The sequence below is a fragment of the Harpia harpyja genome, chromosome 13 (assembly GCF_026419915.1).
Source record: "Harpia harpyja isolate bHarHar1 chromosome 13, bHarHar1 primary haplotype, whole genome shotgun sequence".
Taxonomy (NCBI): Eukaryota; Metazoa; Chordata; class Aves; order Accipitriformes; family Accipitridae; genus Harpia; species Harpia harpyja.
The window spans coordinates 19,552,639-19,620,378 of NC_068952.1; positions in this window are offsets into that span (position 1 = coordinate 19,552,639).

Genomic DNA, 67,740 nt, shown 5'->3' on the forward strand with positions numbered 1-67,740 from the left:
AGGGCTGGGCCCTTCCATGTGGTAGAATGAGCAGGACGCTTGCCTTTTCGGCAAGAGGCTCTGCCGCGGCCGAGCGCCATGAGATGTTGCGTCTCTGGGAAAGCACAGATCCCCACTGCTGTTGTGCCTGTAGATTGGGCGCCAAGGGTAGGTGAAGAGCAGCAAGAGCTTTCAGGGCTGTGCCCTTCCTTGTGGGAGAAGGAGCCGGACGTTTGCCTTTTCGGCAAGAGGCTCTGCCGTGGCCAAGCGCCATGAGATGTTGCGTCTCTGGGAAAGCACAGATCCCCACTGCTGTTGTGCCTGTCGATAGGGCGCCAAGGCACCGTGAAGAGCAGCAAGAGCTTTCAGGGCTGGGCCCTTCCTTGTGGGAGAAGGAGCCGGACGTTTGCCTTTTCGGCAAGAGGCGCTGCCGCGGCCGAGCGCCATGAGATCTTGCGTCTCTGGGAAAGCACAGATCCCCACTGCTGTTGTGCCTGTCGATAGGGCGCCAAGGCACCGTGAAGAGCAGCAACAGCTTTCAGGGCTTGGCCCTTCCTTGTGGGAGAAGGAGCCGGACGTTTGCCTTTTCGGCAAGAGGCTCTGCCGCGGCCGAGCGCCATGAGATGTTGCGTCTCTGGGAAAGCACAGATCCCCACTGCTGTTGTGGCTGTCGATAGGGCGCCAAGGCACCGTGAAGAGCAGCAAGAGCTTTCAGGGCTGGGCCCTTCCTTGTGGGAGAATGAGCAGGACGTTTGCCTTTTCGGCAAGAGGCTCTGCCGCGGCCGAGCGCCATGAGATGTTGCGTCTCTGGGAAAGCACAGATCCCCACTGCTGTTGTGCCTGTAGATAGGGCACCAAGGGTAGGTGAAGAGCAGCAAGAGCTTTCAGGGCTGGGCCCTTCCTTGTGGGAGAAGGAGCCGGACGTTTGCCTTTTCGGCAAGAGGCTCTGCCGCGGCCGAGCGCCATGAGATCTTGCGTCTCTGGGAAAGCACAGATCCCCACTGCTGTTGTGCCTGTAGATAGGGTGCCAAGGCACCGTGAAGAGCAGCAAGAGCTTTCAGGGCTGGGCCCTTCCTTGTGGAAGAATGAGCAGGACGTTTGCCTTTTCAGCAGGAGGCTCTGCCGCGGCCGAGCGCCATGAGATGTTGCGTCTCTGGGAAAGCACAGATCCCCACTGCTGTTGTGCCTGTAGATTGGGCGCCAAGGGTAGGTGAAGACCAGCAAGAGCTTTCAGGGTTGTGCCCTTCCTTGTGGGAGAAGGAGCCGGACGTTTGCCTTTTCGGCAAGAGGCTCTGCCGCGGCCGAGCGCCATGAGATCTTGTGTCTCTGGGAAAGCACAGATCCCCACTGCTGTTGTGCCTGTCGATAGGGCGCCAAGGCACCGTGAAGAGCAGCAAGAGCTTTCAGGGCTGGGCCCTTCCTTGTGGGAGAAGGAGCAGGACGTTTGCCTTCTTGGAAAGAGGCTCTGCCGCGGCCGAGCGCCATGAGATGTTGCGTCTCTGGGAAAGCACAGATCCCCACTGCTGCTGTGCCTGTAGATAGTGCGCCAAGGCACCGTGAAGAGCAGCAAGAGCTTTCAGGGCTGGGCCCTTCCTTGTGGGATATGGAGCAGGACGTTTGCCTTTTCGGCAAGAGGCTCTTCTGCCGCGGTCGAGCGCCATGAGATATTGCGTCTCTGGGAAAGCACAGATCCCCACTGCTGTTGTGGCTGTCGATAGGGCGCCAAGGCACCGTGAAGAGCAGCAACAGCTTTCAGGGCTGGGCCCTTCCTTGTGGGAGAATGAGCAGGACGTTTGCCTTTTCGGCAAGAGGCTCTGCCGCGGCCGAGCGCCATGAGATCTTGCGTCTCTGGGAAAGCACAGATCCCCACTGCTGTTGTGCCTGTAGATAGGGCGCCAAGGCACCGTGAAGAGCAGCAAGAGCTTTCAGGGCTGGGCCCTTCCTTGTGGGAGAAGGAGCAGGACGTTTGCCTTTTTGGCAAGAGGCGCTGCCGCGGCCGAGCGCCATGAGATCTTGCGTCTCAGGGAAAGCACAGATCCCCACTGCTGTTGTGCCTGTCGGTAGGGTGCCAAGGCACCGTGAAGAGCAGCAAGAGCTTTCAGGGCTGGGCCCTTCCTTGTGGGAGAAGGAGCAGGACGTTTGCCTTTTCGGCAAGAGGCTCTGCCGCGGCCGAGCGCCATGAGATGTTGCATCTCTGGGAAAGCACAGATCCCCACTGCTGTTGTGGCTGTCGATAGGGCGCCAAGGCACCGTGAAGAGCAGCAAGAGCTTTCAGGGCTGGGCCCTTCCTTGTGGGAGAAGGAGCCGGACGTTTGCCATTTTGGCAAGAGGCTCTGCCGCGGCCGAGCGCCATGAGATCTTGCGTCTCTGGGAAAGCACAGATCCCCACTGCTGTTGTGCCTGTAGATAGGGCGCCAAGGCACCGTGAAGAGCAGCAACAGCTTTCAGGGCTGGGCCCTTCCTTGTGGGAGAATGAGCAGGACGTTTGCCTTTTCGGCAAGAGGCTCTGCCGCGGCCGAGCGCCATGAGATCTTGTGTCTCTGGGAAAGCACAGATCCCCACTGCTGTTGTGCCTGTAGATAGGGCGCCAAGGCACCGTGAAGAGCAGCAAGAGCTTTCAGGGCTGGGCCCTTCCTTGTGGGAGAAGGAGCAGGACGTTTGCCTTCTCGGCAAGAGGCTCTGCCGCGGCCGAGCGCCATGAGATCTTGCGTCTCTGGGAAAGCACAGATCCCCACTGCTGTTGTGCCTGTAGATAGGGCGCCAAGGCACCGTAAAGAGCCGCAAGAGCATTCAGGGCTGGGCCCTTCCTTGTGGGAGAAGGAGCCGGACGTTTGCCTTTTCGGCAAGAGGCTCTGCCGCGGCCGAGCGCCATGAGATCTTGCGTCTCTGGGAAAGCACAGATCCCCACTGCTGTTGTGCCTGTAGATAGGGCGCCAAGGGTAGGTGAAGAGCAGCAAGAGCTTTCAGGGCTGGGCCCTTCCTTGTGGGAGAAGGAGCCGGACGTTTGCCTTTTCGACAAGAGGCTCTGCCGCGGCCGAGCGCCATGAGATGTTGCGTCTCTGGGAAAGCACAGATCCCCACTGCTGTTGTGCCTGTAGATAGTGCGCCAAGGGTAGGTGAAGAGCAGCAACAGCTTTCAGGGCTGTGCCCTTCCTTGTGGGAGAAGGAGCCGGACGTTTGCCTTTTCGGCAAGAGGCGTTGCCGCGGCCGAGCGCCATGAGATGTTGCGTCTCTGGGAAAGCACAGATCCCCACTGCTGTTGTGCCTGTCGATAGGGCGCCAAGGCACTGTGAAGAGCAGCAACAGCTTTCAGGGCTGGGCCCTTCCTTGTGGGAGAATGAGCAGGACGTTTGACTTTTCGGCAAGAGGCTCTGCCGCGGCCGAGCGCCATGAGATGTTGCGTCTCTGGGAAAGCACAGATCCCCACTGCTGTTGTGCCTGTCGATAGGGCGCCAAGTGTAGGTGAAGAGCAGCAACAGCTTTCAGGGCTGGGCCCTTCCTTGTGGGAGAAGGAGCCGGACGTTTGCCTTTTCGGCAAGAGGCTCTGCCGCGGCCGAGCGCCATGAGATCTTGCGTCTCTGGGAAAGCACAGATCCCCACTGCTGTTGTGCCTGTAGATAGGGCGCCAAGGCACCGTGAAGAGCAGCAAGAGCTTTCAGGGCTGGGCCCTTCCTTGTGGGAGAAGGAGCCGGACGTTTGCCTTTTCGGCAAGAGGCTCTGCCGCGGCCGAGCGCCATGAGATGTTGCGTCTCTGGGAAAGCACAGATCCCCACTGCTGTTGTGCCTGTCGATAGGGTGCCAAGGCACCGTGAAGAGCAGCAAGAGCTTTCAGGGCTGGGCCCTTCCTTGTGGGAGAAGGAGCAGGACGTTTGCCTTTTCGGAAAGAGGCGCTGCCGCGGCCGAGCGCCATGAGATGTTGCGTCTCTGGGAAAGCACAGATCCCCACTGCTGTTGTGCCTGTAGATAGGGTGCCAAGGCACCGTGAAGAGCAGCAAGAGCTTTCAGGGCTGGGCCCTTCCTTTTGGGAGAATGAGCAGGACGTTTGCCTTTTCGGCAAGAGGCTCTGCCGCGCCCGAGCGCCATGAGATCTTGCGTCTCTGGGAAAGCACAGATCCCCACTGCTGTTGTGCCTGTAGATAGTGCGCCAAGGGTAGGTGAAGAGCAGCAAGAGCTTTCAGGGCTGGGCCCTTCCTTGTGGGAGAAGGAGCCGGACGTTTGCCTTTTCGGCAAGAGGCGCTGCCGCGGCCGATTGCCATGAGATGTTGCGTCTCTGGGAAAGCACAGATCCCCACTGCTGTTGTGCCTGTAGATAGGGCGCAAAGGGTAGGTGAAGAGCAGCAAGAGCTTTCAGGGCTGGGCCCTTCCTTGTGGGAGAATGAGCAGGACATTTGCCTTTTCGGCAGGAGGCGCTGCCGCGTCCGAGCGCCATGAGATGTTGCGTCTCTGGGAAAGCACAGATCCCCACTGCTGTTGTGCCGGTTGATTGGGCCCCAAGGGCAGGTGAAGAGCAGCAAGAGCTTTCAGGGCTGTGCCCTTCCTTGTGGGAGAAGGAGCCAGACGTTTGCCTTTTCGGCAAGAGGCTCTGCCGCGGCCGAGCGCCATGAGATCTTTTGTCTCTGGGAAAGCACAGATCCCCACTGCTGTTGTGCCTGTCGATAGGGTGCCAAGGCACCGTGAAGAGCAGCAAGAGCTTTCAGGGCTGGGCCCTTCCTTGTGGGAGAATGAGCAGGACGTTTGCCTTTTCGGCAGGAGGCGCTGCCACGTCCGAGCGCCATGAGATGTTGCGTCTCTGGGAAAGCACAGATCCCCACTGCTGTTGTGCCTGTTGATTGGGCCCCAAGGGCAGGTGAAGAGCAGCAAGAGCTTTCAGGGCTGGGCCCTTCCTTGTGGGAGAAGGAGCAGGACGTTTGCCTTTTTGGCAAGAGGCTCTGCCGCGGCCGAGCGCCATGAGATGTTGCATCTCTGGGAAAGCACAGATCCCCACTGCTGTTGTGGCTGTCGATAGGGCACCAAGGCACCGTGAAGAGCAGCAAGAGCTTTCAGGGCTGGGCCCTTCCTTGTGGGAGAAGGAGCCGGACGTTTGCCTTTTCGGCAAGAGGCGCTGCCGCGGCCGAGCGCCATGAGATGTTGCGTCTCTGGGAAAGCACAGATCCCCACTGCTGTTGTGCCTGTAGATAGGGCGCCAAGGCACTGTGAAGAGCAGCAAGAGCTTTCAGGGCTGTGCCCTTCCTTGTGGGAGAAGGAGCCGGACGTTTGCCTTTTCGGCAATAGGCTCTGCCGCGGCCGAGCGCCATGAGATGTTGCGTCTCTGGGAAAGCACAGATCCCCACTGCTGCTGTGCCTGTAGATAGGGCGCCAAGGCACCGTGAAGAGCAGCAAGAGCTTTCAGGGCTGGGCCCTTCCTTGTGGGAGAAGGAGCCGGACGTTTGCCTTTTCGGCAAGAGGCTCTGCCGCGGCCGAGCGCCATGAGATCTTGCGTCTCTGGGAAAGCACAGATCCCCACTGCTGTTGTGCCTGTAGATAGGGCGCCAAGGCACCGTGAAGAGCAGCAAGAGCTTTCAGGGCTGGGCCCTTCCTTGTGGGAGAAGGAGCCGGACGTTTGCCTTTTCGGCAAGAGGCTCTGCCGCGGCCGAGCGCCATGAGATGTTGCGTCTCTGGGAAAGCACAGATCCCCACTGCTGTTGTGCCTGTCGATAGGGTGCCAAGGCACCGTGAAGAGCAGCAAGAGCTTTCAGGGCTGGGCCCTTCCTTGTGGGAGAAGGAGCAGGACGTTTGCCTTTTCGGAAAGAGGCGCTGCCGCGGCCGAGCACCATGAGATGTTGCGTCTCTGGGAAAGCACAGATCCCCACTGCTGTTGTGCCTGTAGATAGGGTGCCAAGGCACCGTGAAGAGCAGCAAGAGCTTTCAGGGCTGGGCCCTTCCTTGTGGGAGAATGAGCAGGACGTTTGCCTTTTCGGCAAGAGGCTCTGCCGCGCCCGAGCGCCATGAGATCTTGCGTCTCTGGGAAAGCACAGATCCCCACTGCTGTTGTGCCTGTAGATAGTGCGCCAAGGGTAGGTGAAGAGCAGCAGCAGCTTTCAGGGCTGGGCCCTTCCTTGTGGGAGAAGGAGCCGGACGTTTGCCTTTTCGGCAAGAGGCGCTGCCGCGACCGAGCGCCATGAGTTGTTGCGTCTCTGGGAAAGCACAGATCCCCACTGCTGTTGTGGCTGTAGATAGTGTGCCAAGGCACCGTGAAGAGCAGCAACAGCTTTCAGGGCTGGGCCCTTCCTTGTGGGAGAAGGATCCGGACGTTTGCCTTTTCGGCAGGAGGCTCTGCCGCGGTTGAGCGCCATGAGATCTTGCGTCTCTGGGAAAGCACAGATCCCCACTGCTGTTGTGCCTGTCGATAGGGCGCCAAGGCACCGTGAAGAGCAGCAAGAGCTTTCAGGGCTGGGCCCTTCCTTGTGGGAGAAGGAGCCGGACGTTTGCCTTTTCGGCAAGAGGCTCTGCCGCGGCCGAGCGCCATGAGATCTTGTGTCTCTGGGAAAGCACAGATCCCCACTGCTGTTGTGCCTGTCGATAGGGCACCAAGGCACTGTGAAGAGCAGGAACAGCTTTCAGGGCTGGGCCCTTCCTTGTGGGAGAAGGAGCAGGACGTTTGCCTTTTCGGCAAGAGGGTCTGCCGCGGCAGAGCGCCATGAGATCTTGCGTCTCTGGGAAAGCACAGATCCCCACTGCTGTTGTGCCTGTCGATAGGGCGCCAAGGGTAGGTGAAGAGCAGCAAGAGCTTTCAGGGCTGGGCCCTTCCTTGTGGGAGAAGGAGCCGGACGTTTGCCTTTTCGGCAAGAGGCGCTGCCGCGGCCGATTGCCATGAGATGTTGCGTCTCTGGGAAAGCACAGATCCCCACTGCTGTTGTGCCTGTAGATAGGGCGCAAAGGGTAGGTGAAGAGCAGCAAGAGCTTTCAGGGCTGGGCCCTTCCTTGTGGGAGAAGGAGCCAGACGTTTGCCTTTTCGGCAAGAGGCTCTGCCGCGGCCGAGCGCCATGAGATCTTGTGTCTCTGGGAAAGCACAGATCCCCACTGCTGTTGTGCCTGTCGATAGGGTGCCAAGGCACCGTGAAGAGCAGCAAGAGCTTTCAGGGCTGGGCCCTTCCTTGTGGGAGAATGAGCAGGACGTTTGCCTTTTCGGCAGGAGGCGCTGCCACGTCCGAGCGCCATGAGATGTTGCGTCTCTGGGAAAGCACAGATCCCCACTGCTGTTGTGCCTGTAGATAGGGCGCCAAGGCACTGTGAAGAGCAGCAACAGCTTTCAGGGCTGGGCCCTTCCTTGTGGGAGAAGGAGCCGGACGTTTGCTTTTTCGGCAAGAGGCTCTGCCGCGGACGAGCGCCATGAGATCTTGTGTCTCTGGGAACGCACAGATCCCCACTGCTGTTGTGCCTGTAGATAGGGCGCAGAGGCACCGTGAAGAGCAGCAAGAGATTTCAGGGCTGTGCCCTTCCTTGTGGGAGAAGGAGCCGGACGTTTGCCTTTTCGGCAAGAGGCTCTGCCGCGGCCGAACGCAATGAGATCTTGCGTTTCTGGGAAAGCACAGATCCCCACTGCTGTTGTGCCTGTAGATAGGGCGCAGAGGCACCGTGAAGAGCAGCAAGAGATTTCAGGGCTGGGCCCTTCCTTGTGGGAGAAGGAGCCGGACGTTTGCCTTTTCGGCAAGAGGCTCTGCCGCGGCCGAGCGCCATGAGATATTGCGTCTCTGGGAAAGCACAGATCCCCACTGCTGTTGTGCCTGTAGATAGTGCGCCAAGGGTAGGTGAAGAGCAGCAACAGCTTTCAGGGCTGGGCCCTTCCTTGTGGGAGAATGAGCAGGACGTTTGCCTTTTCGGCAAGAGGCTCTGCCGCGGCCGAGCGCCATGAGATGTTGCGTCTCTGGGAAAGCACAGATCCCCACTGCTGTTGTGCCTGTAGATAGGGCGCCAAGGCACCGTGAAGAGCAGCAAGAGCTTTCAGGGCTGGGCCCTTCCTTGTGGGAGAAGGAGCAGGACGTTTGCCTTTTTGGCAAGAGGCGCTGCCGCGGCCGAGCGCCATGAGATCTTGCGTCTCAGGGAAAGCACAGATCCCCACTGCTGTTGTGCCTGTCGGTAGGGTGCCAAGGCACCGTGAAGAGCAGCAAGAGCTTTCAGGGCTGGGCCCTTCCTTGTGGGAGAAGGAGCAGGACGTTTGCCTTTTCGGCAAGAGGCTCTGCCGCGGCCGAGCGCCATGAGATCTTGCATCTCTGGGAAAGCACAGATCCCCACTGCTGTTGTGGCTGTCGATAGGGCGCCAAGGCACCGTGAAGAGCAGCAACAGCTTTCAGGGCTGGGCCCTTCCTTGTGGGAGAAGGAGCCGGACGTTTGCCATTTTGGCAAGAGGCTCTGCCGCGGCCGAGCGCCATGAGATCTTGCGTCTCTGGGAAAGCACAGATCCCCACTGCTGTTGTGGCTGTCGATAGGGCGCCAAGGCACCGTGAAGAGCAGCAACAGCTTTCAGGGCTGTGCCCTTCCTTGTGGGAGAATGAGCAGGACGTTTGCCTTTTCGGCAAGAGGCTCTGCCGCGGCCGAGCGCCATGAGATCTTGCGTCTCTGGGAAAGCACAGATCCCCACTGCTGTTGTGCCTGTAGATAGGGCGCCAAGGCACCGTAAAGAGCCGCAAGAGCATTCAGGGCTGGGCCCTTCCTTGTGGGAGAAGGAGCCGGACGTTTGCCTTTTCGGCAAGAGGCTCTGCCGCGGCCGAGCGCCATGAGATCTTGCGTCTCTGGGAAAGCACAGATCCCCACTGCTGTTGTGCCTGTAGATAGGGCGCCAAGGGTAGGTGAAGAGCAGCAACAGCTTTCAGGGCTGCGACATTCCTTGTGGGAGAAGGAGCCGGACGTTTGCCTTTTCGACAAGAGGCTCTGCCGCGGCCGAGCGCCATGAGATGTTGCGTCTCTGGGAAAGCACAGATCCCCACTGCTGTTGTGCCTGTAGATAGTGCGCCAAGGGTAGGTGAAGAGCAGCAACAGCTTTCAGGGCTGTGCCCTTCCTTTTGGGAGAAGGAGCCGGACGTTTGCCTTTTCGGCAAGAGGCGTTGCCGCGGCCGAGCGCCATGAGATGTTGCGTCTCTGGGAAAGCACAGATCCCCACTGCTGTTGTGCCTGTCGATAGGGCGCCAAGTGTAGGTGAAGAGCAGCAAGAGCTTTCAGGGCTGGGCCCTTCCTTGTGGGAGAAGGAGCCGGACGTTTGCCTTTTCGGCAAGAGGCGCTGCCGCGGCCGAGCGCCATGAGATGTTGCGTCTCTGGGAAAGCACAGATCCCCACTGCTGTTGTGCCTGTAGATAGGGTGCCAAGGCACCGTGAAGAGCAGCAAGAGCTTTCAGGGCTGGGCCCTTCCTTGTGGGAGAATGAGCAGGACGTTTGCCTTTTCGGCAAGAGGCTCTGCCGCGGCCGAGCGCCATGAGATGTTGCGTCTCTGGGAAAGCACAGATCCCCACTGCTGTTGTGCCTGTAGATAGTGCGCCAAGGGTAGGTGAAGAGCAGCAACAGCTTTCAGGGCTGGGCCCTTCCTTGTGGGAGAAGGAGCCGGACGTTTACCTTTTTGGCAAGAGGCTCTGCCGCGGCCGAGCGCCATGAGATGTTGCGTCTCTGGGAAAGCACAGATCCCCACTGCTGCTGTGCCTGTAGATAGGGCGCCAAGGCACCGTGAAGAGCAGCAAGAGCTTTCAGGGCTGGGCCCTTCCTTGTGGGAGAAGGAGCCGGACGTTTGCCTTTTCGGCAAGAGGCTCTGCCGCGGCCGAGCGCCATGAGATCTTGCGTCTCTGGGAAAGCACAGATCCCCACTGCTGTTGTGCCTGTAGATAGGGCGCCAAGGCACCGTGAAGAGCAGCAACAGCTTTCAGGGCTTGGCCCTTCCTTGTGGGAGAAGGAGCCGGACGTTTGCCTTTTCGGCAAGAGGCTCTGCCGCGGCCGAGCGCCATGAGATGTTGCGTCTCTGGGAAAGCACAGATCCCCACTGCTCTTGTGCCTGTCGATAGGGCGCCAAGGGTAGGTGAAGAGCAGCAACAGCTTTCAGGGCTGGGCCCTTCCTTCTGGGAGAAGGAGCCGGACGTTTGCCTTTTCGGCAAGAGGCTCTGCCGCGGCCGAGCGCCATGAGATGTTGAGTCTCTGGGAAAGCACAGATCCCCACTGCTGTTGTGCCTGTCGATAGGGTGCCAAGGCACCGTGAAGAGCAGCAAGAGCTTTCAGGGCTGGGCCCTTCCTTGTGGGAGAAGGAGCAGGACGTTTGCCTTTTCGGAAAGAGGCGCTGCCGCGGCCGAGCGCCATGAGATGTTGCGTCTCTGGGAAAGCACAGATCCCCACTGCTGTTGTGCCTGTCGATAGGGTGCCAAGGCACCGTGAAGAGCAGCAAGAGCTTTCAGGGCTGGGCCCTTCCTTGTGGGAGAATGAGCAGGACGTTTGCCTTTTCGGCAAGAGGCTCTGCCGCGGCCGAGCGCCATGAGATCTTGCGTCTCTGGGAAAGCACAGATCCCCACTGCTGTTGTGCCTGTAGATAGTGCGCCAAGGGTAGGTGAAGAGCAGCAGCAGCTTTCAGGGCTGGGCCATTCCTTGTGGGAGAAGGAGCCGGACGTTTGCCTTTTCGGCAAGAGGCTCTGCCGCGGCCGAGCGCCATGAGATCTTGCGTCTCTGGGAAAGCACAGATCCCCACTGCTGTTGTGCCTGTAGATAGGGCGCCAAGGCACTGTGAAGAGCAGCAACAGCTTTCAGGGCTGGGCCCTTCCTTGTGGGAGAAGGAGCCGGACGTTTGCCTTTTCGGCAAGAGGCTCTGCCGCGGCCGAGCGCCATGAGATGTTGCGTCTCTGGGAAAGCACAGATCCCCACTGCTGTTGTGCCTGTAGATAGGGCGCCAAGGCACCGTGAAGAGCAGCAAGAGCTTTCAGGGCTGGGCCCTTCCTTGTGGGAGAAGGAGCCGGACGTTTGCCTTTTCGGCAAGAGGCTCTGCCGCGGCCGAGCGCCATGAGATGTTGCGTCTCTGGGAAAGCACAGATCCCCACTGCTCTTGTGCCTGTCGATAGGGCGCCAAGGCACCGTGAAGAGCAGCAACAGCTTTCAGGGCTGGGCCCTTCCTTCTGGGAGAAGGAGCCGGACGTTTGCCTTTTCGGCAAGAGGCTCTGCCGCGGCCGAGCGCCATGAGATGTTGCGTCTCTGGGAAAGCACAGATCCCCACTGCTGTTGTGGCTGTAGATAGGGTGCCAAGGCACCGTGAAGAGCAGCAAGAGCTTTCAGGTCTGGGCCCTTCCTTGTGGGAGAAGGAGCCGGACGTTTGCCTTTTCGGCAAGAGGCTCTGCCGCGGCCGAGCGCCATGAGATGTTGCGTCTCTGGGAAAGCACAGATCCCCACTGCTGTTGTGCCTGTCGATAGGGTGCCAAGGCACCGTGAAGAGCAGCAAGAGCTTTCAGGGCTGGGCCCTTCCTTGTGGGAGAAGGAGCAGGACGTTTGCCTTTTCGGAAAGAGGCGCTGCCGCGGCCGAGCGCCATGAGATGTTGCGTCTCTGGGAAAGCACAGATCCCCACTGCTGTTGTGCCTGTAGATAGGGCACCAAGGCACCGTGAAGAGCAGCAAGAGCTTTCAGGGCTGGGCCCTTCCTTGTGGGAGAAGGAGCCGGACGTTTGCCTTTTCGGCAAGAGGCTCTGCCGCGGCCGAGCGCCATGAGATCTTGTGTCTCTGGGAAAGCACAGATCCCCACTGCTGTTGTGCCTGTCGATAGGGCACCAAGGCACTGTGAAGAGCAGGAACAGCTTTCAGGGCTGGGCCCTTCCTTGTGGGAGAAGGAGCAGGACGTTTGCCTTTTCGGCAAGAGGGTCTGCCGCGGAAGAGCGCCATGAGATCTTGCGTCTCTGGGAAAGCACAGATCCCCACTGCTGTTGTGCCTGTAGATAGTGCGCCAAGGGTAGGTGAAGAGCAGCAAGAGCTTTCAGGGCTGGGCCCTTCCTTGTGGGAGAAGGAGCCGGACGTTTGCCTTTTCGGCAAGAGGCGCTGCCGCGGCCGATTGCCATGAGATGTTGCGTCTCTGGGAAAGCACAGATCCCCACTGCTGTTGTGCCTGTAGATAGGGCGCAAAGGGTAGGTGAAGAGCAGCAAGAGCTTTCAGGGCTGGGCCCTTCCTTGTGGGAGAATGAGCAGGACATTTGCCTTTTCGGCAGGAGGCGCTGCCGCGTCCGAGCGCCATGAGATGTTGCGTCTCTGGGAAAGCACAGATCCCCACTGCTGTTGTGCCTGTTGATTGGGCCCCAAGGGCAGGTGAAGAGCAGCAAGAGCTTTCAGGGCTGTGCCCTTCTTTGTGGGAGAAGGAGCCAGATGTTTGCCTTTTCGGCAAGAGGCTCTGCCGCGGCCGAGCGCCATGAGATCTTTTGTCTCTGGGAAAGCACAGATCCCCACTGCTGTTGTGCCTGTCGATAGGGTGCCAAGGCACCGTGAAGAGCAGCAAGAGCTTTCAGGGCTGGGCCCTTCCTTGTGGGAGAATGAGCTGGACGTTTGCCTTTTCGGCAGGAGGCGCTGCCACGTCCGAGCGCCATGAGATGTTGCGTCTCTGGGAAAGCACAGATCCCCACTGCTGTTGTGCCTGTTGATTGGGCCCCAAGGGCAGGTGAAGAGCAGCAAGAGCTTTCAGGGCTGGGCCCTTCCTTGTGGGAGAAGGAGCAGGACGTTTGCCTTTTTGGCAAGAGGCTCTGCCGCGGCCGAGCGCCATGAGATGTTGCATCTCTGGGAAAGCACAGATCCCCACTGCTGTTGTGGCTGTCGATAGGGCACCAAGGCACCGTGAAGAGCAGCAAGAGCTTTCAGGGCTGGGCCCTTCCTTCTGGGAGAAGGAGCCGGACGTTTGCCTTTTCGGCAAGAGGCTCTGCCGCGGCCGAGCGCCATGAGATGTTGCGTCTCTGGGAAAGCACAGATCCCCACTGCTGTTGTGCCTGTAGATAGTGCGCCAAGGGTAGGTGAAGAGCAGCAACAGCTTTCAGGGCTGGGCCCTTCCTTTTGGGAGAAGGAGCCGGACGTTTGCCTTTTCGGCAAGAGGCGTTGCCGCGGCCGAGCGCCATGAGATGTTGCGTCTCTGGGAAAGCACAGATCCCCACTGCTGTTGTGCCTGTCGATAGGGCGCCAAGTGTAGGTGAAGAGCAGCAAGAGCTTTCAGGGCTGGGCCCTTCCTTGTGGGAGAAGGAGCCGGACGTTTGCCTTTTCGACAAGAGGCGCTGCCGCGGCCGAGCGCCATGAGATGTTGCGTCTCTGGGAAAGCACAGATCCCCACTGCTGTTGTGCCTGTAGATAGGGTGCCAAGGCACCGTGAAGAGCAGCAAGAGCTTTCAGGGCTGGGCCCTTCCTTGTGGGAGAATGAGCAGGACGTTTGCCTTTTCGGCAAGAGGCTCTGCCGCGGCCGAGCGCCATGAGATGTTGCGTCTCTGGGAAAGCACAGATCCCCACTGCTGTTGTGCCTGTAGATAGTGCGCCAAGGGTAGGTGAAGAGCAGCAACAGCTTTCAGGGCTGGGCCCTTCCTTGTGGGAGAAGGAGCCGGACGTTTGCCTTTTTGGCAAGAGGCTCTGCCGCGGCCGAGCGCCATGAGATGTTGCGTCTCTGGGAAAGCACAGATCCCCACTGCTGCTGTGCCTGTAGATAGGGCGCCAAGGCACCGTGAAGAGCAGCAAGAGCTTTCAGGGCTGGGCCCTTCCTTGTGGGAGAAGGAGCCGGACGTTTGCCTTTTCGGCAAGAGGCTCTGCCGCGGCCGAGCGCCATGAGATCTTGCGTCTCTGGGAAAGCACAGATCCCCACTGCTGTTGTGCCTGTAGATAGGGCGCCAAGGCACCATGAAGATCAGCAACAGCTTTCAGGGCTTGGCCCTTCCTTGTGGGAGAAGGAGCCGGACGTTTGCCTTTTCGGCAAGAGGCTCTGCCGCGGCCGAGCGCCATGAGATGTTGCGTCTCTGGGAAAGCACAGATCCCCACTGCTCTTGTGCCTGTCGATAGGGCGCCAAGGGTAGGTGAAGAGCAGCAACAGCTTTCAGGGCTGGGCCCTTCCTTCTGGGAGAAGGAGCCGGACGTTTGCCTTTTCGGCAAGAGGCTCTGCCGCGGCCGAGCGCCATGAGATGTTGCGTCTCTGGGAAAGCACAGATCCCCACTGCTGTTGTGCCTGTAGATAGGGTGCCAAGGCACCGTGAAGAGCAGCAAGAGCTTTCAGGGCTGTGCCCTTCCTTGTGGGAGAATGAGCAGGACGTTTGCCTTTTCGGCAAGAGGCTCTGCCGCGCCCGAGCGCCATGAGATCTTGCGTCTCTGGGAAAGCACAGATCCCCACTGCTGTTGTGCCTGTAGATAGTGCGCCAAGGGTAGGTGAAGAGCAGCAGCAGCTTTCAGGGCTGGGCCATTCCTTGTGGGAGAAGGAGCCGGACGTTTGCCTTTTCGGCAAGAGGCTCTGCCGCGGCCGAGCGCCATGAGATCTTGCGTCTCTGGGAAAGCACAGATCCCCACTGCTGTTGTGCCTCTAGATACTGCGCCAAGGGTAGGTGAAGAGCAGCAAGAGCTTTCAGGGCTGGGCCCTTCCTTGTGGGAGAAGGAGCCGGACGTTTGCCTTTTCGGCAAGAGGCGCTGCCGCGGCCGAGCGCCATGAGATGTTGCGTCTCTGGGAAAGCACAGATCCCCACTGCTGTTGTGCCTGTAGATAGGGCGCCAAGGCACCGTGAAGAGCAGCAACAGCTTTCAGGGCTGTGCCCTTCCTTGTGGGAGAAGGAGCCGGACGTTTGCTTTTTCGGCAAGAGGCTCTGCCGCGGCCGAGCGCCATGAGATCTTGTGTCTCTGGGAACGCACAGATCCCCACTGCTGTTGTGCCTGTAGATAGGGCGCAGAGGCACCGTGAAGAGCAGCAAGAGCTTTCAGGGCTGTGCCCTTCCTTGTGGGAGAAGGAGCCGGACGTTTGCCTTTTCGGCAAGAGGCTCTGCCGCGGCCGAGCGCAATGAGATCTTGCGTCTCTGGGAAAGCACAGAACCCCACTGCTGTTGTGCCTGTAGATAGGGCGCCAAGGCACGGTAAAGAGCCGCAAGAGCATTCAGGGCTGGGCCCTTCCTTGTGGGAGAAGGAGCCGGACGTTTGCCTTTTCGGCAAGAGGCTCTGCCGCGGCCGAGCGCCATGAGATCTTGCGTCTCTGGGAAAGCACAGATCCCCACTGCTGTTGTGCCTGTAGATAGTGCGCCAAGGGTAGGTGAAGAGCAGCAACAGCTTTCAGGGCTGGGCCCTTCCTTGTGGGAGAAGGAGCCGGACGTTTGCCTTTTCGGCAAGAGGCGCTGCCGCGGCCGAGCGCCATGAGATGTTGCGTCTCTGGGAAAGCACAGATCCCCACTGCTGTTGTGCCTGTCGATAGGGCGCCAAGGCACTGTGAAGAGCAGCAACAGCTTTCAGGGCTGGGCCCTTCCTTCTGGGAGAAGGAGCCGGACGTTTGCCTTTTCGGCAAGAGGCTCTGCCGCGGCCGAGCGCCATGAGATGTTGCGTCTCTGGGAAAGCACAGATCCCCAATGCTGTTGTGCCTGTCGATAGGGTGCCAAGGCACCGTGAAGAGCAGCAAGAGCTTTCAGGGCTGGGCCCTTCCTTGTGGGAGAAGGAGCAGGACGTTTGCCTTTTCAGCAAGAGGCTCTGCCGCGGCCGAGCGCCATGAGATGTTGCGTCTCTGGGAAAGCACAGATCCCCACTGCTGTTGTGCCTGTAGATAGGGTGCCAAGGCACCGTGAAGAGCAGCAAGAGCTTTCAGGGCTGTGCCCTTCCTTGTGGGAGAATGAGCAGGACGTTTGCCTTTTCGGCAAGAGGCTCTGCCGCGCCCGAGCGCCATGAGATCTTGCGTCTCTGGGAAAGCACAGATCCCCACTGCTGTTGTGCCTGTAGATAGTGCGCCAAGGGTAGGTGAAGAGCAGCAGCAGCTTTCAGGGCTGGGCCATTCCTTGTGGGAGAAGGAGCCGGACGTTTGCCTTTTCGGCAAGAGGCGCTGCCGCGACCGAACGCCATGAGTTGTTGCGTCTCTGGGAAAGCACAGATCCCCACTGCTGTTGTGGCTGTAGATAGTGTGCCAAGGCACCGTGAAGAGCAGCAACAGCTTTCAGGGCTGGGCCCTTCCTTGTGGGAGAAGGAGCCGGACGTTTGCCTTTTGGGCAGGAGGCTCTGCCGCGGCCGAGCGCCATGAGATCTTGCGTCTCTGGGAAAGCACAGATCCCCACTGCTGTTGTGGCTGTAGATAGGGCGCCAAGGCACCGTGAAGAGCAGCAAGAGCTTTCAGGGCTGGGCCCTTCCTTGTGGGAGAAGGAGCCGGACGTTTGCCTTTTCGGCAAGAGGCTCTGCCGCGGCCGAGCGCCATGAGATCTTGTGTCTCTGGGAAAGCACAGATCCCCACTGCTGTTGTGCCTGTCGATAGGGCACCAAGGCACCGTGAAGAGCAGCAACAGCTTTCAGGGCTGGGCCCTTCCTTGTGGGAGAAGGAGCAGGACGTTTGCCTTTTCGGCAAGAGGCTCTGCCGCGGCCGAGCGCCATGAGATCTTGCGTCTCTGGGAAAGCACAGATCCCCACTGCTGTTGTGCCTGTAGATAGTGCGCCAAGGGTAGGTGAAGAGCAGCAAGAGCTTTCAGGGCTGGGCCCTTCCTTGTGGGAGAAGGAGCCGGACGTTTGCCTTTTCGGCAAGAGGCTCTGCCGCGGCCGAGCGCCATGAGATCTTTTGTCTCTGGGAAAGCACAGATCCCCACTGCTGTTGTGCCTGTCGATAGGGTGCCAAGGCACCGTGAAGAGCAGCAAGAGCTTTCAGGGCTGTGCCCTTCCTTTTGGGAGAAGGAGCCGGACGTTTGCCTTTTCGGCAAGAGGCGTTGCCGCGGCCGAGCGCCATGAGATGTTGCGTCTCTGGGAAAGCACAGATCCCCACTGCTGTTGTGCCTGTCGATAGGGCGCCAAGTGTAGGTGAAGAGCAGCAAGAGCTTTCAGGGCTGGGCCCTTCCTTGTGGGAGAAGGAGCCGGACGTTTGCCTTTTCGGCAAGAGGCGCTGCCGCGGCCGAGCGCCATGAGATGTTGCGTCTCTGGGAAAGCACAGATCCCCACTGCTGTTGTGCCTGTAGATAGGGTGCCAAGGCACCGTGAAGAGCAGCAAGAGCTTTCAGGGCTGGGCCCTTCCTTGTGGGAGAATGAGCAGGACGTTTGCCTTTTCGGCAAGAGGCTCTGCCGCGGCCGAGCGCCATGAGATGTTGCGTCTCTGGGAAAGCACAGATCCCCACTGCTGTTGTGCCTGTAGATTGGGCGCCAAGGGTAGGTGAAGAGCAGCAACAGCTTTCAGGGCTGGGCCCTTCCTTGTGGGAGAAGGAGCCGGACGTTTGCCTTTTTGGCAAGAGGCTCTGCCGCGGCTGAGCGCCATGAGATCTTGCGTCTCTGGGAAAGCACAGATCCCCACTGCTGCTGTGCCTGTAGATAGGGCGCCAAGGCACCGTGAAGAGCAGCAAGAGCTTTCAGGGCTGGGCCCTTCCTTGTGGGAGAAGGAGCCGGACGTTTGCCTTTTCGGCAAGAGGCTCTGCCGCGGCCGAGCGCCATGAGATCTTGCGTCTCTGGGAAAGCACAGATCCCCACTGCTGTTGTGCCTGTAGATAGGGCGCCAAGGCACCGTGAAGAGCAGCAACAGCTTTCAGGGCTTGGCCCTTCCTTGTGGGAGAAGGAGCCGGACGTTTGCCTTTTCGGCAAGAGGCTCTGCCGCGGCCGAGCGCCATGAGATGTTGCGTCTCTGGGAAAGCACAGATCCCCACTGCTCTTGTGCCTGTCGATAGGGCGCCAAGGGTAGGTGAAGAGCAGCAACAGCTTTCAGGGCTGGGCCCTTCCTTCTGGGAGAAGGAGCCGGACGTTTGCCTTTTCGGCAAGAGGCTCTGCCGCGGCCGAGCGCCATGAGATGTTGCGTCTCTGGGAAAGCACAGATCCCCACTGCTGTTGTGCCTGTAGATAGGGTGCCAAGGCACCGTGAAGAGCAGCAAGAGCTTTCAGGGCTGGGCCCTTCCTTGTGGGAGAATGAGCAGGACGTTTGCCTTTTCGGCAAGAGGCTCTGCCGCGGCCGAGCGCCATGAGATCTTGCGTCTCTGGGAAAGCACAGATCCCCACTGCTGTTGTGCCTGTAGATAGTGCGCCAAGGGTAGGTGAAGAGCAGCAGCAGCTTTCAGGGCTGGGCCATTCCTTGTGGGAGAAGGAGCCGGACGTTTGCCTTTTCGGCAAGAGGCTCTGCCGCGGCCGAGCGCCATGAGATCTTGCGTCTCTGGGAAAGCACAGATCCCCACTGCTGTTGTGCCTCTAGATACTGCGCCAAGGGTAGGTGAAGAGCAGCAAGAGCTTTCAGGGCTGGGCCCTTCCTTGTGGGAGAAGGAGCCGGACGTTTGCCTTTTCGGCAAGAGGCGCTGCCGCGGCCGAGCGCCATGAGATGTTGCGTCTCTGGGAAAGCACAGATCCCCACTGCTGTTGTACCTGTAGATAGGGCGCCAAGGCACTGTGAAGAGCAGCAACAGCTTTCAGGGCTGGGCCCTTCCTTGTGGGAGAAGGAGCCGGACGTTTGCCTTTTCGGCAAGAGGCTCTGCCGCGGCCGAGCGCCATGAGATCTTGCGTCTCTGGGAAAGCACAGATCCCCACTGCTGTTGTGCCTGTAGATAGGGCGCCAAGGCACCGTGAAGAGCAGCAAGAGCTTTCAGGGCTGGGCCCTTCCTTGTGGGAGAAGGAGCCGGACGTTTGCCTTTTCGGCAAGAGGCTCTGCCGCGGCCGAGCGCCATGAGATGTTGCGTCTCTGGGAAAGCACAGATCCCCACTGCTCTTGTGCCTGTCGATAGGGCGCCAAGTGTAGGTGAAGAGCAGCAACAGCTTTCAGGGCTGGGCCCTTCCTTCTGGGAGAAGGAGCCGGACGTTTGCCTTTTCGGCAAGAGGCTCTGCCGCGGCCGAGCGCCATGAGATGTTGCGTCTCTGGGAAAGCACAGATCCCCACTGCTGTTGTGGCTGTAGATAGGGTGCCAAGGCACCGTGAAGAGCAGCAAGAGCTTTCAGGTCTGGGCCCTTCCTTGTGGGAGAAGGAGCCGGACGTTTTCCTTTTCGGCAAGAGGCTCTGCCGCGGCCGAGCGCCATGAGATGTTGCGTCTCTGGGAAAGCACAGATCCCCACTGCTGTTGTGCCTGTCGATAGGGTGCCAAGGCACCGTGAAGAGCAGCAAGAGCTTTCAGGGCTGGGCCCTTCCTTGTGGGAGAAGGAGCAGGACGTTTGCCTTTTCGGCAAGAGGCGCTGCCGCGGCCGAGCGCCATGAGATGTTGCGTCTCTGGGAAAGCACAGATCCCCACTGCTGTTGTGCCTGTAGATAGGGTGCCAAGGCACCGTGAAGAGCAGCAAGAGCTTTCAGGGCTGGGCCCTTCCTTGTGGGAGAATGAGCAGGACGTTTGCCTTTTCGGCAAGAGGCTTTGCCGCGCCCGAGCGCCATGAGATCTTGCGTCTCTGGGAAAGCACAGATCCCCACTGCTGTTGTGCCTGTAGATAGTGCGCCAAGGGTAGGTGAAGAGCAGCAGCAGCTTTCAGGGCTGGGCCATTCCTTGTGGGAGAAGGAGCCGGACGTTTGCCTTTTCGGCAAGAGGCGCTGCCGCGACCGAGCGCCATGAGTTGTTGCGTCTCTGGGAAAGCACAGATCCCCACTGCTGTTGTGCCTGTCGATAGTGTGCCAAGGCACCGTGAAGAGCAGCAACAGCTTTCAGGGCTGGGCCCTTCCTTGTGGGAGAAGGATCCGGACGTTTGCCTTTTCGGCAGGAGGCTCTGCCGCGGTTGAGCGCCATGAGATCTTGCGTCTCTGGGAAAGCACAGATCCCCACTGCTGTTGTGCCTGTCGATAGGGCACCAAGGCACCGTGAAGAGCAGCAAGAGCTTTCAGGGCTGGGCCCTTCCTTGTGGGAGAAGGAGCCGGACGTTTGCCTTTTCGGCAAGAGGCTCTGCCGCGGCCGAGCGCCATGAGATCTTGTGTCTCTGGGAAAGCACAGATCCCCACTGCTGTTGTGCCTGTCGATAGGGCACCAAGGCACTGTGAAGAGCAGGAACAGCTTTCAGGGCTGGGCCCTTCCTTGTGGGAGAAGGAGCAGGACGTTTGCCTTTTCGGCAAGAGGCTCTGCCGCGGCCGAGCGCCATGAGATGTTGCGTCTCTGGGAAAGCACAGATCCCCACTGCTGTTGTGCCTGTAGATAGTGCGCCAAGGGTAGGTGAAGAGCAGCAAGAGCTTTCAGGGCTGGGCCCTTCCTTGTGGGAGAAGGAGCCGGACGTTTGCCTTTTCGGCAAGAGGCTCTGCCGCGGCCGAGCGCCATGAGATCTTTTGTCTCTGGGAAAGCACAGATCCCCACTGCTGTTGTGCCTGTCGATAGGGTGCCAAGGCACCGTGAAGAGCAGCAAGAGCTTTCAGGGCTGGGCCCTTCCTTGTGGGAGAATGATCAGGACGTTTGCCTTTTCGGCAGGAGGCGCTGCCACGTCCGAGCGCCATGAGATGTTGCGTCTCTGGGAAAGCACAGATCCCCACTGCTGTTGTGCCTGTTGATTGGGCCCCAAGGGCAGGTGAAGAGCAGCAAGAGCTTTCAGGGCTGGGCCCTTCCTTGTGGGAGAAGGAGCAGGACGTTTGCCTTTTTGGCAAGAGGCTCTGCCGCGGCCGAGCGCCATGAGATGTTGCATCTCTGGGAAAGCACAGATCCCCACTGCTGTTGTGGCTGTCGATAGGGCACCAAGGCACCGTGAAGAGCAGCAAGAGCTTTCAGGGCTGGGCCCTTCCTTCTGGGAGAAGGAGCCGGACGTTTGCCTTTTCGGCAAGAGGCTCTGCCGCGGCCGAGCGCCATGAGATGTTGCGTCTCTGGGAAAGCACAGATCCCCACTGCTGTTGTGCCTGTAGATAGTGCGCCAAGGGTAGGTGAAGAGCAGCAACAGCTTTCAGGGCTGGGCCCTTCCTTTTGGGAGAAGGAGCCGGACGTTTGCCTTTTCGGCAAGAGGCGTTGCCGCGGCCGAGCGCCATGAGATGTTGCGTCTCTGGGAAAGCACAGATCCCCACTGCTGTTGTGCCTGTCGATAGGGCTCCAAGGGTAGGTGAAGAGCAGCAAGAGCTTTCAGGGCTGGGCCCTTCCTTGTGGGAGAAGGAGCCGGACGTTTGCCTTTTCGGCAAGAGGCGCTGCCGCGGCCGAGCGCCATGAGATGTTGCGTCTCTGGGAAAGCACAGATCCCCACTGCTGTTGTGCCTGTAGATAGGGTGCCAAGGCACCGTGAAGAGCAGCAAGAGCTTTCAGGGCTGGGCCCTTCCTTGTGGGAGAATGAGCAGGACGTTTGCCTTTTCGGCAAGAGGCTCTGCCGCGCCCGAGCGCCATGAGATCTTGCGTCTCTGGGAAAGCACAGATCCCCACTGCTGTTGTGCCTGTAGATAGTGCGCCAAGGGTAGGTGAAGAGCAGCAGCAGCTTTCAGGGCTGGGCCATTCCTTGTGGGAGAAGGAGCCGGACGTTTGCCTTTTCGGCAAGAGGCGCTGCCGCGACCGAACGCCATGAGTTGTTGCGTCTCTGGGAAAGCACAGATCCCCACTGCTGTTGTGGCTGTAGATAGTGTGCCAAGGCACCGTGAAGAGCAGCAACAGCTTTCAGGGCTGGGCCCTTCCTTGTGGGAGAAGGAGCCGGACGTTTGCCTTTTGGGCAGGAGGCTCTGCCGCGGCCGAGCGCCATGAGATCTTGCGTCTCTGGGAAAGCACAGATCCCCACTGCTGTTGTGGCTGTAGATAGGGCGCCAAGGCACCGTGAAGAGCAGCAAGAGCTTTCAGGGCTGGGCCCTTCCTTGTGGGAGAAGGAGCCGGACGTTTGCCTTTTCGGCAAGAGGCTCTGCCGCGGCCGAGCGCCATGAGATCTTGTGTCTCTGGGAAAGCACAGATCCCCACTGCTGTTGTGCCTGTCGATAGGGCACCAAGGCACCGTGAAGAGCAGCAACAGCTTTCAGGGCTGGGCCCTTCCTTGTGGGAGAAGGAGCAGGACGTTTGCCTTTTCGGCAAGAGGCTCTGCCGCGGCCGAGCGCCATGAGATCTTGCGTCTCTGGGAAAGCACAGATCCCCACTGCTGTTGTGCCTGTAGATAGGGCGCCAAGGGTAGGTGAAGAGCAGCAACAGCTTTCAGGGCTGCGACATTCCTTGTGGGAGAAGGAGCCGGACGTTTGCCTTTTCGACAAGAGGCTCTGCCGCGGCCGAGCGCCATGAGATGTTGCGTCTCTGGGAAAGCACAGATCCCCACTGCTGTTGTGCCTGTAGATAGTGCGCCAAGGGTAGGTGAAGAGCAGCAACAGCTTTCAGGGCTGTGCCCTTCCTTTTGGGAGAAGGAGCCGGACGTTTGCCTTTTCGGCAAGAGGCGTTGCCGCGGCCGAGCGCCATGAGATGTTGCGTCTCTGGGAAAGCACAGATCCCCACTGCTGTTGTGCCTGTCGATAGGGCGCCAAGTGTAGGTGAAGAGCAGCAAGAGCTTTCAGGGCTGTGCCCTTCCTTGTGGGAGAAGGAGCCGGACGTTTGCCTTTTCGGCAAGAGGCGCTGCCGCGGCCGAGCGCCATGAGATGTTGCGTCTCTGGGAAAGCACAGATCCCCACTGCTGTTGTGCCTGTAGATAGGGTGCCAAGGCACCGTGAAGAGCAGCAAGAGCTTTCAGGGCTGGGCCCTTCCTTGTGGGAGATTGAGCAGGACGTTTGCCTTTTCGGCAAGAGGCTCTGCCGCGGCCGAGCGCCATGAGATGTTGCGTCTCTGGGAAAGCACAGATCCCCACTGCTGTTGTGCCTGTAGATAGTGCGCCAAGGGTAGGTGAAGAGCAGCAACAGCTTTCAGGGCTGGGCCCTTCCTTGTGGGAGAAGGAGCCGGACGTTTGCCTTTTTGGCAAGAGGCTCTGCCGCGGCTGAGCGCCATGAGATCTTGCGTCTCTGGGAAAGCACAGATCCCCACTGCTGCTGTGCCTGTAGATAGGGCGCCAAGGCACCGTGAAGAGCAGCAAGAGCTTTCAGGGCTGGGCCCTTCCTTGTGGGAGAAGGAGCCGGACGTTTGCCTTTTCGGCAAGAGGCTCTGCCGCGGCCGAGCGCCATGAGATCTTGCGTCTCTGGGAAAGCACAGATCCCCACTGCTGTTGTGCCTGTAGATAGGGCGCCAAGGCACCGTGAAGAGCAGCAACAGCTTTCAGGGCTTGGCCCTTCCTTGTGGGAGAAGGAGCCGGACGTTTGCCTTTTCGGCAAGAGGCTCTGCCGCGGCCGAGCGCCATGAGATGTTGCGTCTCTGGGAAAGCACAGATCCCCACTGCTCTTGTGCCTGTCGATAGGGCGCCAAGGGTAGGTGAAGAGCAGCAACAGCTTTCAGGGCTGGGCCCTTCCTTCTGGGAGAAGGAGCCGGACGTTTGCCTTTTCGGCAAGAGGCTCTGCCGCGGCCGAGCGCCATGAGATGTTGCGTCTCTGGGAAAGCACAGATCCCCACTGCTGTTGTGCCTGTAGATAGGGTGCCAAGGCACCGTGAAGAGCAGCAAGAGCTTTCAGGGCTGGGCCCTTCCTTGTGGGAGAATGAGCAGGACGTTTGCCTTTTCGGCAAGAGGCTCTGCCGCGGCCGAGCGCCATGAGATCTTGCGTCTCTGGGAAAGCACAGATCCCCACTGCTGTTGTGCCTGTAGATAGTGCGCCAAGGGTAGGTGAAGAGCAGCAGCAGCTTTCAGGGCTGGGCCATTCCTTGTGGGAGAAGGAGCCGGACGTTTGCCTTTTCGGCAAGAGGCTCTGCCGCGGCCGAGCGCCATGAGATCTTGCGTCTCTGGGAAAGCACAGATCCCCACTGCTGTTGTGCCTCTAGATACTGCGCCAAGGGTAGGTGAAGAGCAGCAAGAGCTTTCAGGGCTGGGCCCTTCCTTGTGGGAGAAGGAGCCGGACGTTTGCCTTTTCGGCAAGAGGCGCTGCCGCGGCCGAGCGCCATGAGATGTTGCGTCTCTGGGAAAGCACAGATCCCCACTGCTGTTGTACCTGTAGATAGGGCGCCAAGGCACTGTGAAGAGCAGCAACAGCTTTCAGGGCTGGGCCCTTCCTTGTGGGAGAAGGAGCCGGACGTTTGCCTTTTCGGCAAGAGGCTCTGCCGCGGCCGAGCGCCATGAGATGTTGCGTCTCTGGGAAAGCACAGATCCCCACTGCTGTTGTGCCTGTAGATAGGGCGCCAAGGCACCGTGAAGAGCAGCAAGAGCTTTCAGGGCTGGGCCCTTCCTTGTGGGAGAAGGAGCCGGACGTTTGCCTTTTCGGCAAGAGGCTCTGCCGCGGCCGAGCGCCATGAGATGTTGCGTCTCTGGGAAAGCACAGATCCCCACTGCTCTTGTGCCTGTCGATAGGGCGCCAAGTGTAGGTGAAGAGCAGCAACAGCTTTCAGGGCTGGGCCCTTCCTTCTGGGAGAAGGAGCCGGACGTTTGCCTTTTCGGCAAGAGGCTCTGCCGCGGCCGAGCGCCATGAGATGTTGCGTCTCTGGGAAAGCACAGATCCCCACTGCTGTTGTGGCTGTAGATAGGGTGCCAAGGCACCGTGAAGAGCAGCAAGAGCTTTCAGGTCTGGGCCCTTCCTTGTGGGAGAAGGAGCCGGACGTTTTCCTTTTCGGCAAGAGGCTCTGCCGCGGCCGAGCGCCATGAGATGTTGCGTCTCTGGGAAAGCACAGATCCCCACTGCTGTTGTGCCTGTCGATAGGGTGCCAAGGCACCGTGAAGAGCAGCAAGAGCTTTCAGGGCTGGGCCCTTCCTTGTGGGAGAAGGAGCAGGACGTTTGCCTTTTCGGCAAGAGGCGCTGCCGCGGCCGAGCGCCATGAGATGTTGCGTCTCTGGGAAAGCACAGATCCCCACTGCTGTTGTGCCTGTAGATAGGGTGCCAAGGCACCGTGAAGAGCAGCAAGAGCTTTCAGGGCTGGGCCCTTCCTTGTGGGAGAATGAGCAGGACGTTTGCCTTTTCGGCAAGAGGCTTTGCCGCGCCCGAGCGCCATGAGATCTTGCGTCTCTGGGAAAGCACAGATCCCCACTGCTGTTGTGCCTGTAGATAGTGCGCCAAGGGTAGGTGAAGAGCAGCAGCAGCTTTCAGGGCTGGGCCATTCCTTGTGGGAGAAGGAGCCGGACGTTTGCCTTTTCGGCAAGAGGCGCTGCCGCGACCGAGCGCCATGAGTTGTTGCGTCTCTGGGAAAGCACAGATCCCCACTGCTGTTGTGCCTGTCGATAGTGTGCCAAGGCACCGTGAAGAGCAGCAACAGCTTTCAGGGCTGGGCCCTTCCTTGTGGGAGAAGGATCCGGACGTTTGCCTTTTCGGCAGGAGGCTCTGCCGCGGTTGAGCGCCATGAGATCTTGCGTCTCTGGGAAAGCACAGATCCCCACTGCTGTTGTGCCTGTCGATAGGGCACCAAGGCACCGTGAAGAGCAGCAAGAGCTTTCAGGGCTGGGCCCTTCCTTGTGGGAGAAGGAGCCGGACGTTTGCCTTTTCGGCAAGAGGCTCTGCCGCGGCCGAGCGCCATGAGATCTTGTGTCTCTGGGAAAGCACAGATCCCCACTGCTGTTGTGCCTGTCGATAGGGCACCAAGGCACTGTGAAGAGCAGGAACAGCTTTCAGGGCTGGGCCCTTCCTTGTGGGAGAAGGAGCAGGACGTTTGCCTTTTCGGCAAGAGGCTCTGCCGCGGCCGAGCGCCATGAGATGTTGCGTCTCTGGGAAAGCACAGATCCCCACTGCTGTTGTGCCTGTAGATAGTGCGCCAAGGGTAGGTGAAGAGCAGCAAGAGCTTTCAGGGCTGGGCCCTTCCTTGTGGGAGAAGGAGCCGGACGTTTGCCTTTTCGGCAAGAGGCTCTGCCGCGGCCGAGCGCCATGAGATCTTTTGTCTCTGGGAAAGCACAGATCCCCACTGCTGTTGTGCCTGTCGATAGGGTGCCAAGGCACCGTGAAGAGCAGCAAGAGCTTTCAGGGCTGGGCCCTTCCTTGTGGGAGAATGATCAGGACGTTTGCCTTTTCGGCAGGAGGCGCTGCCACGTCCGAGCGCCATGAGATGTTGCGTCTCTGGGAAAGCACAGATCCCCACTGCTGTTGTGCCTGTTGATTGGGCCCCAAGGGCAGGTGAAGAGCAGCAAGAGCTTTCAGGGCTGGGCCCTTCCTTGTGGGAGAAGGAGCAGGACGTTTGCCTTTTTGGCAAGAGGCTCTGCCGCGGCCGAGCGCCATGAGATGTTGCATCTCTGGGAAAGCACAGATCCCCACTGCTGTTGTGGCTGTCGATAGGGCACCAAGGCACCGTGAAGAGCAGCAAGAGCTTTCAGGGCTGGGCCCTTCCTTCTGGGAGAAGGAGCCGGACGTTTGCCTTTTCGGCAAGAGGCTCTGCCGCGGCCGAGCGCCATGAGATGTTGCGTCTCTGGGAAAGCACAGATCCCCACTGCTGTTGTGCCTGTAGATAGTGCGCCAAGGGTAGGTGAAGAGCAGCAACAGCTTTCAGGGCTGGGCCCTTCCTTTTGGGAGAAGGAGCCGGACGTTTGCCTTTTCGGCAAGAGGCGTTGCCGCGGCCGAGCGCCATGAGATGTTGCGTCTCTGGGAAAGCACAGATCCCCACTGCTGTTGTGCCTGTCGATAGGGCTCCAAGGGTAGGTGAAGAGCAGCAAGAGCTTTCAGGGCTGGGCCCTTCCTTGTGGGAGAAGGAGCCGGACGTTTGCCTTTTCGGCAAGAGGCGCTGCCGCGGCCGAGCGCCATGAGATGTTGCGTCTCTGGGAAAGCACAGATCCCCACTGCTGTTGTGCCTGTAGATAGGGTGCCAAGGCACCGTGAAGAGCAGCAAGAGCTTTCAGGGCTGGGCCCTTCCTTGTGGGAGAATGAGCAGGACGTTTGCCTTTTCGGCAAGAGGCTCTGCCGCGGCCGAGCGCCATGAGATGTTGCGTCTCTGGGAAAGCACAGATCCCCACTGCTGTTGTGCCTGTAGATAGTGCGCCAAGGGTAGGTGAAGAGCAGCAACAGCTTTCAGGGCTGGGCCCTTCCTTGTGGGAGAAGGAGCCGGACGTTTGCCTTTTTGGCAAGAGGCTCTGCCGCGGCCGAGCGCCATGAGATGTTGCGTCTCTGGGAAAGCACAGATCCCCACTGCTGCTGTGCCTGTAGATAGGGCGCCAAGGCACCGTGAAGAGCAGCAAGAGCTTTCAGGGCTGGGCCCTTCCTTGTGGGAGAAGGAGCCGGACGTTTGCCTTTTCGGCAAGAGGCTCTGCCGCGGCCGAGCGCCATGAGATCTTGCGTCTCTGGGAAAGCACAGATCCCCACTGCTGTTGTGCCTGTAGATAGGGCGCCAAGGCACCATGAAGATCAGCAACAGCTTTCAGGGCTTGGCCCTTCCTTGTGGGAGAAGGAGCCGGACGTTTGCCTTTTCGGCAAGAGGCTCTGCCGCGGCCGAGCGCCATGAGATGTTGCGTCTCTGGGAAAGCACAGATCCCCACTGCTCTTGTGCCTGTCGATAGGGCGCCAAGGGTAGGTGAAGAGCAGCAACAGCTTTCAGGGCTGGGCCCTTCCTTCTGGGAGAAGGAGCCGGACGTTTGCCTTTTCGGCAAGAGGCTCTGCCGCGGCCGAGCGCCATGAGATGTTGCGTCTCTGGGAAAGCACAGATCCCCACTGCTGTTGTGCCTGTAGATAGGGTGCCAAGGCACCGTGAAGAGCAGCAAGAGCTTTCAGGGCTGGGCCCTTCCTTGTGGGAGAATGAGCAGGACGTTTGCCTTTTCGGCAAGAGGCTCTGCCGCGCCCGAGCGCCATGAGATCTTGCGTCTCTGGGAAAGCACAGATCCCCACTGCTGTTGTGCCTGTAGATAGTGCGCCAAGGGTAGGTGAAGAGCAGCAGCAGCTTTCAGGGCTGGGCCCTTCCTTGTGGGAGAAGGAGCCGGACGTTTGCCTTTTCGGCAAGAGGCTCTGCCGCGGCCGAGCGCCATGAGATCTTGCGTCTCTGGGAAAGCACAGATCCCCACTGCTGTTGTGCCTCTAGATACTGCGCCAAGGGTAGGTGAAGAGCAGCAAGAGCTTTCAGGGCTGGGCCCTTCCTTGTGGGAGAAGGAGCCGGACGTTTGCCTTTTCGGCAAGAGGCGCTGCCGCGGCCGAGCGCCATGAGATGTTGCGTCTCTGGGAAAGCACAGATCCCCACTGCTGTTGTGCCTGTAGATAGGGCGCCAAGGCACCGTGAAGAGCAGCAACAGCTTTCAGGGCTGTGCCCTTCCTTGTGGGAGAAGGAGCCGGACGTTTGCTTTTTCGGCAAGAGGCTCTGCCGCGGCCGAGCGCCATGAGATCTTGTGTCTCTGGGAACGCACAGATCCCCACTGCTGTTGTGCCTGTAGATAGGGCGCAGAGGCACCGTGAAGAGCAGCAAGAGCTTTCAGGGCTGTGCCCTTCCTTGTGGGAGAAGGAGCCGGACGTTTGCCTTTTCGGCAAGAGGCTCTGCCGCGGCCGAGCGCAATGAGATCTTGCGTCTCTGGGAAAGCACAGATCCCCACTGCTGTTGTGCCTGTAGATAGGGCGCCAAGGCACCGTAAAGAGCCGCAAGAGCATTCAGGGCTGGGCCCTTCCTTGTGGGAGAAGGAGCCGGACGTTTGCCTTTTCGGCAAGAGGCTCTGCCGCGGCCGAGCGCCATGAGATCTTGCGTCTCTGGGAAAGCACAGATCCCCACTGCTGTTGTGCCTGTAGATAGTGCGCCAAGGGTAGGTGAAGAGCAGCAACAGCTTTCAGGGCTGGGCCCTTCCTTGTGGGAGAAGGAGCCGGACGTTTGCCTTTTCGGCAAGAGGCGCTGCCGCGGCCGAGCGCCATGAGATGTTGCGTCTCTGGGAAAGCACAGATCCCCACTGCTGTTGTGCCTGTCGATAGGGCGCCAAGGCACTGTGAAGAGCAGCAACAGCTTTCAGGGCTGGGCCCTTCCTTCTGGGAGAAGGAGCCGGACGTTTGCCTTTTCGGCAAGAGGCGCTGCCGCGGCCGAGCGCCATGAGATGTTGCGTCTCTGGGAAAGCACAGATCCCCAATGCTGTTGTGCCTGTCGATAGGGTGCCAAGGCACCGTGAAGAGCAGCAAGAGCTTTCAGGGCTGGGCCCTTCCTTGTGGGAGAAGGAGCAGGACGTTTGCCTTTTCAGCAAGAGGCTCTGCCGCGGCCGAGCGCCATGAGATGTTGCGTCTCTGGGAAAGCACAGATCCCCACTGCTGTTGTGCCTGTAGATAGGGTGCCAAGGCACCGTGAAGAGCAGCAAGAGCTTTCAGGGCTGTGCCCTTCCTTGTGGGAGAATGAGCAGGACGTTTGCCTTTTCGGCAAGAGGCTCTGCCGCGCCCGAGCGCCATGAGATCTTGCGTCTCTGGGAAAGCACAGATCCCCACTGCTGTTGTGCCTGTAGATAGTGCGCCAAGGGTAGGTGAAGAGCAGCAACAGCTTTCAGGGCTGGGCCCTTCCTTGTGGGAGAAGGAGCCGGACGTTTGCCTTTTGGGCAGGAGGCTCTGCCGCGGCCGAGCGCCATGAGATCTTGCGTCTCTGGGAAAGCACAGATCCCCACTGCTGTTGTGGCTGTAGATAGGGCGCCAAGGCACCGTGAAGAGCAGCAAGAGCTTTCAGGGCTGGGCCCTTCCTTGTGGGAGAAGGAGCCGGACGTTTGCCTTTTCGGCAAGAGGCTCTGCCGCGGCCGAGCGCCATGAGATCTTGTGTCTCTGGGAAAGCACAGATCCCCACTGCTGTTGTGCCTGTCGATAGGGCACCAAGGCACCGTGAAGAGCAGCAACAGCTTTCAGGGCTGGGCCCTTCCTTGTGGGAGAAGGAGCAGGACGTTTGCCTTTTCGGCAAGAGGCTCTGCCGCGGCCGAGCGCCATGAGATCTTGCGTCTCTGGGAAAGCACAGATCCCCACTGCTGTTGTGCCTGTAGATAGTGCGCCAAGGGTAGGTGAAGAGCAGCAAGAGCTTTCAGGGCTGGGCCCTTCATTGTGGGAGAAGGAGCCGGACGTTTGCCTTTTCGGCAAGAGGCGCTGCCGCGGCCGAGCGCCATGAGATGTTGCGTATCTGGGAAAGCACAGATCCCCACTGCTGTTGTGCCTGTAGATAGGGCGCCAAGGGTAGGTGAAGAGCAGCAAGAGCTTTCAGGGCTGGGCCCTTCCTTGTGGGAGAATGAGCAGGACGTTTGCCTTTTCGGCAGGAGGCGCTGCCGCGTCCGAGCGCCATGAGATGTTGCGTCTCTGGGAAAGCACAGATCCCCACTGCTGTTGTGCCTGTTGATTGGGCCCCAAGGGCAGGTGAAGAGCAGCAAGAGCTTTCAGGGCTGTGCCCTTCCTTGTGGGAGAAGGAGCCAGACGTTTGCCTTTTCGGCAAGAGGCTCTGCCGCGGCCGAGCGCCATGAGATCTTGTGTCTCTGGGAAAGCACAGATCCCCACTGCTGTTGTGCCTGTCGATAGGGCACCAAGGCACCGTGAAGAGCAGCAAGAGCTTTCAGGGCTGGGCCCTTCCTTGTGGGAGAATGAGCAGGACGTTTGCCTTTTCGGCAGGAGGCGCTGCCGCGTCCGAGCGCCATGAGATGTTGCGTCTCTGGGAAAGCACAGATCCCCACTGCTGTTGTGCCTGTTGATTGGGCCCCAAGGGCAGGTGAAGAGCAGCAAGAGGTTTCAGGGCTGGGCCCTTCCTTGTGGGAGAAGGAGCAGGACGTTTGCCTTTTTGGCAAGAGGCTCTGCCGCGGCCGAGTGCCATGAGATGTTGCATCTCTGGGAAAGCACAGATCCCCACTGCTGTTGTGGCTGTCGATAGGGCACCAAGGCACCGTGAAGAGCAGCAAGAGCTTTCAGGGCTGGGCCCTTCCTTCTGGGAGAAGGAGCCGGACGTTTGCCTTTTCGGCAAGAGGCTCTGCTGCGGCCGAGCGCCATGAGATGTTGCGTCTCTGGGAAAGCACAGATCCCCACTGCTGTTGTGCCTGTAGATAGGGTGCCAAGGCACCGTGAAGAGCAGCAACAGCTTTCAGGGCTGGGCCCTTCATTGTGGGAGAAGGAGCCGGACGTTTGCCATTTTGGCAAGAGGGTCTGCCGCGGCCGAGCGCCATGAGATGTTGCGTCTCTGGGAAAGCACAGATCCCCACTGCTGTTGTGCCTGTAGATAGGGCGCCAAGGGTAGGTGAAGAGCAGCAACAGCTTTCAGGGCTGGGCCCTTCCTTGTGGGAGAAGGAGCCGGACGTTTGCCTTTTCGGCAAGAGGCTCTGCCGCGGCCGAGCGCCATGAGATCTTGCGTCTCTGGGAAAGCACAGATCCCCACTGCTGTTGTGCCTGTAGATAGGGTGCCAAGGCACCGTGAAGAGCAACAACGGCTTTCAGGGCTGGGCCCTTCCTTGTGGGAGAAGGAGCCGGACGTTTTCCTTTTCGGCAAGAGGCGCTGCCGTGGCCGAGCGCCATGAGATGTTGCGTCTCTCGGAAAGCATAGATCCCCACTGCTGTTGTGCCTGTAGATAGGGTGCTAAGGGTAGGTGAAGAGCAGCAAGAGCTTTCAGGGCTGGGCCCTTCCTTGTGGGAGAAGGAGCCGGACGTTTGCCTTTTCGGCAAGAGGCTCTGCCGCGGCCGAGCGCCATGAGATCTTGCGTCTCTGGGAAAGCACAGATCCCCACTGCTGTTGTGCCTGTCGATAGGGCGCCAAGGCACTGTGAAGAGCAGCAACAGCTTTCAGGGCTGGGCCCTTCCTTGTGGGAGAAGGAGCCGGACGTTTGCCTTTTCGGCAAGAGGCTCTGCCGCGGCCGAGTGCCATGAGATCTTGCGTCTCTGGGAAAGCACAGATCCCCACTGCTGTTGTGCCTGTAGATAGGGCTCCAAGGGTAGGTGAAGAGCAGCAAGAGCTTTCAGGGCTGGGCCCTTCCTTGTGGGAGAAGGAGCCGGACGTTTGCCTTTTCGGCAAGAGGCTCTGCCGCGGCCGAGCGCCATGAGATCTTGTGTCTCTGGGAAAGCACAGATCCCCACTGCTGTTGTGCCTGTCGATAGGGCGCCAAGGCACCGTGAAGAGCAGCAACAGCTTTCAGGGCTGGGCCCTTCCTTGTGGGAGAAGGAGCAGGACCTTTGCCTTTTCGGCAAGAGGGTCTGCCGCGGCAGAGCGCCATGAGATCTTGCGTCTCTGGGAAAGCACAGATCCCCACTGCTGTTGTGCCTGTAGATAGTGCGCCAAGGGTAGGTGAAGAGCAGCAAGAGCTTTCAGGGCTGGGCCCTTCCTTGTGGGAGAAGGAGCCGGACGTTTGCCTTTTCGGCAAGAGGCGCTGCCGCGGCCGAGCGCCATGAGATGTTGCGTCTCTAGGAAAGCACAGATCCCCACTGCTGTTGTGCCTGTAGATAGGGCGCCAAGGCACTGTGAAGAGCAGCAAGAGCTTTCAGGGCTGGGCCCTTCCTTGTGGGAGAATGAGCAGGACGTTTGCCTTTTCGGCAGGAGGCGCTGCCGCGTCCGAGCGCCATGAGATGTTGCGTCTCTGGGAAAGCACAGATCCCCACTGCTGTTGTGCCTGTTGATTGGGCCCCAAGGGCAGGTGAAGAGCAGCAAGAGCTTTCAGGGCTGTGCCCTTCCTTGTGGGAGAAGGAGCCAGACGTTTGCCTTTTCGGCAAGAGGCTCTGCCGCGGCCGAGCGCCATGAGATGTTGCGTCTCTGGGAAAGCACAGATCCCCACTGCTGTTGTGCCTGTAGATAGGGCGCCAAGGCACCGTGAAGAGCAGCAAGAGCTTTCAGGGCTGGGCCCTTCCTTGTGGGAGAAGGAGCCGGACGTTTGCCTTTTCGGCAAGAGGCTCTGCCGCGGCCGAGCGCCATGAGATGTTCCGTTTCTGGGAAAGCACAGATCCCCACTGCTGTTGTGCCTGTCGATAGGGCGCCAAGGCACCGTGAAGAGCAGCAAGAGCTTTCAGGGCTGGGCCCTTCCTTGTGGGAGAAGGAGCAGGACGTTTGCCTTTTTGGCAAGAGGCTCTGCCGCGGCCGAGCGCCATGAGATGTTGCGTCTCTGGGAAAGCACAGATCCCCACTGCTGTTGTGGCTGTCGATAGGGCACCAAGGCACCGTGAAGAGCAGCAACAGCTTTCAGGGCTGGGCCCTTCCTTGTGGGAGAAGGAGCAGGACGTTTGCCTTTTCGGCAAGAGGGTCTGCCGTGGCAGAGCGCCATGAGATCTTGCGTCTCTGGGAAAGCACAGATCCCCACTGCTGTTGTGCCTGTAGATAGTGCGCCAAGGGTAGGTGAAGAGCAGCAAGAGCTTTCAGGGCTGGGCCCTTCCTTGTGGGAGAAGGAGCCGGACGTTTGCCTTTTCGGCAAGAGGCTCTGCCGCGGCCGAGCGCCATGAGATGTTGCGTCTCTGGGAAAGCACAGATCCCCACTGCTGTTGTGCCTGTAGATAGGGCGCCAAGGCACTGTGAAGAGCAGCAAGAGCTTTCAGGGCTGGGCCCTTCCTTGTGGGAGAATGAGCAGGACGTTTGCCTTTTCGGCAGGAGGCGCTGCCGCGTCCGAGCGCCATGAGATATTGCGTCTCTGGGAAAGCACAGATCCCCACTGCTGTTGTGTCTGTTGATTGGGCCCCAAGGGCAGGTGAAGAGCAGGAAGAGCTTTCAGGGCTGTGCCCTTCCTTGTGGGAGAAGGAGCCAGACGTTTGCCTTTTCGGCAAGAGGCTCTGCCGCGGCCGAGCGCCATGAGATCTTGTGTCTCTGGGAAAGCACAGATCCCCACTGCTGTTGTGCCTGTCGATAGGGCACCAAGGCACCGTGAAGAGCAGCAAGAGCTTTCAGGGCTGGGCCCTTCCTTGTGGGAGAATGAGCAGGACGTTTGCCTTTTCGGCAGGAGGCGCTGCCGCGTCCGAGCGCCATGAGATGTTGCGTCTCTGGGAAAGCACAGATCCCCACTGCTGTTGTGCCTGTTGATTGGGCCCCAAGGGCAGGTGAAGAGCAGCAAGAGGTTTCAGGGCTGGGCCCTTCCTTGTGGGAGAAGGAGCAGGACGTTTGCCTTTTTGGCAAGAGGCTCTGCCGCGGCCGAGCGCCATGAGATGTTGCGTCTCTGGGAAAGCACAGATCCCCACTGCTGTTGTGCCTGTAGATAGGGTGCCAAGGCACCGTGAAGAGCAGCAACAGCTTTCAGGGCTGGGCCCTTCATTGTGGGAGAAGGAGCCGGACGTTTGCCATTTTGGCAAGAGGGTCTGCCGCGGCCGAGCACCATGAGATGTTGCGTCTCTGGGAAAGCACAGATCCCCACTGCTGTTGTGCCTGTAGATAGGGCGCCAAGGGTAGGTGAAGAGCAGCAACAGCTTTCAGGGCTGGGCCCTTCCTTGTGGGAGAAGGAGCCGGACGTTTGCCTTTTCGGCAAGAGGCTCTGCCGCGGCCGAGCGCCATGAGATCTTGCGTCTCTGGGAAAGCACAGATCCCCACTGCTGTTGTGCCTGTAGATAGGGTGCTAAGGCACCGTGAAGAGCAACAACGGCTTTCAGGGCTGGGCCCTTCCTTGTGGGAGAAGGAGCCGGACGTTTTCCTTTTCGGCAAGAGGCGCTGCCGTGGCCGAGCGCCATGAGATGTTGCGTCTCTCGGAAAGCATAGATCCCCACTGCTGTTGTGCCTGTAGATAGGGCGCCAAGGCACCGTGAAGAGCAGCAAGAGCTTTCAGGGCTGGGCCCTTCCTTGTGGGAGAAGGAGCCGGACGTTTGCCTTTTCGGCAAGAGGCTCTGCCGCGGCCGAGCGCCATGAGATCTTGCGTCTCTGGGAAAGCACAGATCCCCACTGCTGTTGTGCCTGTCGATAGGGCACCAAGGCACTGTGAAGAGCAGCAACAGCTTTCAGGGCTGGGCCCTTCCTTGTGGGAGAAGGAGCCGGACGTTTGCCTTTTCGGCAAGAGGCTCTGCCGCGGCCGAGTGCCATGAGATCTTGCGTCTCTGGGAAAGCACAGATCCCCACTGCTGTTGTGCCTGTAGATAGGGCTCCAAGGGTAGGTGAAGAGCAGCAAGAGCTTTCAGGGCTGGGCCCTTCCTTGTGGGAGAAGGAGCCGGACGTTTGCCTTTTCGGCAAGAGGCTCTGCCGCGGCCGAGCGCCATGAGATCTTGTGTCTCTGGGAAAGCACAGATCCCCACTGCTGTTGTGCCTGTCGATAGGGCACCAAGGCACCGTGAAGAGCAGCAAAAGCTTTCAGGGCTGGGCCCTTCCTTGTGGGAGAAGGAGCAGGACGTTTGCCTTTTCGGCAGGAGGCGCTGCCGCGTCCGAGCGCCATGAGATGTTGCGTCTCTGGGAAAGCACAGATCCCCACTGCTGTTGTGCCTGTTGATTGGGCCCCAAGGGCAGGTGAAGAGCAGCAAGAGCTTTCAGGGCTGTGCCCTTCCTTGTGGGAGAAGGAGCCAGACGTTTGCCTTTTCGGCAAGAGGCTCTGCCGCGGCCGAGCGCCATGAGATGTTGCGTCTCTGGGAAAGCACAGATCCCCACTGCTGTTGTGCCTGTAGATAGGGCGCCAAGGCACCGTGAAGAGCAGCAAGAGCTTTCAGGGCTGGGCCCTTCCTTGTGGGAGAAGGAGCCGGACGTTTGCCTTTTCGGCAAGAGGCTCTGCCGCGGCCGAGCGCCATGAGATGTTCCGTTTCTGGGAAAGCACAGATCCCCACTGCTGTTGTGCCTGTCGATAGGGCGCCAAGGCACCGTGAAGAGCAGCAAGAGCTTTCAGGGCTGGGCCCTTCCTTGTGGGAGAAGGAGCAGGACGTTTGCCTTTTTGGCAAGAGGCTCTGCCGCGGCCGAGCGCCATGAGATCTTGCGTCTCTGGGAAAGCACAGATCCCCACTGCTGTTGTGGCTGTCGATAGGGCACCAAGGCACCGTGAAGAGCAGCAACAGCTTTCAGGGCTGGGCCCTTCCTTGTGGGAGAAGGAGCAGGACGTTTGCCTTTTCGGCAAGAGGGTCTGCCGTGGCAGAGCGCCATGAGATCTTGCGTCTCTGGGAAAGCACAGATCCCCACTGCTGTTGTGCCTGTAGATAGTGCGCCAAGGGTAGGTGAAGAGCAGCAAGAGCTTTCAGGGCTGGGCCCTTCCTTGTGGGAGAAGGAGCCGGACGTTTGCCTTTTCGGCAAGAGGCGCTGCCGCGGCCGAGCGCCATGAGATGTTGCGTCTCTGGGAAAGCACAGATCCCCACTGCTGTTGTGCCTGTCGATAGGGCGCCAAGGCACTGTGAAGAGCAGCAAGAGCTTTCAGGGCTGGGCCCTTCCTTGTGGGAGAATGAGCAGGACGTTTGCCTTTTCGGCAGGAGGCGCTGCCGCGTCCGAGCGCCATGAGATATTGCGTCTCTGGGAAAGCACAGATCCCCACTGCTGTTGTGTCTGTTGATTGGGCCCCAAGGGCAGGTGAAGAGCAGGAAGAGCTTTCAGGGCTGTGCCCTTCCTTGTGGGAGAAGGAGCCAGACGTTTGCCTTTTCGGCAAGAGGCTCTGCCGCGGCCGAGCGCCATGAGATCTTGTGTCTCTGGGAAAGCACAGATCCCCACTGCTGTTGTGCCTGTCGATAGGGCACCAAGGCACCGTGAAGAGCAGCAACAGCTTTCAGGGCTGGGCCCTTCCTTGTGGGAGAATGAGCAGGACGTTTGCCTTTTCGGCAGGAGGCGCTGCCGCGTCCGAGCGCCATGAGATGTTGCGTCTCTGGGAAAGCACAGATATCCACTGCTGTTGTGCCTGTTGATTGGGCCCCAAGGGCAGGTGAAGAGCAGCAAGAGCTTTCAGGGCTGTGCCCTTCCTTGTGGGAGAAGGAGCCGGACGTTTGCCTTTTCGGCAAGAGGCTCTGCCGCGGCCGAGCGCCATGAGATGTTGCGTCTCTGGGAAAGCACAGATCCCCACTGCTGTTGTGCCTGTAGATAGGGTGCCAAGGCACCGTGAAGAGCAGCAACAGCTTTCAGGGCTGGGCCCTTCCTTGTGGGAGAATGAGCAGGACGTTTGCCTTTTCGGCAAGAGGCTCTGCCGCGGCCGAGCGCCATGAGATCTTGTGTCTCTGGGAAAGCACAGATCCCCACTGCTGTTGTGCCTGTAGATAGGGCGCCAAGGCACCGTGAAGAGCAGCAAGAGCTTTCAGGGCTGGGCCCTTCCTTGTGGGAGAAGGAGCCGGACGTTTTCCTTTTTGGCAAGAGGCGCTGCCGCGGCCGAGCGCCATGAGATCTTGCGTCTCAGGGAAAGCACAGATCCCCACTGCTGTTGTGCCTGTCGGTAGGGTGCCAAGGCACCATGAAGAGCAGCAAGAGCTTTCAGGGCTGGGCCCTTCCTTGTGGGAGAAGGAGCAGGACGTTTGCCTTTTCGGCAAGAGGCTCTGCCGCGGCCGAGCGCCATGAGATCTTGTGTCTCTGGGAAAGCACAGATCCCCACTGCTGTTGTGCCTGTCGATAGGGCGCCAAGGCACTGTGAAGAGCACTAACAGCTTTCAGGGCTGGGCCCTTCCTTGGGGGAGAAGGAGCCGGACGTTTGCCTTTTCGGCAAGAGGCTCTGCCGCGGCCGAGCGCCATGAGATGTTGCGTCTCTCGGAAAGCACAGATCCCCACTGCTGTTGTGCCTGTCGATAGGGCGCCAAGGCACTGTGAAGAGCACTAACAGCTTTCAGGGCTGGGCCCTTCCTTGGGGGAGAAGGAGCAGGACGTTTGCCTTTTCGGCAAGAGGCTCTGCCGTGGCCGAGCGCCATGAGATGTTGCGTCTCTCGGAAAGCATAGATCCCCACTGCTGTTGTGCCTGTAGATAGGGCGCCAAGGCACTGTGAAGAGCAGCAAGAGCTTTCAGGGCTGGGCCCTTCCTTGTGGGAGAAGGAGCAGGACGTTTGCCTTTTCGGCAAGAGGCTCTGCCGCGGCCGAGCGCCATGAGATGTTGCGTCTCTGGGAAAGCACAGATCCCCACTGCTGTTGTGCCTGTAGATTGGGCGCCAAGGGTAGGTGAAGAGCAGCAAGAGCTTTCAGGGCTGTGGCCTTCCTTGTGGGAGAAGGAGCCGGACGTTTGCCTTTTCGGCAAGAGGCTCTGCCGCGGCCGAGCGCCATGAGATCTTGCGTCTCTGGGAAAGCACAGATCCCCACTGCTGTTGTGCCTGTCGATAGGGCAGCAAGGCACCGTGAAGAGCAGCAACAGCTTTCAGGGCTGGGCCCTTCCTTGTGGGAGAAGGAGCCGGACGTTTGCCTTTTCGGCAAGAGGCTCTGCCGCGGCCGAGCGCCATGAGATCTTGCGTCTCTGGGAAAGCACAGATCCCCACTGCTGTTGTGCCTGTCGATAGGGCGCCAAGGCACTGTGAAGAGCACTAACAGCTTTCAGGGCTGGGCCCTTCCTTGTGGGAGAAGGAGCCGGACGTTTGCCTTTTCGGCAAGAGGCTCTGCCGCGGCCGAGTGCCATGAGATCTTGCGTCTCTGGGAAAGCACAGATCCCCACTGCTGTTGTGCCTGTAGATAGGGCTCCAAGGGTAGGTGAAGAGCAGCAAGAGCTTTCAGGGCTGGGCCCTTCCTTCTGGGAGAAGGAGCCGGACGTTTGCCTTTTCGGCAAGAGGCTCTGCCGCGGCCGAGCGCCATGAGATCTTGTGTCTCTGGGAAAGCACAGATCCCCACTGCTGTTGTGCCTGTCGATAGGGCTCCAAGGCACCGTGAAGAGCAGCAAGAGCTTTCAGGGCTGGGCCCTTCCTTGTGGGAGAAGGAGCAGGACCTTTGCATTTTCGGCAAGAGGGTCTGCCGCGGCAGAGCGCCATGAGATCTTGCGTCTCTGGGAAAGCACAGATCCCCACTGCTGTTGTGCCTGTAGATAGTGCGCCAAGGGTAGGTGAAGAGCAGCAAGAGCTTTCAGGGCTGGGCCCTTCATTGTGGGAGAAGGAGCCGGACGTTTGCCTTTTCGGCAAGAGGCGCTGCCGCGGCCGAGCGCCATGAGATGTTGCGTCTCTGGGAAAGCACAGATATCCACTGCTGTTGTGCCTGTTGATTGGGCCCCAAGGGCAGGTGAAGAGCAGCAAGAGCTTTCAGGGCTGGGCCCTTCCTTGTGGGAGAAGGAGCCGGACGTTTGCCTTTTCGGCAAGAGGCTCTGCCGCGGCCGAGCGCCATGAGATGTTGCGTCTCTGGGAAAGCACAGATCCCCACTGCTGTTGTGCCTGTAGATAGGGTGCCAAGGCACCGTGAAGAGCAGCAACAGCTTTCAGGGCTGGGCCCTTCCTTGTGGGAGAATGAGCAGGACGTTTGCCTTTTCGGCAAGAGGCTCTGCCGCGGCCGAGCGCCATGAGATCTTGTGTCTCTGGGAAAGCACAGATCCCCACTGCTGTTGTGCCTGTAGATAGGGCGCCAAGGCACCGTGAAGAGCAGCAAGAGCTTTCAGGGCTGGGCCCTTCCTTGTGGGAGAAGGAGCCGGACGTTTTCCTTTTCGGCAAGAGGCGCTGCCGCGGCCGAGCGCCATGAGATCTTGCGTCTCAGGGAAAGCACAGATCCCCACTGCTGTTGTGCCTGTCGGTAGGGTGCCAAGGCACCATGAAGAGCAGCAAGAGCTTTCAGGGCTGGGCCCTTCCTTGTGGGAGAAGGAGCAGGACGTTTGCCTTTTCGGCAAGAGGCTCTGCCGCGGCCGAGCGCCATGAGATCTTGCGTCTCTGGGAAAGCACAGAACCCCACTGCTGTTTTTCCTGTAGATAGTGTGCAAAGGCACCGTGAAGAGCAGCAACAGCTTTCAGGACTGGGCCCTTCCTTGTGGGAGAAGGAGCCGGACGTTTGCCTTTTCGGCAAGAGGCGCTGCCGCGGCCGAGCGCCATGAGATGTTGCGTCTCTGGGAAAGCACAGATCCCCACTGCTGTTGTGCCTGTAGATAGGGTGCCAAGGCACCGTGAAGAGCAGCAACAGCTTTCAGGGCTGGGCCCTTCCTTGTGGGAGAAGGAGCCGGACGTTTGCCTTTTCGGCAAGAGGCTCTGCCGCGGCCGAGCGCCATGAGATCTTGCGTCTCTGGGAAAGCACAGATCCCCACTGCTGTTGTGCCTGTCGATAGGGCGCCAAGGCACTGTGAAGAGCACTAACAGCTTTCAGGGCTGGGCCCTTCCTTGGGGAGAAGGAGCCGGACGTTTGCCTTTTCGGCAAGAGGCTCTGCCGTGGCCGAGCGCCATGAGATGTTGCGTCTCTCGGAAAGCATAGATCCCCACTGCTGTTGTGCCTGTAGATAGGGCGCCAAGGCACTGTGAAGAGCAGCAAGAGCTTTCAGGGCTGGGCCCTTCCTTGTGGGAGAAGGAGCAGGACGTTTGCCTTTTCGGCAAGAGGCTCTGCCGCGGCCGAGCGCCATGAGATGTTGCGTCTCTGGGAAAGCACAGATCCCCACTGCTGTTGTGCCTGTAGATTGGGCGCCAAGGGTAGGTGAAGAGCAGCAAGAGCTTTCAGGGCTGTGCCCTTCCTTGTGGGAGAAGGAGCCGGACGTTTGCCTTTTCGGCAAGAGGCTCTGCCGCGGCCGAGCGCCATGAGATCTTGCGTCTCTGGGAAAGCACAGATCCCCACTGCTGTTGTGCCTGTCGATAGGGCAGCAAGGCACCGTGAAGAGCAGCAACAGCTTTCAGGGCTGGGCCCTTCCTTGTGGGAGAAGGAGCCGGACGTTTGCCTTTTCGGCAAGAGGCTCTGCCGCGGCCGAGCGCCATGAGATCTTGCGTCTCTGGGAAAGCACAGATCCCCACTGCTGTTGTGCCTGTCGATAGGGCGCCAAGGCACTGTGAAGAGCACTAACAGCTTTCAGGGCTGGGCCCTTCCTTGTGGGAGAAGGAGCCGGACGTTTGCCTTTTCGGCAAGAGGCTCTGCCGCGGCCGAGTGCCATGAGATCTTGCGTCTCTGGGAAAGCACAGATCCCCACTGCTGTTGTGCCTGTAGATAGGGCTCCAAGGGTAGGTGAAGAGCAGCAAGAGCTTTCAGGGCTGGGCCCTTCCTTGTGGGAGAAGGAGCCGGACGTTTGCCTTTTCGGCAAGAGGCTCTGCCGCGGCCGAGCGCCATGAGATCTTGCGTCTCTGGGAAAGCACAGATCCCCACTGCTGTTGTGCCTGTAGATAGGGCGCCAAGGCACCGTGAAGAGCAGCAAGAGCTTTCAGGGCTGGGCCCTTCCTTGTGGGAGAAGGAGCAGGACCTTTGCATTTTCGGCAAGAGGGTCTGCCGCGGCAGAGCGCCATGAGATCTTGCGTCTCTGGGAAAGCACAGATCCCCACTGCTGTTGTGCCTGTCGATAGTGCGCCAAGGGTAGGTGAAGAGCAGCAAGAGCTTTCAGGGCTGGGCCCTTCATTGTGGGAGAAGGAGCCGGACGTTTGCCTTTTCGGCAAGAGGCGCTGCCGCGGCCGAGCGCCATGAGATGTTGCGTCTCTGGGAAAGCACAGATCCCCACTGCTGTTGTGCCTGTAGATAGGGCGCCAAGGCACTGTGAAGAGCAGCAAGAGCTTTCAGGGCTGGGCCCTTCCTTGTGGGAGAATGAGCAGGACGTTTGCCTTTTCGGCAGGAGGCGCTGCCGCGGCCGAGCGCCATGAGATCTTGCGTCTCTGGGAAAGCACAGATCCCCACTGCTGTTGTGCCTGTTGATTGGGCCCCAAGGGCAGGTGAAGAGCAGCAAGAGCTTTCAGGGCTGTGCCCTTCCTTGTGGGAGAAGGAGCCAGACGTTTGCCTTTTCGGCAAGAGGCTCTGCCGCGGCCGAGCGCCATGAGATCTTGTGTCTCTGGGAAAGCACAGATCCCCACTGCTGTTGTGCCTGTCGATAGGGCACCAAGGCACCGTGAAGAGCAGCAACAGCTTTCAGGACTGGGCCCTTCCTTGTGGGAGAATGAGCAGGACGTTTGCCTTTTCGGCAGGAGGCGCTGCCGCGTCCGAGCGCCATGAGATGTTGCGTCTCTGGGAAAGCACAGATCCCCACTGCTGTTGTGCCTGTTGATTGGGCCCCAAGGGCAGGTGAAGAGCAGCAAGAGCTTTCAGGGCTGTGCCCTTCCTTGTGGGAGAAGGAGCCAGACGTTTGCCTTTTCGGCAAGAGGCTCTGCCGCGGCCGAGCGCCATGAGATGTTGCGTCTCTGGGAAAGCACAGATCCCCACTGCTGTTGTGCCTGTAGATAGGGCGCCAAGGCACCGTGAAGAGCAGCAAGAGCTTTCAGGGCTGGGCCCTTCCTTGTGGGAGAAGGAGCCGGACGTTTGCCTTTTCGGCAAGAGGCTCTGCCGCGGCCGAGCGCCATGAGATGTTGCGTCTCTGGGAAAGCACAGATCCCCACTGCTGTTGTGCCTGTAGATAGGGCGCCAAGGCACCGTGAAGAGCAGCAACAGCTTTCAGGGCTGGGCCCTTCCTTGTGGGAGAAGGAGCCGGATGTTTGCCTTTTCGGCAAGAGGCGCTGCCGCGGCCGAGCGCCATGAGATCTTGCGTCTCTGGGAAAGCACAGATCCCCACTGCTGTTGTGCCTGTCGATAGGGCGCCAAGGCACCGTGAAGAGCAGCAAGAGCTTTCAGGGCTGGGCCCTTCCTTGTGGGAGAAGGAGCCGGACGTTTGCCTTTTCGGCAAGAGGCTCTGCCGCGGCCGAGCGCCATGAGATCTTGCGTCTCTGGGAAAGCACAGATCCCCACTGCTGTTGTGCCTGTCGATAGGGCTCCAAGACACCGTGAAGAGCAGCAAGAGCTTTCAGGGCTGGGCCCTTCCTTGTGGGAGAAGGAGCAGGACCTTTGCATTTTCGGCAAGAGGGTCTGCCGCGGCAGAGCGCCATGAGATCTTGCGTCTCTGGGAAAGCACAGATCCCCACTGCTGTTGTGCCTGTCGATAGGGCGCCAAGGGTAGGTGAAGAGCAGCAAGAGCTTTCAGGGCTGGGCCCTTCATTGTGGGAGAAGGAGCCGGACGTTTGCCTTTTCGGCAAGAGGCGCTGCCGCGGCCGAGCGCCATGAGATGTTGCGTCTCTGGGAAAGCACAGATCCCCACTGCTGTTGTGCCTGTAGATAGGGCGCCAAGGCACTGTGAAGAGCAGCAAGAGCTTTCAGGGCTGGGCCCTTCCTTGTGGGAGAATGAGCAGGACGTTTGCCTTTTCGGCAGGAGGCGCTGCCGCGTCCGAGCGCCATGAGATGTTGCGTCTCTGGGAAAGCACAGATCCCCACTGCTGTTGTGCCTGTTGATTGGGCCCCAAGGGCAGGTGAAGAGCAGCAAGAACTTTCAGGGCTGGGCCCTTCCTTGTGGGAGAAGGAGCCAGACGTTTGCCTTTTCGGCAAGAGGCTCTGCCGCGGCCGAGCGCCATGAGATGTTGCGTCTCTGGGAAAGCACAGATCCCCACTGCTGTTGTGCCTGTAGATAGGGCGCCAAGGCACCGTGAAGAGCAGCAACAGCTTTCAGGGCTGGGCCCTTCCTTGTGGGAGAAGGAGCCGGACGTTTGCCTTTTCGGCAAGAGGCTCTGCCGCGGCCGAGCGCCATGAGATGTTGCGTCTCTGGGAAAGCACAGATCCCCACTGCTGTTGTGCCTGTCGATAGGGCGCCAAGGCACCGTGAAGAGCAGCAAGAGATTTCAGGGCTGGGCCCTTCCTTGTGGGAGAAGGAGCAGGACGTTTGCCTTTTTGGCAAGAGGCTCTGCCGCGGCCGAGCGCCATGAGATGTTGCATCTCTGGGAAAGCACAGATCCCCACTGCTGTTGTGGCTGTCGATAGGGCACCAAGGCACCGTGAAGAGCAGCAAGAGCTTTCAGGGCTTGGCCCTTCCTTGTGGGAGAAGGAGCAGGACGTTTGCCTTTTCGGCAAGAGGCTCTGCCGCGGCCGAGCGCCATGAGATCTTGCGTCTCTGGGAAAGCACAGATCCCCACTGCTGTTGTGCCTGTAGATAGTGTGCCAAGGCACCGTGAAGAGCAGCAACAGCTTTCAGGGCTGGGCCCTTCCTTGTGGGAGAAGGAGCCGGACGTTTGCCTTTTCGGCAAGAGGCGCTGCCGCGGCCGAGCGCCATGAGATGTTGCGTTTCTGGGAAAGCACACATCCCCACTGCTGTTGTGGCTGTAGATAGGGTGCCAAGGCACCGTGAAGAGCAGCAACAGCTTTCAGGGCTGGGCCCTTCCTTGTGGGAGAAGGAGCCGGACGTTTGCCATTTTGGCAAGAGGCTCTGCCGCGGCCGAGCGCCATGAGATGTTGCGTCTCTGGGAAAGCACAGATCCCCACTGCTGTTGTGGCTGTAGATAGGGCGCCAAGGGTAGGTGAAGAGCAGCAAGAGCTTTCAGGGCTGGGCCCTTCCTTGTGGGAGAAGGAGCCGGACGTTTGCCTTTTCGGCAAGAGGCTCTGCCGCGGCCGAGCGCCATGAGATCTTGCGTCTCTGGGAAAGCACAGATCCCCACTGCTGTTGTGCCTGTAGATAGGGCGCCAAGGGTAGGTGAAGAGCAGCAACAGCTTTCAGGGCTGGGCCCTTCCTTGTGGGAGAAGGAGCCGGACGTTTGCCTTTTCGGCAAGAGGCTCTGCCGCGGCCGAGCGCCATGAGATGTTGCGTCTCTGGGAAAGCACAGATCCCCACTGCTGTTGTGCCTGTAGATAGGGTGCCAAGGCACCGTGAAGAGCAACAACGGCTTTCAGGGCTGGGCCCTTCCTTGTGGGAGAAGGAGCCGGACGTTTTCCTTTTCGGCAAGAGGCTCTGCCGTGGCCGAGCGCCATGAGATGTTGCGTCTCTCGGAAAGCATAGATCCCCACTGCTGTTGTGCCTGTAGATAGGGCGCCAAGGCACCGTGAAGAGCAGCAAGAGCTTTCAGGGCTGGGCCCTTCCTTGTGGGAGAAGGAGCCGGATGTTTGCCTTTTCGGCAAGAGGCGCTGCCGCGGCCGAGCGCCATGAGATCTTGCGTCTCTGGGAAAGCACAGATCCCCACTGCTGTTGTGCCTGTCGATAGGGCGCCAAGGCACTGTGAAGAGCAGCAAGAGCTTTCAGGGCTGGGCCCTTCCTTGTGGGAGAAGGAGCCGGACGTTTGCCTTTTCGGCAAGAAGCTCTGCCGTGGCCGAGCGCCATGAGATCTTGCGTCTCTGGGAAAGCACAGATCCCCACTGCTGTTGTGCCTGTAGATAGGACGCCAAGGCACCGTGAAGAGCAGCAAGAGCTTTCAGGGCTGGGCCCTTCCTTGTGGGAGAAGGAGCCGGATGTTTGCCTTTTCGGCAAGAGGCGCTGCCGCGGCCGAGCGCCATGAGATCTTGCGTCTCTGGGAAAGCACAGATCCCCACTGCTGTTGTGCCTGTCGATAGGGCGCCAAGGCACCGTGAAGAGCAGCAAGAGCTTTCAGGGCTGGGCCCTTCCTTGTGGGAGAAGGAGCCGGACGTTTGCCTTTTCGGCAAGAGGCTCTGCCGCGGCCGAGCGCCATGAGATGTTGCGTCTCTGGGAAAGCACAGATCCCCACTGCTGTTGGGCCTGTTGATTGGGCCCCAAGGGCAGGTGAAGAGCAGCAAGAGCTTTCAGGGCTGGGCCCTTCCTTGTGGGAGAAGGAGCCAGACGTTTGCCTTTTCGGCAAGAGGCTCTGCCGCGGCCGAGCGCCATGAGATCTTGTGTCTCTGGGAAAGCACAGATCCCCACTGCTGTTGTGCCTGTCGATAGGGCACCAAGGCACCGTGAAGAGCAGCAACAGCTTTCAGGACTGGGCCCTTCCTTGTGGGAGAATGAGCAGGACGTTTGCCTTTTCGGCAGGAGGCGCTGCCGCGTCCGAGCGCCATGAGATGTTGCGTCTCTGGGAAAGCACAGATCCCCACTGCTGTTGTGCCTGTTGATTGGGCCCCAAGGGCAGGTGAAGAGCAACAAGAGCTTTCAGGGCTGGGCCCTTCCTTGTGGGAGAAGGAGCCAGACGTTTGCCTTTTCGGCAAGAGGCTCTGCCGCGGCCGAGCGCCATGAGATGTTGCGTCTCTGGGAAAGCACAGATCCCCACTGCTGTTGTGCCTGTAGATAGGGCGCCAAGGCACCGTGAAGAGCAGCAAGAGCTTTCAGGGCTGGGCCCTTCCTTGTGGGAGAAGGAGCCGGACGTTTGCCTTTTCGGCAAGAGGCTCTGCCGCGGCCGAGCGCCATGAGATCTTGCGTCTCTGGGAAAGCACAGATCCCCACTGCTGTTGTGCCTGTAGATAGGGCGCCAAGGGTAGGTGAAGAGCAGCAACAGCTTTCAGGGCTGGGCCCTTCCTTGTGGGAGAAGGAGCCGGACGTTTTCCTTTTCGGCAAGAGGCTCTGCGGTGGCCGAGCGCCATGAGATGTTGCGTCTCTCGGAAAGCATAGATCCCCACTGCTGTTGTGCCTGTAGATAGGGCGCCAAGGCACCGTGAAGAGCAGCAAGAGCTTTCAGGGCTGGGCCCTTCCTTGTGGGAGAAGGAGCCGGATGTTTGCCTTTTCGGCAAGAGGCGCTGCCGCGGCCGAGCGCCATGAGATGTTGCGTCTCTGGGAAAGCACAGATCCCCACTGCTGTTGTGCCTGTAGATAGGGCGCCAAGGCACCGTGAAGAGCAGCAACAGCTTTCAGGGCTGGGCCCTTCCTTGTGGGAGAAGGAGCCGGACGTTTGCCTTTTCGGCAAGAGGCTCTGCCGCGGCCGAGCGCCATGAGATGTTGCGTCTCTGGGAAAGCACAGATCCCCACTGCTGTTGTGCCTGTCGATAGGGCGCCAAGGCACCGTGAAGAGCAGCAAGAGATTTCAGGGCTGGGCCCTTCCTTGTGGGAGAAGGAGCAGGACGTTTGCCTTTTTGGCAAGAGGCTCTGCCGCAGCCGAGCGCCATGAGATGTTGCATCTCTGGGAAAGCACAGATCCCCACTGCTGTTGTGGCTGTCGATAGGGCACCAAGGCACCGTGAAGAGCAGCAAGAGCTTTCAGGGCTTGGCCCTTCCTTGTGGGAGAAGGAGCAGGACGTTTGCCTTTTCGGCAAGAGGCTCTGCCGCGGCCGAGCGCCATGAGATCTTGCGTCTCTGGGAAAGCACAGATCCCCACTGCTGTTGTGCCTGTAGATAGGGCTCCAAGGGTAGGTGAAGAGCAGCAAGAGCTTTCAGGGCTGGGCCCTTCCTTGTGGGAGAAGGAGCCGGACGTTTGCCTTTTCGGCAAGAGGCTCTGCCGCGGCCGAGCGCCATGAGATCTTGTGTCTCTGGGAAAGCACAGATCCCCACTGCTGTTGTGCCTGTCGATAGGGCACCAAGGCACCGTGAAGAGCAGCAACAGCTTTCAGGGCTGGGCCCTTCCTTGTGGGAGAAGGAGCAGGACGTTTGCCTTTTCGGCAGGAGGCGCTGCCGCGTCCGAGCGCCATGAGATGTTGCGTCTCTGGGAAAGCACAGATCCCCACTGCTGTTGTGCCTGTTGATTGGGCCCCAAGGGCAGGTGAAGAGCAGCAAGAGCTTTCAGGGCTGTGCCCTTCCTTGTGGGAGAAGGAGCCAGACGTTTGCCTTTTCGGCAAGAGGCTCTGCCGCGGCCGAGCGCCATGAGATGTTGCGTCTCTGGGAAAGCACAGATCCCCACTGCTGTTGTGCCTGTAGATAGGGCGCCAAGGCACCGTGAAGAGCAGCAAGAGCTTTCAGGGCTGGGCCCTTCCTTGTGGGAGAAGGAGCCGGACGTTTGCCTTTTCGGCAAGAGGCTCTGCCGCGGCCGAGCGCCATGAGATGTTCCGTTTCTGGGAAAGCACAGATCCCCACTGCTGTTGTGCCTGTCGATAGGGCGCCAAGGCACCGTGAAGAGCAGCAAGAGCTTTCAGGGCTGGGCCCTTCCTTGTGGGAGAAGGAGCAGGACGTTTGCCTTTTTGGCAAGAGGCTCTGCCGCGGCCGAGCGCCATGAGATCTTGCGTCTCTGGGAAAGCACAGATCCCCACTGCTGTTGTGGCTGTCGATAGGGCACCAAGGCACCGTGAAGAGCAGCAACAGCTTTCAGGGCTGGGCCCTTCCTTGTGGGAGAAGGAGCAGGACGTTTGCCTTTTCGGCAAGAGGGTCTGCCGTGGCAGAGCGCCATGAGATCTTGCGTCTCTGGGAAAGCACAGATCCCCACTGCTGTTGTGCCTGTAGATAGTGCGCCAAGGGTAGGTGAAGAGCAGCAAGAGCTTTCAGGGCTGGGCCCTTCCTTGTGGGAGAAGGAGCCGGACGTTTGCCTTTTCGGCAAGAGGCGCTGCCGCGGCCGAGCGCCATGAGATGTTGCGTCTCTGGGAAAGCACAGATCCCCACTGCTGTTGTGCCTGTCGATAGGGCGCCAAGGCACTGTGAAGAGCAGCAAGAGCTTTCAGGGCTGGGCCCTTCCTTGTGGGAGAATGAGCAGGACGTTTGCCTTTTCGGCAGGAGGCGCTGCCGCGTCCGAGCGCCATGAGATATTGCGTCTCTGGGAAAGCACAGATCCCCACTGCTGTTGTGTCTGTTGATTGGGCCCCAAGGGCAGGTGAAGAGCAGGAAGAGCTTTCAGGGCTGTGCCCTTCCTTGTGGGAGAAGGAGCCAGACGTTTGCCTTTTCGGCAAGAGGCTCTGCCGCGGCCGAGCGCCATGAGATCTTGTGTCTCTGGGAAAGCACAGATCCCCACTGCTGTTGTGCCTGTCGATAGGGCACCAAGGCACCGTGAAGAGCAGCAACAGCTTTCAGGGCTGGGCCCTTCCTTGTGGGAGAATGAGCAGGACGTTTGCCTTTTCGGCAGGAGGCGCTGCCGCGTCCGAGCGCCATGAGATGTTGCGTCTCTGGGAAAGCACAGATATCCACTGCTGTTGTGCCTGTTGATTGGGCCCCAAGGGCAGGTGAAGAGCAGCAAGAGCTTTCAGGGCTGTGCCCTTCCTTGTGGGAGAAGGAGCCGGACGTTTGCCTTTTCGGCAAGAGGCTCTGCCGCGGCCGAGCGCCATGAGATGTTGCGTCTCTGGGAAAGCACAGATCCCCACTGCTGTTGTGCCTGTAGATAGGGTGCCAAGGCACCGTGAAGAGCAGCAACAGCTTTCAGGGCTGGGCCCTTCCTTGTGGGAGAATGAGCAGGACGTTTGCCTTTTCGGCAAGAGGCTCTGCCGCGGCCGAGCGCCATGAGATCTTGTGTCTCTGGGAAAGCACAGATCCCCACTGCTGTTGTGCCTGTAGATAGGGCGCCAAGGCACCGTGAAGAGCAGCAAGAGCTTTCAGGGCTGGGCCCTTCCTTGTGGGAGAAGGAGCCGGACGTTTTCCTTTTTGGCAAGAGGCGCTGCCGCGGCCGAGCGCCATGAGATCTTGCGTCTCAGGGAAAGCACAGATCCCCACTGCTGTTGTGCCTGTCGGTAGGGTGCCAAGGCACCATGAAGAGCAGCAAGAGCTTTCAGGGCTGGGCCCTTCCTTGTGGGAGAAGGAGCAGGACGTTTGCCTTTTCGGCAAGAGGCTCTGCCGCGGCCGAGCGCCATGAGATCTTGTGTCTCTGGGAAAGCACAGATCCCCACTGCTGTTGTGCCTGTCGATAGGGCGCCAAGGCACTGTGAAGAGCACTAACAGCTTTCAGGGCTGGGCCCTTCCTTGGGGGAGAAGGAGCCGGACGTTTGCCTTTTCGGCAAGAGGCTCTGCCGTGGCCGAGCGCCATGAGATGTTGCGTCTCTCGGAAAGCATAGATCCCCACTGCTGTTGTGCCTGTAGATAGGGCGCCAAGGCACTGTGAAGAGCAGCAAGAGCTTTCAGGGCTGGGCCCTTCCTTGTGGGAGAAGGAGCAGGACGTTTGCCTTTTCGGCAAGAGGCTCTGCCGCGGCCGAGCGCCATGAGATGTTGCGTCTCTGGGAAAGCACAGATCCCCACTGCTGTTGTGCCTGTAGATTGGGCGCCAAGGGTAGGTGAAGAGCAGCAAGAGCTTTCAGGGCTGTGGCCTTCCTTGTGGGAGAAGGAGCCGGACGTTTGCCTTTTCGGCAAGAGGCTCTGCCGCGGCCGAGCGCCATGAGATCTTGCGTCTCTGGGAAAGCACAGATCCCCACTGCTGTTGTGCCTGTCGATAGGGCAGCAAGGCACCGTGAAGAGCAGCAACAGCTTTCAGGGCTGGGCCCTTCCTTGTGGGAGAAGGAGCCGGACGTTTGCCTATTCGGCAAGAGGCTCTGCCGCGGCCGAGCGCCATGAGATCTTGCGTCTCTGGGAAAGCACAGATCCCCACTGCTGTTGTGCCTGTCGATAGGGCGCCAAGGCACTGTGAAGAGCACTAACAGCTTTCAGGGCTGGGCCCTTCCTTGTGGGAGAAGGAGCCGGACGTTTGCCTTTTCGGCAAGAGGCTCTGCCGCGGCCGAGTGCCATGAGATCTTGCGTCTCTGGGAAAGCACAGATCCCCACTGCTGTTGTGCCTGTAGATAGGGCTCCAAGGGTAGGTGAAGAGCAGCAAGAGCTTTCAGGGCTGGGCCCTTCCTTCTGGGAGAAGGAGCCGGACGTTTGCCTTTTCGGCAAGAGGCTCTGCCGCGGCCGAGCGCCATGAGATCTTGTGTCTCTGGGAAAGCACAGATCCCCACTGCTGTTGTGCCTGTCGATAGGGCTCCAAGGCACCGTGAAGAGCAGCAAGAGCTTTCAGGGCTGGGCCCTTCCTTGTGGGAGAAGGAGCAGGACCTTTGCATTTTCGGCAAGAGGGTCTGCCGCGGCAGAGCGCCATGAGATCTTGCGTCTCTGGGAAAGCACAGATCCCCACTGCTGTTGTGCCTGTAGATAGTGCGCCAAGGGTAGGTGAAGAGCAGCAAGAGCTTTCAGGGCTGGGCCCTTCATTGTGGGAGAAGGAGCCGGACGTTTGCCTTTTCGGCAAGAGGCGCTGCCGCGGCCGAGCGCCATGAGATGTTGCGTCTCTGGGAAAGCACAGATATCCACTGCTGTTGTGCCTGTTGATTGGGCCCCAAGGGCAGGTGAAGAGCAGCAAGAGCTTTCAGGGCTGGGCCCTTCCTTGTGGGAGAAGGAGCCGGACGTTTGCCTTTTCGGCAAGAGGCTCTGCCGCGGCCGAGCGCCATGAGATGTTGCGTCTCTGGGAAAGCACAGATCCCCACTGCTGTTGTGCCTGTAGATAGGGTGCCAAGGCACCGTGAAGAGCAGCAACAGCTTTCAGGGCTGGGCCCTTCCTTGTGGGAGAATGAGCAGGACGTTTGCCTTTTCGGCAAGAGGCTCTGCTGCGGCCGAGCGCCATGAGATCTTGTGTCTCTGGGAAAGCACAGATCCCCACTGCTGTTGTGCCTGTAGATAGGGCGCCAAGGCACCGTGAAGAGCAGCAAGAGCTTTCAGGGCTGGGCCCTTCCTTGTGGGAGAAGGAGCCGGACGTTTTCCTTTTCGGCAAGAGGCGCTGCCGCGGCCGAGCGCCATGAGATCTTGCGTCTCAGGGAAAGCACAGATCCCCACTGCTGTTGTGCCTGTCGGTAGGGTGCCAAGGCACCATGAAGAGCAGCAAGAGCTTTCAGGGCTGGGCCCTTCCTTGTGGGAGAAGGAGCAGGACGTTTGCCTTTTCGGCAAGAGGCTCTGCCGCGGCCGAGCGCCATGAGATCTTGCGTCTCTGGGAAAGCACAGAACCCCACTGCTGTTTTTCCTGTAGATAGTGTGCAAAGGCACCGTGAAGAGCAGCAACAGCTTTCAGGACTGGGCCCTTCCTTGTGGGAGAAGGAGCCGGACGTTTGCCTTTTCGGCAAGAGGCGCTGCCGCGGCCGAGCGCCATGAGATGTTGCGTCTCTGGGAAAGCACAGATCCCCACTGCTGTTGTGCCTGTAGATAGGGTGCCAAGGCACCGTGAAGAGCAGCAACAGCTTTCAGGGCTGGGCCCTTCCTTGTGGGAGAAGGAGCCGGACGTTTGCCTTTTCGGCAAGAGGCTCTGCCGCGGCCGAGCGCCATGAGATCTTGCGTCTCTGGGAAAGCACAGATCCCCACTGCTGTTGTGCCTGTCGATAGGGCGCCAAGGCACTGTGAAGAGCACTAACAGCTTTCAGGGCTGGGCCCTTCCTTGGGGAGAAGGAGCCGGACGTTTGCCTTTTCGGCAAGAGGCTCTGCCGTGGCCGAGCGCCATGAGATGTTGCGTCTCTCGGAAAGCATAGATCCCCACTGCTGTTGTGCCTGTAGATAGGGCGCCAAGGCACTGTGAAGAGCAGCAAGAGCTTTCAGGGCTGGGCCCTTCCTTGTGGGAGAAGGAGCAGGACGTTTGCCTTTTCGGCAAGAGGCTCTGCCGCGGCCGAGCGCCATGAGATGTTGCGTCTCTGGGAAAGCACAGATCCCCACTGCTGTTGTGCCTGTAGATTGGGCGCCAAGGGTAGGTGAAGAGCAGCAAGAGCTTTCAGGGCTGTGCCCTTCCTTGTGGGAGAAGGAGCCGGACGTTTGCCTTTTCGGCAAGAGGCTCTGCCGCGGCCGAGCGCCATGAGATCTTGCGTCTCTGGGAAAGCACAGATCCCCACTGCTGTTGTGCCTGTCGATAGGGCAGCAAGGCACCGTGAAGAGCAGCAACAGCTTTCAGGGCTGGGCCCTTCCTTGTGGGAGAAGGAGCCGGACGTTTGCCTTTTCGGCAAGAGGCTCTGCCGCGGCCGAGCGCCATGAGATCTTGCGTCTCTGGGAAAGCACAGATCCCCACTGCTGTTGTGCCTGTCGATAGGGCGCCAAGGCACTGTGAAGAGCACTAACAGCTTTCAGGGCTGGGCCCTTCCTTGTGGGAGAAGGAGCCGGACGTTTGCCTTTTCGGCAAGAGGCTCTGCCGCGGCCGAGTGCCATGAGATCTTGCGTCTCTGGGAAAGCACAGATCCCCACTGCTGTTGTGCCTGTAGATAGGGCTCCAAGGGTAGGTGAAGAGCAGCAAGAGCTTTCAGGGCTGGGCCCTTCCTTCTGGGAGAAGGAGCCGGACGTTTGCCTTTTCGGCAAGAGGCTCTGCCGCGGCCGAGCGCCATGAGATCTTGTGTCTCTGGGAAAGCACAGATCCCCACTGCTGTTGTGCCTGTCGATAGGGCTCCAAGGCACCGTGAAGAGCAGCAAGAGCTTTCAGGGCTGGGCCCTTCCTTGTGGGAGAAGGAGCAGGACCTTTGCATTTTCGGCAAGAGGGTCTGCCGCGGCAGAGCGCCATGAGATCTTGCGTCTCTGGGAAAGCACAGATCCCCACTGCTGTTGTGCCTGTAGATAGTGCGCCAAGGGTAGGTGAAGAGCAGCAAGAGCTTTCAGGGCTGGGCCCTTCATTGTGGGAGAAGGAGCCGGACGTTTGCCTTTTCGGCAAGAGGCGCTGCCGCGGCCGAGCGCCATGAGATGTTGCGTCTCTGGGAAAGCACAGATCCCCACTGCTGTTGTGCCTGTAGATAGGGCGCCAAGGCACTGTGAAGAGCAGCAAGAGCTTTCAGGGCTGGGCCCTTCCTTGTGGGAGAATGAGCAGGACGTTTGCCTTTTCGGCAGGAGGCGCTGCCGCGGCCGAGCGCCATGAGATCTTGCGTCTCTGGGAAAGCACAGATCCCCACTGCTGTTGTGCCTGTTGATTGGGCCCCAAGGGCAGGTGAAGAGCAGCAAGAGCTTTCAGGGCTGTGCCCTTCCTTGTGGGAGAAGGAGCCAGACGTTTGCCTTTTCGGCAAGAGGCTCTGCCGCGGCCGAGCGCCATGAGATCTTGTGTCTCTGGGAAAGCACAGATCCCCACTGCTGTTGTGCCTGTCGATAGGGCACCAAGGCACCGTGAAGAGCAGCAACAGCTTTCAGGACTGGGCCCTTCCTTGTGGGAGAATGAGCAGGACGTTTGCCTTTTCGGCAGGAGGCGCTGCCGCGTCCGAGCGCCATGAGATGTTGCGTCTCTGGGAAAGCACAGATCCCCACTGCTGTTGTGCCTGTTGATTGGGCCCCAAGGGCAGGTGAAGAGCAGCAAGAGCTTTCAGGGCTGTGCCCTTCCTTGTGGGAGAAGGAGCCAGACGTTTGCCTTTTCGGCAAGAGGCTCTGCCGCGGCCGAGCGCCATGAGATGTTGCGTCTCTGGGAAAGCACAGATCCCCACTGCTGTTGTGCCTGTAGATAGGGCGCCAAGGCACCGTGAAGAGCAGCAAGAGCTTTCAGGGCTGGGCCCTTCCTTGTGGGAGAAGGAGCCGGACGTTTGCCTTTTCGGCAAGAGGCTCTGCCGCGGCCGAGCGCCATGAGATGTTGCGTCTCTGGGAAAGCACAGATCCCCACTGCTGTTGTGCCTGTAGATAGGGCGCCAAGGCACCGTGAAGAGCAGCAACAGCTTTCAGGGCTGGGCCCTTCCTTGTGGGAGAAGGAGCCGGATGTTTGCCTTTTCGGCAAGAGGCGCTGCCGCGGCCGAGCGCCATGAGATCTTGCGTCTCTGGGAAAGCACAGATCCCCACTGCTGTTGTGCCTGTCGATAGGGCGCCAAGGCACCGTGAAGAGCAGCAAGAGCTTTCAGGGCTGGGCCCTTCCTTGTGGGAGAAGGAGCCGGACGTTTGCCTTTTCGGCAAGAGGCTCTGCCGCGGCCGAGCGCCATGAGATCTTGCGTCTCTGGGAAAGCACAGATCCCCACTGCTGTTGTGCCTGTCGATAGGGCTCCAAGACACCGTGAAGAGCAGCAAGAGCTTTCAGGGCTGGGCCCTTCCTTGTGGGAGAAGGAGCAGGACCTTTGCATTTTCGGCAAGAGGGTCTGCCGCGGCAGAGCGCCATGAGATCTTGCGTCTCTGGGAAAGCACAGATCCCCACTGCTGTTGTGCCTGTCGATAGGGCGCCAAGGGTAGGTGAAGAGCAGCAAGAGCTTTCAGGGCTGGGCCCTTCATTGTGGGAGAAGGAGCCGGACGTTTGCCTTTTCGGCAAGAGGCGCTGCCGCGGCCGAGCGCCATGAGATGTTGCGTCTCTGGGAAAGCACAGATCCCCACTGCTGTTGTGCCTGTCGATAGGGCGCCAAGGCACCGTGAAGAGCAGCAAGAGATTTCAGGGCTGGGCCCTTCCTTGTGGGAGAAGGAGCAGGACGTTTGCCTTTTTGGCAAGAGGCTCTGCCGCGGCCGAGCGCCATGAGATGTTGCATCTCTGGGAAAGCACAGATCCCCACTGCTGTTGTGGCTGTCGATAGGGCACCAAGGCACCGTGAAGAGCAGCAAGAGCTTTCAGGGCTTGGCCCTTCCTTGTGGGAGAAGGAGCCGGACGTTTGCCTTTTCGGCAAGAGGCTCTGCCGCGGCCGAGCGCCATGAGATCTTGCGTCTCTGGGAAAGCACAGATCCCCACTGCTGTTGTGCCTGTAGATAGTGTGCCAAGGCACCGTGAAGAGCAGCAACAGCTTTCAGGGCTGGGCCCTTCCTTGTGGGAGAAGGAGCCGGACGTTTGCCTTTTCGGCAAGAGGCGCTGCCGCGGCCGAGCGCCATGAGATGTTGCGTTTCTGGGAAAGCACACATCCCCACTGCTGTTGTGGCTGTAGATAGGGTGCCAAGGCACCGTGAAGAGCAGCAACAGCTTTCAGGGCTGGGCCCTTCCTTGTGGGAGAAGGAGCCGGACGTTTGCCATTTTGGCAAGAGGCTCTGCCGCGGCCGAGCGCCATGAGATGTTGCGTCTCTGGGAAAGCACAGATCCCCACTGCTGTTGTGGCTGTAGATAGGGCGCCAAGGGTAGGTGAAGAGCAGCAAGAGCTTTCAGGGCTGGGCCCTTCCTTGTGGGAGAAGGAGCCGGACGTTTGCCTTTTCGGCAAGAGGCTCTGCCGCGGCCGAGCGCCATGAGATCTTGCGTCTCTGGGAAAGCACAGATCCCCACTGCTGTTGTGCCTGTAGATAGGGCGCCAAGGGTAGGTGAAGAGCAGCAAGAGCTTTCAGGGCTGGGCCCTTCATTGTGGGAGAAGGAGCCGGACGTTTGCCTTTTCGGCAAGAGGCTCTGCCGCGGCCGAGCGCCATGAGATGTTGCGTCTCTGGGAAAGCACAGATCCCCACTGCTGTTGTGCCTGTAGATAGGGTGCCAAGGCACCGTGAAGAGCAACAACGGCTTTCAGGGCTGGGCCCTTCCTTGTGGGAGAAGGAGCCGGACGTTTTCCTTTTCGGCAAGAGGCTCTGCCGTGGCCGAGCGCCATGAGATGTTGCGTCTCTCGGAAAGCATAGATCCCCACTGCTGTTGTGCCTGTAGATAGGGCGCCAAGGCACCGTGAAGAGCAGCAAGAGCTTTCAGGGCTGGGCCCTTCCTTGTGGGAGAAGGAGCCGGATGTTTGCCTTTTCGGCAAGAGGCGCTGCCGCGGCCGAGCGCCATGAGATCTTGCGTCTCTGGGAAAGCACAGATCCCCACTGCTGTTGTGCCTGTCGATAGGGCGCCAAGGCACTGTGAAGAGCAGCAAGAGCTTTCAGGGCTGGGCCCTTCCTTGTGGGAGAAGGAGCCGGACGTTTGCCTTTTCGGCAAGAAGCTCTGCCGTGGCCGAGCGCCATGAGATCTTGCGTCTCTGGGAAAGCACAGATCCCCACTGCTGTTGTGCCTGTAGATAGGACGCCAAGGCACCGTGAAGAGCAGCAAGAGCTTTCAGGGCTGGGCCCTTCCTTGTGGGAGAAGGAGCCGGATGTTTGCCTTTTCGGCAAGAGGCGCTGCCGCGGCCGAGCGCCATGAGATCTTGCGTCTCTGGGAAAGCACAGATCCCCACTGCTGTTGTGCCTGTCGATAGGGCGCCAAGGCACCGTGAAGAGCAGCAAGAGCTTTCAGGGCTGGGCCCTTCCTTGTGGGAGAAGGAGCCGGACGTTTGCCTTTTCGGCAAGAGGCTCTGCCGCGGCCGAGCGCCATGAGATGTTGCGTCTCTGGGAAAGCACAGATCCCCACTGCTGTTGGGCCTGTTGATTGGGCCCCAAGGGCAGGTGAAGAGCAGCAAGAGCTTTCAGGGCTGGGCCCTTCCTTGTGGGAGAAGGAGCCAGACGTTTGCCTTTTCGGCAAGAGGCTCTGCCGCGGCCGAGCGCCATGAGATCTTGTGTCTCTGGGAAAGCACAGATCCCCACTGCTGTTGTGCCTGTCGATAGGGCACCAAGGCACCGTGAAGAGCAGCAACAGCTTTCAGGACTGGGCCCTTCCTTGTGGGAGAATGAGCAGGACGTTTGCCTTTTCGGCAGGAGGCGCTGCCGCGTCCGAGCGCCATGAGATGTTGCGTCTCTGGGAAAGCACAGATCCCCACTGCTGTTGTGCCTGTTGATTGGGCCCCAAGGGCAGGTGAAGAGCAACAAGAGCTTTCAGGGCTGGGCCCTTCCTTGTGGGAGAAGGAGCCAGACGTTTGCCTTTTCGGCAAGAGGCTCTGCCGCGGCCGAGCGCCATGAGATGTTGCGTCTCTGGGAAAGCACAGATCCCCACTGCTGTTGTGCCTGTAGATAGGGCGCCAAGGCACCGTGAAGAGCAGCAAGAGCTTTCAGGGCTGGGCCCTTCCTTGTGGGAGAAGGAGCCGGACGTTTGCCTTTTCGGCAAGAGGCTCTGCCGCGGCCGAGCGCCATGAGATCTTGCGTCTCTGGGAAAGCACAGATCCCCACTGCTGTTGTGCCTGTAGATAGGGCGCCAAGGGTAGGTGAAGAGCAGCAACAGCTTTCAGGGCTGGGCCCTTCCTTGTGGGAGAAGGAGCCGGACGTTTTCCTTTTCGGCAAGAGGCTCTGCGGTGGCCGAGCGCCATGAGATGTTGCGTCTCTCGGAAAGCATAGATCCCCACTGCTGTTGTGCCTGTAGATAGGGCGCCAAGGCACCGTGAAGAGCAGCAAGAGCTTTCAGGGCTGGGCCCTTCCTTGTGGGAGAAGGAGCCGGATGTTTGCCTTTTCGGCAAGAGGCGCTGCCGCGGCCGAGCGCCATGAGATGTTGCGTCTCTGGGAAAGCACAGATCCCCACTGCTGTTGTGCCTGTAGATAGGGCGCCAAGGCACCGTGAAGAGCAGCAACAGCTTTCAGGGCTGGGCCCTTCCTTGTGGGAGAAGGAGCCGGACGTTTGCCTTTTCGGCAAGAGGCTCTGCCGCGGCCGAGCGCCATGAGATGTTGCGTCTCTGGGAAAGCACAGATCCCCACTGCTGTTGTGCCTGTCGATAGGGCGCCAAGGCACCGTGAAGAGCAGCAAGAGATTTCAGGGCTGGGCCCTTCCTTGTGGGAGAAGGAGCAGGACGTTTGCCTTTTTGGCAAGAGGCTCTGCCGCAGCCGAGCGCCATGAGATGTTGCATCTCTGGGAAAGCACAGATCCCCACTGCTGTTGTGGCTGTCGATAGGGCACCAAGGCACCGTGAAGAGCAGCAAGAGCTTTCAGGGCTTGGCCCTTCCTTGTGGGAGAAGGAGCAGGACGTTTGCCTTTTCGGCAAGAGGCTCTGCCGCGGCCGAGCGCCATGAGATCTTGCGTCTCTGGGAAAGCACAGATCCCCACTGCTGTTGTGCCTGTAGATAGTGTGCCAAGGCACCGTGAAGAGCAGCAACAGCTTTCAGGGCTGGGCCCTTCCTTGTGGGAGAAGGAGCCGGACGTTTGCCTTTTCGGCAAGAGGCGCTGCCGCGGCCGAGCGCCATGAGATGTTGCGTTTCTGGGAAAGCACACATCCCCACTGCTGTTGTGGCTGTAGATAGGGTGCCAAGGCACCGTGAAGAGCAGCAACAGCTTTCAGGGCTGGGCCCTTCCTTGTGGGAGAAGGAGCCGGACGTTTGCCATTTTGGCAAGAGGCTCTGCCGCGGCCGAGCGCCATGAGATGTTGCGTCTCTGGGAAAGCACAGATCCCCACTGCTGTTGTGCCTGTAGATAGGGCGCCAAGGGTAGGTGAAGAGCAGCAACAGCTTTCAGGGCTGGGCCCTTCCTTGTGGGAGAAGGAGCCGGACGTTTGCCTTTTCGGCAAGAGGCTCTGCCGCGGCCGAGCGCCATGAGATCTTGCGTCTCTGGGAAAGCACAGATCCCCACTGCTGTTGTGCCTGTAGATAGGGCGCCAAGGGTAGGTGAAGAGCAGCAAGAGCTTTCAGGGCTGGGCCCTTCCTTGTGGGAGAAGGAGCCGGACGTTTGCCTTTTCGGCAAGAGGCTCTGCCGCGGCCGAGCGCCATGAGATGTTGCGTCTCTGGGAAAGCACAGATCCCCACTGCTGTTGTGCCTGTAGATAGGGTGCCAAGGCACCGTGAAGAGCAACAACGGCTTTCAGGGCTGGGCCCTTCCTTGTGGGAGAAGGAGCCGGACGTTTTCCTTTTCGGCAAGAGGCTCTGCCGTGGCCGAGCGCCATGAGATGTTGCGTCTCTCGGAAAGCATAGATCCCCACTGCTGTTGTGCCTGTAGATAGGGCGCCAAGGCACCGTGAAGAGCAGCAAGAGCTTTCAGGGCTGGGCCCTTCCTTGTGGGAGAAGGAGCCGGATGTTTGCCTTTTCGGCAAGAGGCGCTGCCGCGGCCGAGCGCCATGAGATCTTGCGTCTCTGGGAAAGCACAGATCCCCACTGCTGTTGTGCCTGTCGATAGGGCGCCAAGGCACCGTGAAGAGCAGCAAGAGCTTTCAGGGCTGGGCCCTTCCTTGTGGGAGAAGGAGCCGGACGTTTGCCTTTTCGGCAAGAAGCTCTGCCGTGGCCGAGCGCCATGAGATCTTGCGTCTCTGGTAAAGCACAGATCCCCACTGCTGTTGTGCCTGTAGATAGGACGCCAAGGCACCGTGAAGAGCAGCAAGAGCTTTCAGGGCTGGGCCCTTCCTTGTGGGAGAAGGAGCCGGATGTTTGCCTTTTCGGCAAGAGGCGCTGCCGCGGCCGAGCGCCATGAGATCTTGCGTCTCTGGGAAAGCACAGATCCCCACTGCTGTTGTGCCTGTCGATAGGGCGCCAAGGCACCGTGAAGAGCAGCAAGAGCTTTCAGGGCTGGGCCCTTCCTTGTGGGAGAAGGAGCCGGACGTTTGCCTTTTCGGCAAGAGGCTCTGCCGCGGCCGAGCGCCATGAGATGTTGCGTCTCTGGGAAAGCACAGATCCCCACTGCTGTTGGGCCTGTTGATTGGGCCCCAAGGGCAGGTGAAGAGCAGCAAGAGCTTTCAGGGCTGGGCCCTTCCTTGTGGGAGAAGGAGCCAGACGTTTGCCTTTTCGGCAAGAGGCTCTGCCGCGGCCGAGCGCCATGAGATCTTGTGTCTCTGGGAAAGCACAGATCCCCACTGCTGTTGTGCCTGTCGATAGGGCACCAAGGCACCGTGAAGAGCAGCAACAGCTTTCAGGACTGGGCCCTTCCTTGTGGGAGAATGAGCAGGACGTTTGCCTTTTCGGCAGGAGGCGCTGCCGCGTCCGAGCGCCATGAGATGTTGCGTCTCTGGGAAAGCACAGATCCCCACTGCTGTTGTGCCTGTTGATTGGGCCCCAAGGGCAGGTGAAGAGCAACAAGAGCTTTCAGGGCTGGGCCCTTCCTTGTGGGAGAAGGAGCCAGACGTTTGCCTTTTCGGCAAGAGGCTCTGCCGCGGCCGAGCGCCATGAGATGTTGCGTCTCTGGGAAAGCACAGATCCCCACTGCTGTTGTGCCTGTAGATAGGGCGCCAAGGCACCGTGAAGAGCAGCAAGAGCTTTCAGGGCTGGGCCCTTCCTTGTGGGAGAAGGAGCCGGACGTTTGCCTTTTCGGCAAGAGGCTCTGCCGCGGCCGAGCGCCATGAGATCTTGCGTCTCTGGGAAAGCACAGATCCCCACTGCTGTTGTGCCTGTAGATAGGGCGCCAAGGGTAGGTGAAGAGCAGCAACAGCTTTCAGGGCTGGGCCCTTCCTTGTGGGAGAAGGAGCCGGACGTTTTCCTTTTCGGCAAGAGGCTCTGCGGTGGCCGAGCGCCATGAGATGTTGCGTCTCTCGGAAAGCATAGATCCCCACTGCTGTTGTGCCTGTAGATAGGGCGCCAAGGCACCGTGAAGAGCAGCAAGAGCTTTCAGGGCTGGGCCCTTCCTTGTGGGAGAAGGAGCCGGATGTTTGCCTTTTCGGCAAGAGGCGCTGCCGCGGCCGAGCGCCATGAGATCTTGCGTCTCTGGGAAAGCACAGATCCCCACTGCTGTTGTGCCTGTCGATAGGGCGCCAAGGCACTGTGAAGAGCAGCAAGAGCTTTCAGGGCTGGGCCCTTCCTTGTGGGAGAAGGAGCCGGACGTTTGCCTTTTCGGCAAGAGGCTCTGCCGCGGCCGAGTGCCATGAGATCTTGCGTCTCTGGGAAACCACAGATCCCCACTGCTGTTGTGCCTGTAGATAGGGTGCCAAGGCACCGTGAAGAGCAACAACAGCTTTCAGGGCTGGGCCCTTCCTTGTGGGAGAAGGAGCCGGACGTTTGCATTTTTGGCAAGAGGCTCTGCCGCGGCCGAGCGCCATGAGATCTTGCGTCTCTGGGAAAGCACAGATCCCCACTGCTGTTGTGCCTGTAGATAGGGCGCCAAGGCACCGTGAAGAGCAGCAAGAGCTTTCAGGGCTGGGCCCTTCCTTGTGGGAGAAGGAGCCGGACGTTTACCTTTTTGGCAAGAGGCGCTGCCGCGGCCGAGCGCCATGAGATCTTGCGTCTCTGGGAAAGCACAGATCCCCACTGCTGTTGTGCCTGTCGGTAGGGTGCCAAGGCACCGTGAAGATCAGCAAGAGCTCTCAGGGCTGTGGCCTTCCTTGTGAGAGAAGGAGCCGGACGTTTGCCGTTTTGGCAAGAGGCTCTGCCGCGGCCGAGCGCCATGAGATCTTGCGTCTCTGGGAAAGCACAGATCCCCACTGCTGTTGTGCCTGTAGATAGTGCGCCAAGGGTAGGTGAAGAGCAGCAACAGCTTTCAGGGCTGGGCCCTTCCTTGGGGGAGAAGGAGCCGGACGTTTGCCTTTTCGGCAAGAGGCTCTGCCGCGGCCGAGCGCCATGAGATGTTGCGTCTCTGGGAAAGCACAGATCCCCACTGCTGTTGTGCCTGTAGATAGGGTGCCAAGGCACCGTGAAGAGCAGCAAGAGCTTTCAGGGCTGGGCCCTTCCTTGGGGGAGAAGGAGCCGGACGTTTGCCATTTTGGCAAGAGGCTCTGCCGCGGCCGAGCGCCATGAGATCTTGCGTCTCTGGGAAAGCACAGATCCCCACTGCTGTTGTGCCTGTAGATAGTGCGCCAAGGGTAGGTGAAGAGCAGCAACAGCTTTCAGGGCTGGGCCCTTCCTTGGGGGAGAAGGAGCCGGACGTTTGCCTTTTCGGCAAGAGGCTCTGCCGTGGCCGAGCGCCATGAGATCTTGCGTCTCTGGGAAAGCACAGATCCCCACTGCTGTTGTGCCTGTTGATTGGGCCCCAAGGGCAGGTGAAGAGCAGCAAGAGCTTTCAGGGCTGTGCCCTTCCTTGTGGGAGAAGGAGCCAGACGTTTGCCTTTTCGGCAAGAGGCTCTGCCGCGGCCGAGCGCCATGAGATCTTGTGTCTCTGGGAAAGCACAGATCCCCACTGCTGTTGTGGCTGTAGATAGGGCACCAAGGCACCGTGAAGAGCAGCAAGAGCTTTCAGGGCTGGGCCCTTCCTTGTGGGAGAATGAGCAGGACGTTTGCCTTTTCGGCAGGAGGCGCTGCCGCGTCCGAGCGCCATGAGATGTTGCGTCTCTGGGAAAGCACAGATCCCCACTGCTGTTGTGCCTGTTGATTGGGCCCCAAGGGCAGGTGAAGAGCAGCAAGAGGTTTCAGGGCTGGGCCCTTCCTTGTGGGAGAAGGAGCAGGACGTTTGCCTTTTTGGCAAGAGGCTCTGCCGCGGCCGAGCGCCATGAGATGTTGCATCTCTGGGAAAGCATAGATCCCCACTGCTGTTGTGGCTGTCGATAGGGCACCAAGGCACCGTGAAGAGCAGCAAGAGCTTTCAGGGCTGGGCCCTTCCTTCTGGGAGAAGGAGCCGGACGTTTGCCTTTTCGGCAAGAGGCTCTGCCGCGGCCGAGCGCCATGAGATGTTGCGTCTCTGGGAAAGCACAGATCCCCACTGCTGTTGTGCCTGTAGATAGGGTGCCAAGGCACCGTGAAGAGCAGCAACAGCTTTCAGGGCTGGGCCCTTCCTTGTGGGAGAAGGAGCCGGACGTTTGCCATTTTGGCAAGAGGGTCTGCCGCGGCCGAGCGCCATGAGATGTTGCGTCTCTGGGAAAGCACAGATCCCCACTGCTGTTGTGCCTGTAGATAGGGCGCCAAGGGTAGGTGAAGAGCAGCAACAGCTTTCAGGGCTGGGCCCTTCCTTGTGGGAGAAGGAGCCGGACGTTTGCCTTTTCGGCAAGAGGCTCTGCCGCGGCCGAGCGCCATGAGATGTTGCGTCTCTGGGAAAGCACAGATCCCCACTGCTGTTGTGCCTGTAGATAGGGTGCCAAGGCACCGTGACGAGCAACAACGGCTTTCAGGGCTGGGCCCTTCCTTGTGGGAGAAGGAGCCGGACGTTTGCCTTTTCGGCAAGAGGCGCTGCCGTGGCCGAGCGCCATGAGATGTTGCGTCTCTCGGAAAGCATAGATCCCCACTGCTGTTGTGCCTGTAGATAGGGCGCCAAGGCACCGTGAAGAGCAGCAAGAGCTTTCAGGGCTGGGCCCTTCCTTGTGGGAGAAGGAGCAGGACGTTTGCCTTTTCGGCAAGAGGCTCTGCCGCGGCCGAGTGCCATGAGATCTTGCGTCTCTGGGAAAGCACAGATCCCCACTGCTGTTGTGCCTGTAGATAGGGCTCCAAGGGTAGGTGAAGAGCAGCAAGAGCTTTCAGGGCTGGGCCCTTCCTTGTGGGAGAAGGAGCCGGACGTTTGCCTTTTCGGCAAGAGGCTCTGCCGCGGCCGAGCGCCATGAGATCTTGTGTCTCTGGGAAAGCACAGATCCCCACTGCTGTTGTGCCTGTCGATAGGGCACCAAGGCACCGTGAAGAGCAGCAAGAGCTTTCAGGGCTGGGCCCTTCCTTGTGGGAGAAGGAGCAGGACCTTTGCCTTTTCGGCAAGAGGGTCTGCCGCGGCCGAGCGCCATGAGATGTTGCGTCTCTGGGAAAGCACAGATCCCCACTGCTGTTGTGCCTGTAGATAGTGCGCCAAGGGTAGGTGAAGAGCAGCAAGAGCTTTCAGGGCTGGGCCCTTCCTTGTGGGAGAAGGAGCCGGACGTTTGCCTTTTCGGCAAGAGGCGCTGCCGCGGCCGAGCGCCATGAGATGTTGCGTCTCTAGGAAAGCACAGATCCCCACTGCTGTTGTGCCTGTAGATAGGGCGCCAAGGCACTGTGAAGAGCAGCAAGAGCTTTCAGGGCTGGGCCCTTCCTTGTGGGAGAATGAGCAGGACGTTTGCCTTTTCGGCAGGAGGCGCTGCCGCGTCCGAGCGCCATGAGATGTTGCGTCTCTGGGAAAGCACAGATCCCCACTGCTGTTGTGCCTGTTCATTGGGCCCCAAGGGCAGGTGAAGAGCAGCAAGAGCTTTCAGGGCTGTGCCCTTCCTTGTGGGAGAATGAGCCAGACGTTTGCCTTTTCGGCAAGAGGCTCTGCCGCGGCCGAGCGCCATGAGATGTTGCGTCTCTGGGAAAGCACAGATCCCCACTGCTGTTGTGCCTGTAGATAGGGCGCCAAGGCACCGTGAAGAGCAGCAAGAGCTTTCAGGGCTGGGCCCTTCCTTGTGGGAGAAGGAGCCGGACGTTTGCCTTTTCGGCAAGAGGCTCTGCCGCGGCCGAGCGCCATGAGATGTTCCGTTTCTGGGAAAGCACAGATCCCCACTGCTGTTGTGCCTGTCGATAGGGCGCCAAGGCACCGTGAAGAGCAGCAAGAGCTTTCAGGGCTGGGCCCTTCCTTGTGGGAGAAGGAGCAGGACGTTTGCCTTTTTGGCAAGAGGCTCTGCCGCGGCCGAGCGCCATGAGATGTTGCATCTCTGGGAAAGCACAGATCCCCACTGCTGTTGTGGCTGTCGATAGGGCACCAAGGCACCGTGAAGAGCAGCAAGAGCTTTCAGGGCTGGGCCCTTCCTTGTGGGAGAAGGAGCAGGACGTTTGCCTTTTCGGCAAGAGGGTCTGCCGCGTCAGAGCGCCATGAGATCTTGCGTCTCTGGGAAAGCACAGATCCCCACTGCTGTTGTGCCTGTAGATAGGGCGCCAAGGCACCGTGAAGAGCAGCAAGAGCTTTCAGGGCTGGGCCCTTCCTTGTGGGAGAAGGAGCCGGACGTTTTCCTTTTTGGCAAGAGGCGCTGCCGCGGCCGAGCGCCATGAGATCTTGCGTCTCAGGGAAAGCACAGATCCCCACTGCTGTTGTGCCTGTCGGTAGGGTGCCAAGGCACCGTGAAGAGCAGCAAGAGCTTTCAGGGCTGGGCCCTTCCTTGTGGGAGAAGGAGCAGGACGTTTGCCTTTTCGGCAAGAGGCTCTGCCGCGGCCGAGCGCCATGAGATCTTGCGTCTCTGGGAAAGCACAGATCCCCACTGCTGTTTTGCCTGTAGATAGTGTGCCAAGGCACCGTGAAGAGCAGCAACAGCTTTCAGGACTGGGCCCTTCCTTGTGGGAGAAGGAGCCGGACGTTTGCCTTTTCGGCAAGAGGCGCTGCCGCGGCCGAGCGCCATGAGATGTTGCGTCTCTGGGAAAGCACAGATCCCCACTGCTGTTGTGCCTGTAGATAGGGTGCCAAGGCACCGTGAAGAGCAACAACGGCTTTCAGGGCTGGGCCCTTCCTTGTGGGAGAAGGAGCCGGACGTTTGCCTTTTCGGCAAGAGGCTCTGCCGTGGCTGAGTGCCATGAGATCTTGTGTCTCTGGGAAAGCACAGATCCCCACTGCTGTTGTGCCTGTCGATAGGGCTCCAAGGGTAGGTGAAGAGCAGCAAGAGATTTCAGGGCTGGGCCCTTCCTTGTGGGAGAAGGAGCCGGACGTTTGCCTTTTCGGCAAGAGGCTCTGCCGCGGCCGAGCGCCATGAGATCTTGTGTCTCTGGGAAAGCACAGATCCCCACTGCTGTTGTGCCTGTCGATAGGGCTCCAAGGCACCGTGAAGAGCAGCAAGAGCTTTCAGGGCTGGGCCCTTCCTTGTGGGAGAAGGAGCAGGACCTTTGCATTTTCGGCAAGAGGGTCTGCCGCGGCAGAGCGCCATGAGATCTTGCGTCTCTGGGAAAGCACAGATCCCCACTGCTGTTGTGCCTGTAGATAGTGCGCCAAGGGTAGGTGAAGAGCAGCAACAGCTTTCAGGGCTGGGCCCTTCCTTGTGGGAGAAGGAGCCGGACGTTTGCCTTTTCGGCAAGAGGCGCTGCCGCGGCCGAGCGCCATGAGATGTTGCGTCTCTGGGAAAGCACAGATCCCCACTGCTGTTGTGCCTGTAGATAGGGCGCCAAGGCACTGTAAAGAGCAGCAAGAGCTTTCAGGGCTGGGCCCTTCCTTGTGGGAGAATGAGCAGGACGTTTGCCTTTTCGGCAGGAGGCGCTGCCGCGTCCGAGCGCCATGAGATGTTGCGTCTCTGGGAAAGCACAGATCCCCACTGCTGTTGTGCCTGTTGATTGGGCCCCAAGGGCAGGTGAAGAGCAGCAAGAGCTTTCAGGGCTGTGCCCTTCCTTGTGGGAGAAGGAGCCGGACGTTTGCCTTTTCGGCAAGAGGCTCTGCCGCGGCCGAGCGCCATGAGATGTTGCGTCTCTGGGAAAGCACAGATCCCCACTGCTGTTGTGCCTGTCGATAGGGCGCCAAGGCACCGTGAAGAGCAGGAAGAGATTTCAGGGCTGGGCCCTTCCTTGTGGGAGAAGGAGCAGGACGTTTGCCTTTTCGGCAAGAGGCTCTGCCGCGGCCGAGCGCCATGAGATGTTGCATCTCTGGGAAAGCACAGATCCCCACTGCTGTTGTGGCTGTCGATAGGGCACCAAGGCACCGTGAAGAGCAGCAGGAGCTTTCAGGGCTGGGCCCTTCCTTGTGGGAGAAGGAGCAGGACGTTTGCCTTTTCGGCAAGAGGCTCTGCCGCGGCCGAGCGCCATGAGATCTTGCGTCTCTGGGAAAGCACAGATCCCCACTGCTGTTGTGCCTGTAGATAGTGTGCCAAGGCACCGTGAAGAGCAGCAACAGCTTTCAGGGCTGGGCCCTTCCTTGTGGGAGAAGGAGCCGGACGTTTGCCTTTTCGGCAAGAGGCGCTGCCGCGGCCGAGCGCCATGAGATCTTGCGTTTCTGGGAAAGCACACATCCCCACTGCTGTTGTGGCTGTAGATAGTGTGCCAAGGCACCGTGAAGAGCAGCAAGAGCTTTCAGGGCTGGGCCCTTCCTTGTGGGAGAAGGAGCCGGACGTTTGCCATTTTGGCAAGAGGCTCTGCCGCGGCCGAGCGCCATGAGATCTTGCGTCTCTGGGAAAGCACAGATCCCCACTGCTGTTGTGCCTGTAGATAGGGCGCCAAGGGTAGGTGAAGAGCAGCAACAGCTTTCAGGGCTGGGCCCTTCCTTGTGGGAGAAGGAGCCGGACGTTTGCCTTTTCGGCAAGAGGCTCTGCCGCGGCCGAGCGCCATGAGATGTTGCGTCTCTGGGAAAGCACAGATCCCCACTGCTGTTGTGCCTGTAGATAGGGTGCCAAGGCACCGTGAAGAGCAACAACGGCTTTCAGGGCTGGGCCCTTCCTTGTGGGAGAAGGAGCCGGACGTTTGCCTTTTCGGCAAGAAGCTCTGCCGCGGCCGAGCGCCATGAGATCTTGCGTCTCTGGGAAAGCACAGATCCCCACTGCTGTTGTGCCTGTCGATAGGGCACCAAGGCACCGTGAAGAGCAGCAACAGCTTTCAGGGGTGGGCCCTTCCTTGTGGGAGAAGGAGCCGGACGTTTGCCTTTTCGGCAAGAGGCTCTGCCGCGGCCGAGCGCCATGAGATGTTGCGTCTCTGGGAAAGCACAGATCCCCACTGCTGTTGTGCCTGTAGATAGGGCGCCAAGGCACCGTGAAGAGCAGCAACAGCTTTCAGGGCTGGGCCCTTCCTTGTGGGAGAAGGAGCCGGATGTTTGCCTTTTCGGCAAGAGGCGCTGCCGCGGCCGAGCGCCATGAGATCTTGCGTCTCTGGGAAAGCACAGATCCCCACTGCTGTTGTGCCTGTCGATAGGGCGCCAAGGCACCGTGAAGAGCAGCAAGAGCTTTCAGGGCTGGGCCCTTCCTTGTGGGAGAAGGAGCCGGACGTTTGCCTTTTCGGCAAGAGGCTCTGCCGCGGCCGAGCGCCATGAGATCTTGCGTCTCT